This window comes from Carya illinoinensis, chromosome 6, assembly GCF_018687715.1.
Source record: "Carya illinoinensis cultivar Pawnee chromosome 6, C.illinoinensisPawnee_v1, whole genome shotgun sequence".
NCBI lineage: Eukaryota > Viridiplantae > Streptophyta > Magnoliopsida > Fagales > Juglandaceae > Carya > Carya illinoinensis.
This window is the reverse complement of record NC_056757.1, coordinates 255,791-327,879: the sequence shown is the minus strand read 5'-3', so window position 1 is coordinate 327,879 and position 72,089 is coordinate 255,791. Positions and strand designations below refer to the sequence as shown.

At 37.8% G+C, this 72,089-nt stretch overlaps 3 protein-coding genes, 1 long non-coding RNA gene and 1 pseudogene across 8 annotated transcripts; 2 read left to right on the top strand and 3 right to left on the bottom strand.

Annotated features, from left to right (window-relative positions):
- Window positions 1-2,759: 2,759 nt before the first annotated feature.
- LOC122313599 lies at window positions 2,760-4,943 on the bottom strand. The gene is made up of 3 exons (XM_043128746.1): window positions 4,704-4,943; window positions 3,857-3,916; window positions 2,760-2,909 (listed from the first exon to the last, which is right to left on the bottom strand). Exons 1-3 carry the CDS (start codon window positions 4,941-4,943, stop codon window positions 2,760-2,762), a joined length of 450 nt encoding a protein of 149 aa, XP_042984680.1.
- Window positions 4,944-29,726: 24,783 nt separating this feature from the next.
- Window positions 29,727-32,228, bottom strand: LOC122313598 (annotated as a pseudogene).
- An 11,657-nt stretch (window positions 32,229-43,885) lies between these two features.
- Window positions 43,886-45,032, top strand: LOC122313597. The gene is made up of 2 exons (XM_043128745.1): window positions 43,886-44,061; window positions 44,447-45,032. The coding sequence occupies exons 1-2, from the start codon at window positions 43,886-43,888 to the stop codon at window positions 45,030-45,032; spliced, it is 762 nt and encodes a 253-aa protein (XP_042984679.1).
- A 5,529-nt stretch (window positions 45,033-50,561) lies between these two features.
- On the bottom strand, window positions 50,562-56,868 carry LOC122314069 (silicon efflux transporter LSI2-like). Of its 5 annotated transcripts, none has more exons than XM_043129458.1 (4): window positions 56,601-56,868; window positions 54,273-55,541; window positions 53,930-54,119; window positions 50,562-51,015 (listed from the first exon to the last, which is right to left on the bottom strand). In XM_043129458.1, the coding sequence occupies exons 2-4, from the start codon at window positions 55,461-55,463 to the stop codon at window positions 50,753-50,755; spliced, it is 1,644 nt and encodes a 547-aa protein (XP_042985392.1). In that variant the 5' UTR covers window positions 55,464-55,541; window positions 56,601-56,868; the 3' UTR covers window positions 50,562-50,752. The 5 variants fall into 5 exon arrangements, with proteins under 5 accessions (XP_042985392.1, XP_042985393.1, XP_042985390.1 ...); XM_043129459.1 differs by having other exon boundaries at window positions 54,273-55,490; XM_043129456.1 differs by having other exon boundaries at window positions 54,273-55,556; window positions 56,601-56,867.
- Window positions 56,869-57,807: 939 nt separating this feature from the next.
- LOC122314070 lies at window positions 57,808-59,100 on the top strand. The gene is made up of 2 exons (XR_006243591.1): window positions 57,808-57,892; window positions 58,170-59,100. It is a non-coding gene; the product is annotated as an uncharacterized LOC122314070 (long non-coding RNA).
- Window positions 59,101-72,089: the final 12,989 nt, after the last annotated feature.

The window sequence follows — 72,089 nt, the reverse complement described above, 5'->3', positions numbered from 1 at the left end:
GACTACTTTGTTTTTCCTGGACTATACGAGGGTTCCCAAGCCCTCTACAGTTCCAGCTCAGACAATTCATTTGGGAAGGTGGGGCTGCATTGCAGCCTCCACCAAAATAGTTTGAGTAGAACACATGTCTAGTCGTAGCTGAGTTTTCTATTTCTTATGAGCCATGTTTGCGCGGGTGTTAACCCTTCCATTAAAAGTCCTCTTTGTTTTGGTGACCAGAGGGGAATCATTGGTTGTGTTTGTGACTTCAGAGAGGGGGGATGAGATGGATCGAGCTTTCCTCTTCCATGATTTTCTTGTCACGGGCTGGCAAGAAGAGTTTTCTTTGTTCTCAGGGGTATTCTTGGGAGTGTTAGCCCCTTTGTTTGACTTTTGTGGACCATTTAAAGGAGTAGTCTCAGAATTAAACATTACTACATCATCAACAGGAGGAGCTATAGGGTGTAAGGGTATGGACTGGTCACAAAGATCCTTTGAAAATATAACCTAAGCTAGAGTATGGGATTCATGTAAGGAGCATATCACATGATCTCTAAGACCAGGAGGGTTACCTTTTGCTGACATCTTCTGACCTTCCTTGGTATGGGTCGCACCTTCACGGTCCTGGTTGACTTCCTTAATTCCTACTGCCACTGTCAGGGTAGGTGCCTCAGCTACTGACTTTGACATGGCCTCACCATGACGGGGGTTGCAGTCTCCTTCCTCCTCTGTGCTTCTTCTCCAAGATGAACTACTGTGCTCTTGGTCCATTGATCCACCGTACTTTTTAAGGAATACTCCTTTAGTAGAAGACAGACTTGCTCGAAGCCATTGCCCATATTGCTCCTTTGCTTGATGCTCTGATGGCCTTTCTGTGCAACTCCCTTTTCCATGTAGTAGGCACCCACATCTAAAGCAGAATATGGGAAGCCTTTCGTATTTGAAAGAGAGCCAATACTGTTTACTGCCTATCTTCAAGAAACAACCTCTTGGGAGAGGTTTAGTGATGTTGATTTCAGACTTAATCCTTAAGAAACAGCCCCATCCATAACCCTCGGTATTGACTTCCACTTCAAGGACTTCGCCTAAACCAGTCCCCACTATTATGCCGACTTCTTTGTTCATACCTGCGAAATGGAGGTTATGAACTTGAACCCATAAAGGTTCAGAGTGGAATTGTAGTTCTGCAAGGGATAGAGTTCCCTCAAATTCTTTCATGCAGACGAGATGTCGGTCAAAAGACCATGGCCTTCCCAGCAGAACCTTTTGCTTGTCTGAGTATAGTTGGAACTCAATAAGGAACTCGTTTGCTCCCAATTCTTTGAAGGTGATCCATCCCTCAGTGTTCCAAAGCTTGGACATAGTTGTTTTGAAAGATTCTCTGTTTGCTATTATGTCGTTGCAGATCATACCAAGGAGACAAAGTTCTCCCTTAACGTTAGAGGGTAAAACTGCTTCCTCTGGAAGGATAATTTCTTCTTATTCTTCTTCTGTAAGCTTTAGAGATTCCCAACATCTTGTAAGATCTTCTGCCATTTTCCCAAACTCTCTACAGACTCACACCTTAGAGACTAAAACCAGAACTTCCCAAAATGGAAAGAGTTGAAACAAACCTCACCCTATCGAGAGGAGAGGACCCCTTAGTGTACTCTATCAATTTTAAGTTTTACAATATTCATTCAAAACTTTCAATCTCTCTAGTCTAAGCATTTAGCCCTAACCTTTATTCATTTTGAGAGAGATGTATTTTGTGCTATATTATTCTTATTTAACTCATTTATGAGTATTTTTTTATAACCTACCCACTATAACCTCTTGTATCAATAAAAGAGTGTGTATAAATCTTGTGCATGTAGAAGGTGTTTTGTATAAGGAATATTAAATCATCACGTGTAAGGTGATTGCAAGTGTATAGGATGTTCTACATGAATTCTTTGTAGTGGTATTGCTTAAATGATTAATAGATTTCTATCTCTATCTAAAGGAGGTCGAATAGTGAATTTGAAAATTTTCAAGAGGTAGCTTAAGATGAGGATATAGGCAGTGCGTCTACGTATTTTGTATTGTGTATTTAGTTTATAATTATTAATTTTTAAAACCATTCTAATTCATCCATCCTCTTGTGTTAGTCATCCGGGCAATACTTTAAATGAAAACTAAAAGCCATAAATAGATTTTTTTGAATGTAACTAGTTGTTGTTGTAAATAGGCTAATGTAAAGTCATGTAAAGTGGAGAATGGGTCAGGTTCTTTTGACATTCAGTATTATCTTTCCCTACTGACACCGTTGGAATCTTTTTAACTTTCCTTTATTTTTCTTCCCTAATGTTTTTTTTTTGTCCATACTATGGAGTATTATATCTAACACTTTCTTGGGTGTTATAGAGGGTCAACTTGATAGTACTGTGCAAGACATTAACAATATAGTTCGCTCCTACATTTAAATGGTGATATTTGTAACAATTGTTGGCTTTTTTTGCTCTGTGGAAATAATCAATCTTTGAAAGAATTAATCTCTTGCAGTTTTCTAAACTCTTATCAATTGGAAAATTTCTTAAAGTAATTTGATAGATTACATTTATGTTTTTTAATCTCTGAACAATATATTAGGTTTATGTTTCATTATCATCTTGGGACCCTAGCAAACTTTATGGAGTCTGAACAACTTGACTAAAAGATTTTTCCAGGCCCTCACAGGTCTCAAACTTTTTTTTTTTTCATAAGTAAATAAATTGTATCAATCAAAGAATAGGCCAGGTTCAGTATAATGAATGCCCTAACTACATAGGAGCGATAGATAGAAGGAAATCATGTAAATCTAAGCCATTAAAGTCAACAGCAATGGCCCAAGTACAAAGAGTTTCAGAAAAGAAAGCTTTTAGTTCCTCCATTGATCTCACTTTGTCCTTGAACATTTGTTCATTACGCTCCTGCCACAAATACCACATGATGCATATAAGAATCATCTTCTATACAACCTTTAACTGTTGGTTGCCTCTTAAATTTGTCCAACTGGCCAGGACCACCACCACTGTCTCAAGCATAAACCAACCCAAATCTAATCTACTGAATACCTCACTCCATAACCCTTGAGCTACCTCGCAGTGAAGTAGAAGATAATCCACATATTCTCCCCCTTTCCTACACATACAACACTAATATGCAATTATCCCCATGTTTCATCACATTATCAATAGTGAGAATCTTACCTAAGGAGGCCGTCCATATGAAAAACATTGCTTTGAGAGGCGCCTTATGTCTCCAAAGCCTTCTCCATGAAAACTAAATAGGCAGCTCTTGTGTGAGGGACTTGTAAAAAGAGCGAACCAAGAATAAACTTTTGCTTGTAGGTATCCACCACAATAAATCATCATGCAAGTTACTTGGTTTTATTGAATACAAAAGACTGAAAAAAGCTTCAAAATGGATCATTTCCCAATCTTGGGTAGCCCGACTAAAATTTGATGTTTCATTGGATTTGTTCCCCCGCTATCATCATGACTTCCGCCACTGAAGCATCTTTGGCACTTGCTACCCTAAAGAGTGAAGGAAATAAATCCTTTAGAGCATAGTTACCACACAGAGTATCATACCAGAATTTGATCTTGGCACCCTCTCCTAGACATAATCATGTATGATGAGAAAAGAACTTCCATCCTGATCTTATATGTTTCCACAACCCCACTTTATACGATCCTCTCACTTTGTTAGTACACCATCCCCCCATAAGCCACCATATTTGCTCTGAATCACCAACTTCCATAGGGTTTTAGGTTCTTTATGGCACCTACACAATCATTTCCAAGTAATGTTCGATTAAAAATTCCATTTTTTATTTATTTATGCCCAAACTACCATTAGAGATAGGGCTACATACCTTCTCCCGCTTGACTATGTAGAATTTGAATTCCTCAACTATTCCACCCCACAAAAAATCCTGTTGACATTTCTCAATACGAAACACCACACTTGTTGAAATAGGGAATAGGGACAAAAAATAGGTCAGTATATTAGATAATGTACTCTTAATTAGTGTGATCCTACCACCTTTTGACACGTACAATCTCTTTCATCCTATTAATCGACGCTCTATTTTCTCAATCATTATGTCCTATACTGAAGTTGCTCTCGAGGCAACCCCCAACAGAAGGCCAAGGTAGGTCATAAGAAGTGAGGCAATCTTACACCCCAGAGTACTAGCCAACTGTTTTATATGCTAAACACCTGCAACAGACACCATCTTTGATTTGTCCAAGTTCACTTTCAATCTAGATGTTGTTTCAAAACAAAGGAGGAGGGCCTTCAATACTTGGATCTGCCTATGTTCTGCCTCATAGAACATAAGTGTTTCATTTGCAAATAACAAATAAGAAATATTAATAAGTCTCATTTTCAGAGATACAATCGAGAAACTAGTCATGAAACCTTTAGCAACCAGAGTTGAGGTCATTTTACTCAATGCCTCTATCACAATAACAAAGAGTAATAGGGATAATGGATCTCCTTCTCTTAAACCTCGAGTGCTGTTGAAGAATCCAGTTGGGCTTCCATTTATCCGAACTGAAAATTTTATTGTTGATACACACCAACGAAACCATGATTGTCATTTCTCCCCAAAACCACACCTCCCAGGAAGGTTAAGAAGAAAATCCCAATAACGTGATCATACGCCTTCTCCATATCTAGCTCGCAAATAATCCCTCACTAAGGTAATTCCCAAGCACCTTGGAAATAATCTTGTATACCCCATTTACTAGGCTAATGGATCGGAATTCCTTAATCTCTGCAGCCCCTACCTTTTTCTGTTTCAATGCAAGGAACGTGGCATTTCGGCTTTTCTCAAATTTTTCAGCTGAATAAAATTCCTGGAATACCTTCATGAGATCATCCTTTAATATAGCCCAGCATGCTTGAAAAAAGCCCATTGAAAACTCATCAGGACCCAGGAACTTGTCTTTAACCATTTTCCTCACCACTTAAAGAACCTCGACCTGCTTAAACGGCATCTCCAAATGGCTGACATCCGTAGGCCCAATGGAGTAAAAAACAAGCCCAACAAGCTTAGGCCGCCAACCCACCTGTTTGGTAAGTAACTGTTCAAAGAAGTCAACTGTGATGACCTGTTTTTACGTGTATTTTCACTGAATGAGTGTTTTTAATTTAATTAATATATTGGTTCATTTATTTTAAATTATTGTATTTTAAATTGGTTTTTATTTTATTTGACGTGGTGTTTAATTTATTTTAGTTGTTTTATATTTTTAAAGTCGTTTTCGGCGGATCAGTTTTTTTGGTTTATGGAGTGAGGATTGGACCTCATTTCTTTTCTTTTCTCTTTTTTCTTTTTCCCTTTTTCCTTTTTCCTTTTCCCTTTTCTTTCCTTCTTCTTTCTTTCTTTTTTCTTCTTCTTTTTCTCTTCTTTCCCGCATGCCAGAGCTGCCCCTTTCTTCCCTTCTCGTCGCCGACCCTTTGACCGCCCAGACCTGTTGTCGCCGGCCGGCATGGTCAACACCACCCCAACCATTCGAACTCCCTCCGGTCGGTGATCGCCCCCACCAATTTTCAGGGCCATCCGTGCAGCCGTTAGCTGCCAAGCACAGCTAGAAGTCACGACACCAGCTCTCCCTTCTCTCTCTGTCGCAGGTAGCTTTCTCAGCCCAGAACTGCAGCTCACCGGTGACGTGGCTGACACCACCCACCTAGTTTTCTTCCCCTACCACCGGTGAACATCCCCACCAAGTTTCACCTCCATCCGAGCCACCGTTAGCCGCCACGAGCTCCTCCAAGCCACACGATTTTTTAACTTTTTTGGCACCGTCGTTCCACCTCCGGCCACCACCTCTTCACAGCTTGTTCCCCTACCTCTTGCCATCCTAACCTACCCAATTCGAGCCCTGATCCGTTGCCGGAGCAGCTTCCACGAGCTCATCTCCGTTCAACCCATTTTTGGCCTTCCACCTCTATTTCCACCGGCACCCAAGGCCAAAACTCACTTCCTTTAGCTTCATAAATATCTCAAGGCCTTCCCCTATCAATTTCATGTCTTGGTTTATCCTCGTTCAAAAGTGGGTAATTTATTACCCACGGCCACAGTGTAAAATACACTGTTACATTGCTTTTTATCCTCCGTTTGCAACGCCGCGAGCTTTCAAAAAATACCGTATAGTACTGTAAGTATTTTTCAAACTCTACTTTTAGATTTAAATATATTTTGCTCTTACAATATTTATTTATCTGTTGGTTGGTTGATTGATTCCGGACTGAGTCTGAGGAGTTCGGGGGTCGGATGGATTGAGGACGGAGTTGCTTGATTTGTTGATTTGTGGTTGGTTGGTTGTTTTGTGCCTTGAGATTGCATTTACATGGTGCATGCACGTGCATTTTATTTAATTGAGAAAATCCTGTTTTATTGGCGTAAATGGATTTTCAAGTGCGTGTGTATCACGACCCCAAGCCGAGATGGGGTATTATCTTGGTGGAGCTCTTCTGTTCACTCGGGAGCGTAATATACTGAGTGATATCTCCTGGGTTGTCGCTGGGCGACAACGGGAGCGGGCGGGATGGTAACGCTCTCATACCGACTCCGTGGCCCTTCGCTGGCGAGGGCTAGAGAATGCTTGGCTACTAACGCGCGGGGCGCGAAACTGGGCATCGCTCGTTTAGGTGTCACACGCGTGGTCGTTACCCGCGATGTGGCACAGGAGCCAGGGTGTGCGGATGACCCCTAGGGAGGTCATGGTGCATACGGGTTAATTGGATAATGGATTGAGTTGGTTTTGGGCCAAATGAGACTTTTGCCAAGTTTTGGAAAGTAATGCATTTTTTGGGCCAAATGGAATTTTTGCGTGCGTGGAAAAATATGGTTTTACGGGTCATGTGCATTAGCATTCTCTCATGCATATTGGTTGAGTTTTAATATGCTTTTATCTAGTGGCGTTTAGATTTTACTTACCTGCAGTACCATTTTTGGTACCGTAGATTTTGGTGCAGAGTTCGAGGAGGAGGAGGCTGAGCCCGAGGATGCGGCTCCGCCGGAGTTCTGAGTTGGAGTTATACTTTATAGTCGGCTTTGAAACAATATTTGTGATTTGTAATATTTTATTATGTATGTTTTAAACAGCTTTATATTAAACAATGAAAATTCTGGTACTTAGTTTATGACTTTGCTATCCGCTACGTGTTTCTTCATGCACATTTGTTGCTTATACACACACTTGGCACTCGTCAATAGGGTGGTGACCCGTGATGTCATCATCCGAACGTCTCGATTTTCCCGTGTCCGTTCGTGGGGATTTGGGAGCGTCACATCAACAACATGATTATTAATCACCTACTCTTCCTTACAATCATTACCATCTATCCTCAGCATCTCAATGTTGTTGGATCTCCTGTGAGAGTTAGCTACCATGTGAAAAATTTTAGTGCTTCAGTCTCCTTCCTTTAACCATAATGCTCTTGATTTTTGCCACCACGAAATCTCTTCTAATAATATAATCCTTTTAAGATCAGCATCCAGAACTAACTTTTGAGCAAGTTATTCCTGAGTTAAAGTCCTAGATTTTTGTAGCCTTTCTAACTCCTGGATCTCACTAATCTTGCTTTTCTTGTGTTTCCATATGTCACCAATAGATTGCACATTCCAAAGCTTTAGATATTTTTTTAGAGCTTTCAGTTTTTCAACAAAAGTGAAACTAGATCTGGTATGATGACCACCGCTATCTAACCCTATCCACAAAACTTTCTGATTTCAGCCACATGTTTTCAAACTTAAAATAACAACACCTTCTTTAGATCCCATCGCAATCCAGCATGATGAGCCAATGATTCTAACACAGACGAGGCAATATCTTTTGCTAGACATCCAGAAAATGACTTTCTCATATTGGAGAAATTAAGAATCTATCTAATCAAGACCACGTCTGATTATTAGACCACATGCATGAACCCCCCGCTAGTGGTAGATCCACTAGATTCAAATCAAAGATGCATTCTAAAAAATCTCACATTGCTAGTCGCATTCTTCTATTTCCAAAGCACTCACTTGGAAATCTTATAATATTAAAATCTCCACTGATGCACCAAGGGAGATCCCACCAACTATGAACTCCAGCTAGTTCATCCCACAATAATCTTCTATCATTGTTTAAATTAGGACCATAAACACCTACAAAGACCCACAAATAGTCATCTATCACACTTCGAAAAGAGCATGCTATTGTAAACACCCCCAATGAAATCCTACCTTTTCTCCACCACTAATAAAAGAGAAATTATGTTATTATAGATACTCTTAATACACTTGATTGAATAAGTTTTATCCTAAAAAGAGTACTATACAAATATTTATCAGTTGGGCTATTGGCATGTATAAGTATGGTATAACTACAAAATAAAGAGAGTTGGGACTTAAGATTGGTGGACTTGGTCAAATGTGGGCTTAAATCTTTATTATTTAGTGTAGGATTAAGGCCCATGACCATGTAAGCTGACCCAAGAATAGAATAAAGGAGACTCCTGGACCTTACTATCGAGAAGCAATATAAGAGGAATGGGAGTAGCGTCTGTCAGGATCCGAAAGCAAGTAGAGGAATATGTTATGCATGAGGAAGAGGCGGTTACGCATGATGGAAGAGGAATCCATGGCAAGGAGAGAGAAGATGGAGAAAGAATTCGAGTATAAAAAGGGTGGAAGATTAAAACCAGAATTTAATTTATTTTATTTTCTACACTTTCCTGCTATATTTCGGAAGACAGTTTCGCATTTTATAGGATTTTTCGTTTGGGTATATTTCTGATTAACAATGGTGATGTTAGGCTAATTATAAAGGCTTGGGTTGCGGTAAAACTTTCTATTGATTTTCATTATTTGTTAAATTTTTTGTAACTTTGATTTTCATACCTTGTTTTGTCTGAAACCGAATTCTTAAGAGGGAAAGTTGAAGGAATCTCTTGTTGTTATTCTTGTTTTGTTGTTGACACAAGGCATAGCAGAACCTTGAATTTAATCAAGGATTTTTATCAGCCGAGTGTTACATTAATTTTGGTTGATGCTTAGTGAGGGTCTCTTGTTTTACGAACTGGCTTGTTGACTTGAACATATTCCTCACATTTTGTTTTATTAACACCTTGATTGGGTTAGTAAAGAAGAGTAATGCCCATAAATCTTGGAGTTGTGGAAGCAAAGGAGGTCCTAAACCATAACTCAAGTGTTTGTCAAATTTATTCTATGAATTTTGTTAACTTTTAGTTGCTGAGTTGAAATTCTGTTTGTGCTTTGATAAAACCAAAATTAAATTTTAGCATCTTTTGCACAATTTAATCTCTAGAAAGCAAATAGTTCAAGATTTAGTTCATCTTTCTAAACAAAAATCATAGATCTGAGATACCTCAAGTACAACCATACATTCCATTCTTAATGAAACTTTCACCGTGAATACAAAATTTTTCATTTTGCTTACTGTTTTTATAAATATAAAAATCCAAAAAGAATTTTACATAGCATTTTACATCATCATATTTTACAATAAACTTTCACAAATACTTTGATAATCAATTGTCTGTGAAAAATGATCCTGGACTTATTCTTGATACAACTTGACACTTTCATACTTGGAAGCACATCTGAGAATATGTCAACCACCCGTTCATCCCACATCACCAACACTCCTTCCGAGGCCCCATTAGCTGCCAAATAAACCCAATCAAAGTGTATGCAGCTCCATATACTTCAAACAATCTTTCTAGTAACTACTTTCAGCTTTGCCTCGTGTAAACAAATGATATCCGCCTTCCAATGACGCAACAAGTTTCTTCCCCATGCCTATACCTGACTTCCCCACCAGGGTCACTTGTCACCTGGAGTAGCCTCTGAGAGTTCTCCTCGTCAGATAAAAAAAGTTCATCATTGGCCTAGTCTTCTAAACACTCATTTTCACTATCGTCCAACAAAAAAAAAAAGGTCACGGTGCTGTACTAGGGAGCTCGCAAGACCAGCACCTACTCCCCCACACCCCATCGGTAGTTTCTATCCACTCCCCAATGGGAAAACGACACTCGGTGGTGGTGAAGAGTCCAGAGCAACCTCTGCCAGCACTTTCTGTGTCTCCTGCGTGATCAGCCCACCCTTTGATAGCTCTACCACTGTCGATGGTGAAGACTACTTTCCTGTTGGCGAACCCACCACCCATTTTCAACTTAACCCCCACTCTTCAATAGTTGGAACCCATTCAAAACTGCTGTATCTATCACAATATCTAGGAAAAATTTCTTTCAACTAAACTACAACATCCAATATTAAATATATGTCGTTCCATCTTATAACAAATGTTTTGCAATCTTCACCACCAACGACAACATGTAAGTTGAAAAGGACTGGTGGGTCAGCCAACAGGAAAGTAGTCTTCACCATTGACGGCGGGTAGGCTGTTTTGCAATTTCACTAAACTATTTTAGCTTACTCTTTGATGCTACCAGATATTTTATATCATCTCTCAAACAATCAATGATCTCCCTAATCTCCATGAGTCCATATTGCACAAGTAAATTAGTTATATGCACACAACAACGTAAATGAAATAATTTCCCTCCAATAGACAATGTTTTCTTCAATCTAAAATCATCTTTCAGGATCCTAATGGTAACATCATTAGAACTTGCATTGTCAACAGTAATTAAACTAATTTTATTCTCAATTCTCCAATCTTGGAAACACTTTTCTAAAATATTAGAAATAAGAAGGCCAATAAGTGGAGCTGGCACATTACAAAAAAGTTCAACACATACCTCTGAAGATGCCAATCAGTATTTATAGAATGACATGTCACTACCATATATGAAAGTTTTTGACAAGAAGATCACATGTCAGTTGTGATATGAACTTTTATTAACAGATTTAAGTAAAGTTTTTAACTTTGTTTTTTTAGTCTCATAAGTTCTCATGCATTCTTTCTTTGTAGCAGCTCAAGATTTTTTTTTTCCAACATTGAGTGTTTGCACTCATGAACTTATTAAATTCCACATGCTCCATTAAAAAAAAATGGAGATTCATGGTAAAGTATCATAAGAGAGGCAAGCTCTCAAACCATACTATGATCATAGGTAAAGTTTGAGACAGTAAAGCTACCATTTGCCTCCTTAGACTCAACTGCTAAGAATTTCTATTTTTTCTTAGACCCCATGTATGGCAAACAAGTTAGCAAGTGCCTACCTAGTGTAGTTGTAGAACTTGATCGAGACGCTTTAAAAAAAGTTTTACACCACTTACATTGAGGCTGTTTAACCCCATCTCATTCAATTTTGACAAAATCATTACATACAACAGAAGTCCTCTTTTTCTTCTTTCTTTCATAGGCTACCGTTTGAACTTTTGTTGCGTCCTCAGTAGAGACAATATTAGGGGCCTCAATATTTGCAGTGTCTCCATCATCATTAGATATGGGCTTTGCTAAGCTAATCCCAATAGAATTTTCATTTTCATACTCGTCCACCAAATCAAATTCATTCATATGATCATCTATTTCCTAGGATCTAATATTTTTTAAACACAAAATTAGAAATATAAAATAAGCATATAAACATTGACCATATAGGTTATATTAATCAACTAAAATAAAAACAATCTTGTCTTGGTGGCTCAAGGTGCCTCCAAAAGTAAGGATACTAAAAGATGTTAAAGTCAGAAAAATTTGACTCCAACAGTTTTTTTATACAGCATTGCCTTGATGGCTCAATGTGCCTCCAGGAGGCAAGGTTGATATAGTTGATACTAATCAACTAAAAGATGTTTAAGTCAAACAATTTTAATTTGAACAATTTCAGTATACAGTTTTGCCTTGGTGGCTCGACGTGCCTCTAGAAGCAAGGCACCTCAACAACATAAACATAGAACATATTTGATCAAATTTATCAACCAAAACATATTAAACACTACACCATTTCATAATTGAAGCAAGAACATAAACATAAAACAGATTGGATAAGATTTATCAACCAGAACATGATAAGAAAAGAACAATTTCATACTAATATTTTATCAACAATAACATGTTAAACACATCATCATTTCATACTTGAAGCAAGAACATATATATAGAACAGATTGAATAAGATTTATTAACCAAAACATGTTAAACAAAGCACCATATTTATCAATCAAAACATGTTAAAGTAAGCACTATTTCAAACTTTTTTTGATAAGTAGGTCTTTATTTTTATTTTTATGAGTAAAGATTTAAAAGAAAGGATAATTTATAATCAACCAAGACATGCTAAATAGAGCATCTTTAAATACGTGAACCAAGAACATGTTAAACAGAATAGATTGGATAAGATTTATCAACCAATACATGATAAATGTAGCACCATTTCATACTTGAAGAAAGAACATAAATACAGAATAGATTGGATAAAATTTATTAGATTAACAACCAAAACGTGTTAAAGATGGTATAATTAAATAGTTGAAGTAAGAACCAGATAGGATAATTTATAATCAACCAAAACAAGTTCAAGAAAGCATATTTAAATCCTTGTTTAACATAAACATAGAATAGATTGGATAAGATTAATCAACCAAGACATGTTAAATAAAGCATCTTTCAATACTTAAGGCCAAAATCACCATAGGATAAGATTAATCAACCAAAACATGAACAATAAAGCATCATTAAATAGCAAATAACCTGAGAGAACTCAAAGAAGCAAATGAAAAATTGAAAATCTATAGCAAATAAATATAACATAACACCAGATAGGAGGGGGAATAAATTAAACTCACAATAGCCTAGAAATTTTGCTTCAAGCACAGATATGTAGGCAAGCTCTTTAGAAGGTTTTTTTCCCACAATTTTTGGATATGAAATATAAAGCTCGAAACTTGTATTTGTAAAATTGTAAATAATAGTAAAATCAATATAGGAAGAAGTTAACAACCTAAGGCCCTAACATGGCATATTCTGCCATTGCCAAATAAAAAGTAAATAAAGTATAAAATTATCAATCAAAGTGATGGACATTAGACAGTCATCGAAGCATGCATAGATGACTAGTGATGTATGGAAGAACAATGTCACACCACTGACCACTTAGAGTTCGGCTTTCAGTGTACTTAGATGATTAGATCTAGATCTACAATGCAACAATATTACTATGTATAAAGAGTTAGGAGAGAACCAAAAAGAATCCTCGAAAATACTAAGATAAAACTATAACTAGATAAGATCAATCAAATCTACCAACTTTCCAACTAAATGCTCAGAAACAGGAAAATAACCTGGGTAATCTACTCATAGACGGACAAATCAACGAACCAGAGAACCAGGAATCACAGAATTAGGGATTTAGTTGGTTGAGAGTCATAAAATGCATGCATTTAATGATCCATTTGTTGAGGAATGGTTGTGATCTCAGAGGCTAAGATTACAGCCACGGCTCCCCAAAAATACCACTGCTAGTTGCATCTACTAGGGTTTCTCAGGTTGTAACCGGTATCACTCTCGGCCCCTCAAGAATCATCAGTTGCAATCCTTCGAGAATCAAGGCTTGAACCTTTGATTCCATGCAAATCGAATAGGAGGTAACTGGCATAAGCATAAAAGGCTTAGAGGAGGCTAGGATTTCTCAATGGCTCTGAGAGAAAGTCTGAAGGAGTGACGAAGGTGAAAGTGAAATGGCTGAAGGAGAATTGGAGAAATGAGACTTGCATCGTGTAACCCTAGCTTTAGGGTATGGAATCAACAACTCACAATTTTTATATCAAGATCCAACGGTCTCAATAGCTCCACACGTAACACATACGGACATACACGGTTGAACTCACAAACATATGTAACTATTAAATTAAATACTAAGTCTATTTCAAAAAGAAAAATATCATAGTGTATAAATTATAATACAAGTTAATTGTTATATACTATAAACAAGGTCATATGTTTCATAAAATAATACTATTATTTATGCTTGTAGTTATAATGCATATGTAACAATTAATACTAGACTATTTCTAATAGTCACTACACAATAGACACTAGCCTAGTAGTCTACTAGTATGAGTTTATTGATTATTAAGAAGAGATATGAATACTAAATATGTATATTACTTTGTAGTTTATGTAATCTTATAAATACAATATTACTAGTGATTAATCTTATATAAAGTAATAAGATTAATAACTAGTAATACACTAAAGTCTTTTTTTTTTTAATAGTAATATTGTAAAGTCTTTAATAGTACTTTAGAGAATGATAGAATCATATGTAGCAAGTTATAAGTTAATAAGTTATGACTTTAGTCTATAGCCTATAGCTTGTAAGCATAAATTTTTATATGACAATTCAATATGTGATAAGAATAAGATAACTATATCTATATGATATATTAATATTATGCATATATATATAGTATATGTAGTGGACTATAAGTCACTATGAGTCTATATACATAATTAATAATACATATGTAACTTTTGGCTGTTATATATTGTATTATACACACACACACACACACACACACACACACACACACACACACACACACATATATATATATATATACGAGTTGAGTCAAGCTTACGAGTCAAGTTTGTTCATGAACATTATTCGAGTCAATCAAGTTTTATACAAGTTTGTATAGTTTAATTATAAAGCCTAATTTTGTATTTGAGAACGGCCCGTTTAATATTCGATTCGAGTCTAATCAAATCAAATTTGAGTCACTTGTCGAGTAGCTTGTTCATTTTACAACCCTATTTACAATGAGAAGAGGATTTCTATACAGGTCACTTTACTTAAGTGCTCCTTGATAAATTACTTTTGCACAACTAATTCCAATGTTGGAATATTTTCTCGGTGCAAAATCTTTGTCGGAAAAATGCTTTGATGTGAGCTTTCAAATTCCAGAATAAGAATAACATACCCTATATGTATTTAAGTGCTTAGTAAGATTTTGTTCGTTTACACAGTTCAGATGAAATGAGATGAGATGTTTTGTTGAAAGTTGAATAAAATATTGTTACAATATAATTTTCTTAATATTAGTTTTTTTTAGAATTTGAAAAAATTGAATTATTTAATATATTAGTGTAAAAATTTATAAAAGTTGTAATGATTATATGAGATGAGATAGTTTAGTTTTATTAACCAAACTAGCACTTTTGCAGAAGTCAGGTGGCTAATATTGATAGAGTTTCCTACCTCTAAGCTAGAACTACTTCTGGAACCACGATCTCTCATGTGTCTGACGTCATTGGACCTGTAAGTTACCCTCATGATATCATTGTTGCATGCTTTTTTATATATGAAAGAGTTGCTTATAAATTTATAATCCTATCAGACTGGAGTGGTTTATGCGGTGGAGTTTTCTCATTGAAGTGGGACGAACCTGTTTAACATTGCTAAGAAGCGTACTAATGTTATCCCCATCATTGAAGATGCAAGGCATCCATCCAAATATCGAATGCTAGTTGTGTTAAGGACGTGTTTCACCGCCACCTACCACACGGATCACCTGCAACAAATGAAGGGGGGCCCTGGTTGCCCTGTGGAATCTCCGATGCCAAAGTCAAAAATATAATATAAAAGTATGAGTGTATAGTAAATTAAGTTAAGGATGTATTACCTCCTGTAGGCTATTTATAGAGGTTATTTCCTTGGAGTGATAGGAATTTGATTAGCCTTGTGAAGCCTTTTCCTTGTAGGAGTCTAAGTCATGTGAAGTAATTCCCTTCTAGGAGCAGGAGTCTGTCTCCTGTTAGGAATCTGAGTCTATTTCTTCTTAGGAGAGTGAGTCGATCTGTCTTATCTCTTCTTGATTTTATCTTTTAGATAAATTTGTGGGGACTCAAATATCCCTTCCAATTACCCCGCTAATTTTCTTCGTGATCATCACGTGGGAAATTAAATACTTTGCATTCTTTGTACTTGCCTTTTACCCCATCGGCTTGTGGGCATTCGTTTGCTTTTGTTTTTCCCTACCCCGCCGAGGATCCATGCTAGTTAGTGCACATGGGTGTCTTCACTTACTTTTGGTTAGCTATTAGTTGGTTGCACCGTGCATGAGACTCAACCTTTGGTAGCTTGGCCTTTTGGTTGTCTTGGGAGTCTTCAAGTCAACTATAATTGAGGTAACCTACAAAAAAAGTAGTTCTGGTAGCTGTGAAGCCTTAAAAGGCCTTGAGAATCTTCAAGTTAATAATCTGCAAAATAAATTTAGAAACTTGGTCACTAGTATCCTGGTCGATCCCTAGTTTGTTTTCCAATCCCTGGTTTTTTGTTTGTTTAGTGCTAAGCGGTGAGAGGCTCAGCTTGGAGAGATAGGCGGGAGATGTACTCGACCGCATTGAGTGTGAGCGTGGAGCTCAGTTTTGAATCTGTAGATGTTTGCCTAGAGTTGTTGGTCATATTGCTCGCCTAGAAGTGTTTGTCCTTTGGCTCGCCTAGAGGCATTTGTATGGTTGCTTGCATGGAGGCGTTTGTACAGTTGCTCACCTAGAGGCATTTGTATAGTTGACTGCCTAGAGGCATCTATATTCTTGCTTGCCTATAGGTGTTTGTGTTGTTGCTCACCCAAAGGCATTGGTTTACTAAAAACAAAATTGGTTATTATAATAAAAATGTACAGAGTTGAGATTTAAATACCTGAGCCTTGCTCTGGTGGTGATGGGCTTCTTGGTGAGAAGATTAACTTGGGTGTTGAGGAGTTTCCTTTGTACATGGCACTGCAAGGCTGATAGCTCGCCATTGGTATTTAATGGTTAGGCAATCCCTAACCTTTCCTGCCTTTTTTCATGACACCGCAAGCTGTAAAGGCTTGCCTTTGGTGTTTAGGGTCAGCGTGGTCTGGGGACCTACGCACCCTTTTTACATGACACCGCAAGCTGCTAAGGCTTACCTTTGGTGTTTAGGGTCGTCGTGGTCTAAGGACCTACACACCCTTTTTTCATAGCACCGCGAGTATGATAACTCGTCATTGGTGTTTAATGGTCAAGCGGTCCTTGACCTTTCCCGCCTCTTTGAATGGCACCGCGAGTATGATAACTCATCATTGGTGTTTAAGGGTGGCGTGGTCTACTAACCTCTGCGCCCTTTTTACATAGCACTGTGAGTGTGATAACTCGTCATTGGTGTTTAAAGGTTGGGTGGTCCCTGACCTTTCCAGCCTTTTTGCATGACACCGCGAGGTTGATAACTCGTCATTGGTGTTTAGGGGCGGCATGGTCTATTGACCTCCGTGCCCTTTTCACATAGCACCGTGAGTGTGATAACTCGTCATTGGTGTTTAAAGATAGAGCAGTCCCTGACCTTTCCCGCCTTTTTGCATGGTACCACAAGTATGATAACTCATCATTGGTGTTTAAGGGTGGCATGGTCTACTGACCTCCGCGCCCTTTTCACATGGTACTGCGAGTGTGATAACTCGTCATTGGTGTTTAAAGGTCGGGTGGTCCCTGACCTTTCCCATCTTTTTTACATGGCACAGCGAGTATGATAACTCATCATTGGTGTTTAAGGGTGGCGTGGTCTACTGACCTCTACGCCCTTTTTACATGACATCGTGAGTGTGATAACTCGTCATTGGTGTTTAACAGTTGGGCGGTTCCTGACTTTTCCCACCTTTTTTCATGGCACTGTGAGGTTGATAGCTCATCATTGGTGTTTAGGGGTGGCATGGTCTACTGACCTCCGCGTCCTTTTTACATGGCACCACGAGTGTGATAACTCGTCATTGGTGTTTAAAGGTCGGGTGGTCCCTGACCATTCCCGCCCTTTTTACATGGCACCGTGAGGCTGATTGCTCATCTTTGGTATTTAATGATTGGGCGGTCCCTGACCTTTCCCTTTTGCAGTGTTGTGAAGACTTGACCGCCATCTGCTTCTATGGGTAAAGCAAGACTGATCTATAAGGGGCACTTTATTCAGCACACAAATAGAATTGTTAATTTTAATGTTTGCCAGATGTTCCAGAAATATGCAAAAAGAATCTCATCAATAAAACAATAAATCAAATAGAAAATAAAAACTTTGTTATCATGGGTAAGGTTTCTCCAAGTGCTCTGCATTCCTAGGGCAGGAAAGTTGCTAGCCATATGTTTCTCCTGTCCTGCCGTCGGTCAAGAAACTTCATCTGATTTCACCTCAGGACGCCATGTCCCTATCATCATTTGAGAGCACTCTGTCTCTACTGCTGCCACGAGTATCTTGCCGCCTACCTGGGCTATCCTATCTTTGTTGCCTGTGTTCTCGTTCATACCGTCTCTTAGGCTTTGAGCGTTCTGCGACCATTCGCTCTAACTCTCCCGTACCCGCTAGTTCAGTGACCCTTTTCTTCATGGTCGTGTAGTCCTCTGTCCAATGCAAACACGTCTGGTGCTATTTGCAATAACGATTGCCTGCTCTAGACTGGCGATACTCTCTATCCAACTCCTCCCTTTCTTGCACATATAGATTGTTGTACATCAATCTATTGTTGTGCTCTGGTCGCCTTTCTTTTCTTCTATCCTGATAACCTGACCTAAGTTTCTTGTCGCCTAGGTTGGTCTTACGTTTTGCCCTCTGCTCATCTCTTCTCGGGTCTACAAGGGCTTGCAGTGTATCTTCAGTATTTACGAAGTCATCTGCCCTGTCCATGAACTCCCTCAGAGTAGATGGGGTCCTCCTGGCTAAATCGGCCATAAAAGTCCTGCGCGGCCAGATTCCACCTAGGAGGGTGGCCAGAGTGATCTTCTCATCTTGATTTTCAGTTGTCAACCTCTCTATATTAAAACGCGTGAGGTATATCTTCATATTCTCTTCTTCTCTCTACTTAACTGTTAAAAGGTATGCCGATGGGCGCCTTCGCCTTCTACTTGGCATAAATTGTGTTAAGAATTGCTTAGACAATTCCTCAAAGCTGTTGATTGATCCTGGTCGGAGGGTTCTAAACCACCCTCTTGCCGTTTCCTTTAGGGTCAAGGGAAAAGCTCGGCACGCGATTTCTCTAAGGAAGCCGTGGAGTGTGATATGCACCTTAAAGTTCTCCAAGTGTTCCACCGGGTCTTTGGACCCATCGTACATGTCAATCTGGGGAACCTTGAATTTAGGCGGGAGGAGCATTGCCATAACTTCGTCACTGTAGGGGAGGTCTGTACGGTTCAACAGCTGTTCTACTGAGGAAGATCCTCCAATCTTCATCGCCGTCTCTTCATATTTGTCAACAAGACTTTTTAGCTCGTCGTGCAGTTTCTTCTTTTCCAGCTCTTCAATATCGACCCTGCCTGCACTATGGGCATCCTCTTCCGTTTGTCCATAGACTGGCGGCTTAGCAACATGCTGTCGCCTTAACTCCTCATTTTCTTTCTTCAGTTGCTCTACTAGATCTGTCGCCTTCTTCAGTTTTTCTTCCATATCTGCCCACCTCGCCTCCATCTCTGTTGCGTTCGCTTCTCGGTCTCTGGTTGCTTGTGATCGCGTAGTAGTAGGCATGTGAAAAGCACACTGGTTGCAAGAAATATAGATCCCACAGACGGCGCCACTGTTAAGGACCTGTTTCACCGCTACCTACCACACTGATCACCTGTAACAAATGAAGGGGCGACACTGGTTGCCCTATGGAATCTCCGATGCCAAAGTCAGAAATATAATATGAAAGTATAAGTGTATAGTAAATCAAGTTAAGGATGGGTTACCTCCTGTAAGCTATTTATAAAGGTTATTTCCTTGGAGTGATAGGAATCTAATTAGCGTTGTGAAACATTTTCCTTATAGGAGTCTAAGTCATGTGAAGCAGTTCCCTTCTAGGAGTAGGAGTGTATCACCTGTTAGGAATCTGAGTCTCTTTCTTCTTAGGAGAGTGAGTCGATCTGTCTTATCTCTTCTTAATTTTATCTTTTAGCTAAATTTGTGGGGACTCAAATATCCCAATGGTGGATGTGATATTTTCTGATGTCGCTCAGCTTGAGCAAGTTTGCACTTTATGTTTCTTTTTCAAATGATCCTCTCAACATTTAAAAGTATCGATTAGGCGGCACCATTGCATGTTGAAGTTGTTGCAAGTTCTTTCTTTTTTATCACTCTTCATGGTGGCAGAGTCGCTTTGGCTGATATATTATTAATATATACTTTATATTGCATCTCCCTTTGTGGTTATTTTTTCTGAATCAGATATTTTGAATGCTTTGTTTATATATTAAAAAGAGAATTTTGAATGCTTTTCATAAATAGTTCTCTAATTTAATATTTGTTAAATGTTACTAATTATGTCTATTTAACAGCTATGTTATGTTTACTCTTATATGTTTTAAGCTAAATGTTAAAAATAACAGTAGGAATTATACTTTTGGATTGCCCCAAAGTTGATCATATTCAGTTTGTACATGAACTGTAGCTTTGGCTCCACAAATTTTGTCAGATAACAGATATTTTTAGCGTTGTACGGTTCTCTTTTGGGAGTTGTTTTTCTTGGGTATTTCTCTGGCCTTCTAACTCTCTTGGGGCTGTTACCGGCCCCATCTTTGCTCTAGTTAAATTTTGTTTTCAATTTTGTGATCATTGCAGGCAAGGATTCTACCATTGAATGCATCTTAATTTCTAAAAGCCGGAGGCCATTTTGTAATTTCCATCAAGGTTTGTATATTTAGTTATCTTCTCTAGTTTTTCCCTTTGTGTAAAGGTGATCCAGAACACCTCAAACCGTTTATATGACTAATATCTTATTGACGGTAATGATGGGGTATGCGACGTGTATCTTTGTAATATATGTTGTATAGTTATCGTTTACCTATCAAAAAATAAAAATGTTGTTTAGTGACACAAGGAACCTATAAACTGCATGTTGGCTTATATTCTAAATGAACTAAATCAAATGTTATGGGTGGATTATAGTTCATAATAACTTTGCTTACACAGGCAAAGTGGGATCCCCATTAACCATAATTCTACATTCAATCTGGGATATTACAATCTCCACCTTAAGATCTAAGAAAAATTGAAGTCACAGGAGTTCACATTGAAAAAGGATTAGCTAACGTTCTAATTAGAGGTCACCTATAAAAACTTAAAAATTTAAAAAAAAAAAAAAAAAACAGAAAAAAAAAAGAAAAAGAAAAAGGTCCACTGGAATCATTATAAAACTGCAAGAAAATGTCATTTCCAAGCAGTATGTGATGTTATTTACCACTCATGCTTATCAGGAGAGTTACAATATGAGGTACATTTTTTTCTCGTTTTCGACTCTTAAATGGGACTTTTCTATATTCAAATAAACAATACCACGTACCAGTAGAAATTTTCTTTTTGCTGCTGTTTTCATGTTAATATAATCTGCTTGAATATCTCAGGCCAACTGCATAGATTCAACGCAACCTGCGGAGGCCATATTCCAGAGCGAAGTGAACAAGCTAAAGCAGGATCAGTTCGAGCCATTTGAACAAGTGACGCTTGAGTCTTGTGAGCGGGACCGCACCTGTGTGGTTGGTGGATAGCGTTTCCCAAAGAATACTAAATTGTTGCCTAGAGATGTGGGGATATATAGAGCGTGAAATTGTTGGGAGAATAGTAATTTACAATTTAAAAATGAGAGCTGAAGACTAATGGATGTTTTCTATCTGTTTTCTTATTTTTTGGTTTACAATTATATGTTATAAAGGCATCATCACGTGCGTAACACCTTCCTAAATAACTCGGTCACCACCTTTCCTTGTCCCTGTGTCTGCTCGATGCATAAATCGGAGGAATACCTTTTAGTTCCAAGAGTGGCATTGGATTATGCATCTCCATATGCAAAGTCATATTTGCATAAGAGCCCAAATTCGCCAAGGTCCCGCTCTAATATTTTCTCCCGGAAAAGTGATAGAAGGAATTTTAGAAGTTAGATACTTGCAGTGATGCAGTGGAGCCACTGGCAGTGCCAAAAACTGAAGTGTTAGATGGAAAACTATAACTACTGAGGTGTCAAGTCCCTTTTTTTTTTTTTCACTTAAGTGTAAGATGTGCGTACAAGATAATCCCCATTGACATGTGACCTTTGGTTAAGTCTGGCCTGGGTATAAGGTCTTTCAACTTCAATCTGCAACAGATCTGTCATGCTAAGGCCTCTGTTTTTGGACAGTCTTTTGAAAGATCTGATATTTGAATATCATCAAGTGTAGTAGTAGTGTTTATTATAGTCATATACAGATGAAACAAAATTACCAAGTGTAGAGCAGTAATTTCCTGATCTTAAATCTTTGTTATACTATTAAACTTGATCAATTAAAATTAAAAAACTAAATGATGAAGCAGATAAAAGATGAATATGGAAGACGTATGTATAATGCATGAACACAACCTGAGTTACACCCAATCCATGATTATAAAAGGATTGATCATTCTAATAAAGGTTAATTACATATAGAATGAACATGAGATGAGGTTAATATATAGTAATTTTATGTTCATTTAGTATTATATAATATGGTGGGTCAAATTGGGTCAACTCGATATTCGGCCACCTATACTCCAGGCCAAACAGACGGGTGAGAATAAAAATTTTAATTGGGCAAACAAGGATTATATTGGGATGGCATCATCCATATATATATATATATATATAGGTAGCTTTAACCAAAGCCAACACATTATACAGTGTAGCTTATATTTGCAGCAAAACATTAATCCAAGCCCAGTCCCACAACAGACAACCCTTATGAACTATAAAAAGCAACATATTTGTTTCTTGATGTTAGTAATATAAACCTGCAAGGAGAGAGGCCAAGGTGGCTGCAACCAAGATTGAAAGTGATAGCAAACCAATGGCAGTAATAAAAGATTCTTCATCAGGCTTTTCTTTTTATATATTCGCAGTTCTTATTTTTATCAATATTTCTATCATATGTATTGGGATTTTTGTTAACAAATTTGTGGTGTTATCTCAAATTGCAATTGAACCATATGGAACCTACTGCTACTATGCCTTCATCTGAGTCTGAATCAATGCCCAATGTGATTCATTTGGATAGCACTCTACCTCTAACTTTGGATAGCTCTCTCCCTACAACTAGTCCTCAAGTTCGCCCTCCTATCTCAAGAAAATGGGTAAATCTGAAGTATGGCAATACTTTACAAGGGTTGAGGATGTCGAGGATCCCAATGAACCCAAAGCTAGATCCGGTTATTGTGGTAAGGTTTTGTTATGCCATCCTAAAAAACAAGGTAGTTCATCTTTGAAGTACCATAATGAGATATGCAAAGCCTTTAATACTAGTGGGGTTGGAAGGGATAACCTCCAATAAAAAATGATTGGAATTAGGAAGATGGGGGTGGATGGTACAACTAGCAGTCCTAGTGTTAAACTTGTCAAGTACAACAAACAGAAAATGCGATCAGCAGTAGCTAAAATGATAATTGTGGATAAGTTACCGTTTAGATTTGTAGAAAAACAAGGTTTTAAAGATTTTATGGCCGTAGTTGAAACTAGATTTCCAATTCCCTCTCACATTACTGTTATGTGAGATTGTATGAAGATGTACATGTTAGAAAAAGAAAAGTTGAAGAACATGTTCATGGCATCCGATTATAAGATTTGCATCATTACTGACATGTGAATATTGATTCAAAATCTAAATTATATGTGCATAACAACCCATTTTATTGAAGATGATTAGATCTTGCATAAGAAAATTATAGATTTTAACAAAGTTCTTGATCACAAAGGAATGACAATAAGAAAAGAGATTAAGTCATCTATACTTGGATGGGGCATAAAGAAGATATTTACAATCACAGTCGATAATGCATCTTCTAATACCACGGCTATCGATTATTTGAGGAAAATTGCTAAACTTAGGGACTGTATGGTATTAGACAATGACCTTATGCATATAAGATGTTGTGCACATATTTGAATCTCATTGTCCAAGATGGATTAAAAGAAATTGATAAATCAATAGTGCAGATTTGAAATGCAGTTAAATATGTGAAGTCTTCCCCTGCAAGACTTATTAAGTTCAAGTCCTGCATAGAGAAACAAAATATTTTGGGTGGTGGGCTTCTTTGTCTTAATGTTCCAACTAGGTGGAACTCAACATATCTAATGTTGAGTGTGACTCTCAAATATTATGTGGCATTTGAGGTGCTGCAAGATGAAGACAATGAGTTTGGCCTATATTTATGTGAGGTTAGACAAGAAATACCAACTTTACATGATTGGGAAACCATCAAGGTTTTTGTACAATTTTTGAAGCTTTTTTATGATATGACTTTGTGGGTTTTAGGCTCAATTTATGCAACTTCAAATTTGTTCATTAAAGAAATATTTACAATCTATAAACATTTAAACAAATTTTCTATGAGTTAGAGTAATATGCTGGAAACCATGTCGGAGAGGATGTTGTTGAAAATGACAAGTATTGGGGGGATTTTGGGAAATTGAACAAAATGTTGTTTATTACATCTATGCTTGATCAGTGCTTCAAGTTGGAAGTTTTGGAGTTTTGTTTTATAAATATTCTTGGCCATGAGCAAGCGTCTGAACTTGTTGATTGATTGAGGATGATTGAGCGGATGTATAAGCAATATTCAAAATTCAATATAAGTTCAAGTAGGGGCCAATAGCCAATCAAGTGTTGGTGAGACCCAAAGCAACACTTCTTATAATGATGAGAATGATATATTCAATATGTTTTAGCAATATCAAGTATCAAAATGTGTGTTAGAGTCTAAATCAAAATTGGATAAATATTTCATAGAAAGTGTTGAAGAATCAACACTCGACTTTGATATTCTAATATGGTGGAAGGTGAACTCAATTAGATATCCAATTCTTGCCAATATAGCTCGAGATGTGTTAGCTATTCCGATATATATTGTTGCTTCTGAGTCAGCATTTAGCGTTGGAGGTCGGATCTTGGGTTTATTTTGTAGCTCATTGGCCCCAACAACAGTTCAAGCTCTTATCTGCACACAAAATTGGTTGATGGCTCCCTCCATTAATTATGACTCCCAAGATGTAATGGAAGATGATGAAAGCTACAAGTTAGAAACCAGAAAGATTCATATTTGAAGAATATTTTCTTATAGTCCTTTCAATTAATTATATGTTTAACATATATATATATATATATATTCATGTAGAGATAACTTTGAAGAATATTTTGAATGAGGTCGATTGAATATTCTTTAAAGAATACACAATTCTTTGGGAGTTGGCTTGTGTATTTAAAAATTAAATAGGACCTATGGATTTTTGGTTTTGTGTGATTACTAAAAGTAAATTTATACAACATTATTGGTTCTAGGAACGATTGGAAAAAATCAAGTTGCTACTAATTTGCAATCACTATATCCAATGGATTTCTTCTTCTTTTAGAAAATGTAGCCAAAGTCATTGAAGTCAATCAACAGATTTACCAAATTAATTTACATTTTTGGCCTCATCTTATTAAGTACAAGACAAGAGAAGTTGCGCAAAACCTTTTATCCATTCATTAGTATTAAGAAATGGGAAATCTCTTGAAGGAGTCTTGTTTGGTAGGAATGCTTTATAATTTGCATTGGTCATCTTATTCTCAGGGAGAGATGAATTCTACTGAAATGAAAATAATCTGCCTTTAAAACAAGTAGACATGTGACATATTCTTAGAAAGTTCTCTATTTGATTGTTTTCCTAACACATTTGCAAGTATTTAAATAAATAATAATAATTAATTATTTTATAAAAAAAATGGAATTCTCTATTGAAATTAGGGTCAGGTCGAGTATCGACCAGACGGAATACACTTAGTTTGGGTCGGGTCGAAATACTGCATTTTCAGGTTAGGTTGGGGGAATAGTCCTATATATATATATATATTGTAGATATATATTGTAGGTGTTTTATTTAGTGATAACACAAATGGGTTGGTGGTTTTATAGCATTAATTGGTGAATTGACCAATTTTATCTTGGAAGGGGAGTCGAAGCACGAGCAATATTTGGGGGGCGCTACCAACCTCTTTGAGGGTAGCATTCCCATTACTGACCTACCTGGGATATTATTTTTGAGCCTCTCAATTATTTATATATGGGAGATTCAATTGTGTAAACAAAAAAATTGAATATTACGCTCAAATTCCTAGTCCATTACAATAAACTTATCCCCTTGATATGTGATTTTTAAACAGGATGGATAGATTGATTAATTGTAATGAAACTCTGTAATCTCAGCCTCAATTTCATTCACAGATGTACTCACCATTGAATTTATGCAACCAATAAATTCCCTCTTTTTTCTTTATATTTTTAATACAATATATGTATTTATATGTTAAGGTTACGTAAATATGTTTCCTGATATTAACAATGCAAGAGAAGTCGGTATAGAAAATATGATTTTAGATGTGACTTTTTTTTAAAAGATATATATTATGAAAAATTCTATTCATCGTCCCCACGCATCACACACCACACTTTTTTTTTCCTCTTACCAAATGTGTAATATATAGATAATGAGTAGAATAATTTAATTAATTTAATAAGAATAAAACAATAAATAAATAATGTGTGATGTGTGAGAATGATAAATAGTAAAACTTTATTTGTTTTGGTGTTGTAGTAAACTCTTTAGGGACACATTTGGCACCCCTTTGCAAGCACATTAGCTACTTGGTTAACCTCTCTATAAACATGATGCAAAGATGAGAGACACAGGTCTCTTAGCAATAGCTGAATCCTATCCCAATTGTCCTTCACTTCCTAGTGAACTTCTCTAAATCCATTCCACCATTCTGCCATTATTTTGGAATCAGTTTTGACTTCCACATTTTTGAGTTGCAACTTATCACAGACTCTTGAGCCATCCAATAAAGATTTTACCTTTGCTATTGTGTTTGTACCGAAATCATAATAATTAGTAAAGCCAGCCACCAAGTCACCCACTCCATTCCTAATCACCCCTCCACCACTACACTCCCCTGGATTGCCCAAGTTACATCCATCGATATTTAATTTGACACAGTCCAAAGGTGGCCTTAACTAGTATAAAACCATAACAACAGGTGATTTAATGGTTATAGGAGCCATACCAAGCTATTGTAATGTGTATGCATCCACACTGCTTATTCTCTTGAAGGAGGACAACCTCTGCATTTGATCCACAAGTAAGCTTTTAATTCGGAAGCACACTCTCCACTGTCTCTAACTTATCTTCCATTCGAGCTTTACATCTCCTAAGCCATATACACCAGCTTATGATAGATGGTAGTATACCCACTACAACTCCTAACTGAGACACAACATGGGCTTTGTTGAATGATTTCTCCACCATTGATTTCCAACTATGTATATTATCAAGTTTGAATCCAAGCAAAAAAGCAAACTCCTGCCACACAACAAAGGAAAATTCATTGGAGCACAAACTATGGTCCATTGTTTCTAAAACAGGGTTGAGACAACAATTGAACTTGGATGCTAATGCAATGTTTAGCTTTTGGATGTTTGAATCAACAGACAGACCCTTCTTAAAGTATCTCCACATGAAAATAATAATTTTGCAAGGGATAGCTTTGTGCCAAATCTATTTAGCCCGGTCTACTTTGGCATGATGATTTCAGATTGCAGACCAGACAGCTTTGGTAGTGAATTTTCCTGACTTAGAAGCATTCCAAATGGGTTGATCTTTCCCTTCCCTTAGCCAGCAATGAGTGGACACAATCTCAGTACATAAATTTTCTCCAACCAAGTTCCTAAGTTTCTGTGCATCCCACCCAACAGCTAAGCACACTTCATTTAGATGCAAATCTGGTTGAATCATATGGTCAACTTTATCCAAAATAAAACCAATGTGGGACCATTGGTCAAACCAAAAAGAGACTTTTCCCTCCTAAACCAACCATCATGTGCCTCGGATCACCTCCAATATTAGTGGATAAATTCCTTTCCATACACCAGAAGCTTGTCGAGTAGCTGAAATTATAAAAGGGTGAGGTTGTGTAAGGTATTTGCCTCTGAAGAACAATGACCATAGAGAATCCTTATATAGGGATTTCCAAGAAAATTTCATGAGAAGAGCTTTCTTCATTTCCCCCAAATCATGTATATCGAGACCCCTTCTTCATTAGGTTTGCATATCTTATCCCACACCACCCATTTCCTCTTCTTTTTTCCTTCATTGACTCTCCAGAAAAAATTAGCGAAAGAACTAGACAATTCTTTTAAAACTATTTTCGAGGCATTCAAGACAAGAAGTATATGTAGGAATACTATAGAGAACATGTTTAATAAGAGTAAGTCTTTCACCAGAAGATAATAATGCAACATTCCAACTTGCAAGTTTTTCCTTAACCTTTTTTAGTAAAGGTTCAAGAGTTCTAGCGGTGAGTTTATCTGTGAGGAGTGGGGCTCCCAAGTACATGGGAATTTTCCTTACGTAAAACCCATTGCACATAAGATAACAGCTTTCTTGGCTATTGAAACCTTGGTAGGAAAGAAAATGGCAAATTTATAAGAGTTGTCAAGTAGTATTACGGAAGTCCCTGAGTCATTTTCTTAAGGAATGATTAATTTAGATTGCAAATTCATCCACTATCGAAGATAAAAGAAAGCTATAACCTATGACTATCTACAATGATATTCACAATGAAAATTAATTTTTGGACATAATTAAAAATGCCCTTGTTTCCTTTTGCATGAGATGGTGAATAAATGCTAAAGAATATGCAAGAAAAGTGAATAAAATAATGTGTCAAACATAAGTGTGGAATAGGAAATATTTTGCTAACATCTAAGAATTTTTGCTCTAATGTACCTGAACTCTACTTCAATCACTTCCATACATTAATTAGATTCGTGAATGTGCATTGAATAAATTATGATTATTCTTGCTTAAGTAGTTAAATCACATTAATCAACATCATTTAATCCAATATTTCAAAGCCATAAACGGAAGATCACAAAGCTTACGTTCTAAGGAACATTTCATCAAACACCATGTGTGTAAATCAAAAAGCTACTATTTTCCATTCCATAGAGTTCACTCTAACCTAGAAACAATTACACTACTTAGAATCATTTGACACAAGTGAGATAAAACCAAAATACAAATCCAAACAGCTTAACATAAATATGGAAACAAGCATAAATATAACCCAAAATGACCGTCACATAAATGAAAAGCTACAGGAAGATAGAAAGCCAAATAATAACTACTCAAATGTCCTAAATAAATAGAAGCTGCCGAAACAAGTTACTGGAATATAAGCTACTAAAGAGAGGCCGTAAACCATTGAAATTGAGTCCAACACACAAATAACTACCGCAAATAAAATACTAAAATAAAAACAAGCTGAAATGAAAAACAACTTAAATGTAAATGCAATGAAAACAAGAACTTGAATCCAGCCACAAGTCTTGGATTCAAGAATAAGAATGTTAATACCGAAAATGATGAAAAATAGGTCTTGGGAGTCGACTGAGTACAGTCTTCAACTCTCTAGCAAAAACCAAATATTTTTCTCCCTCTCCTTTCCATTTTCTCTCATGTTTGAAGTAAAAAAACTCAGCTGCCTTTCTATGCACACAAACCAAAAGCACCCCAAAAATGGGATAGACTTCCACGTGCCTCTCTAGCCAAAGAAAGAAAAATACAAAGCGTGTCTTCCCTCTGCTGTGTAACTGACTAAAGCCTCAACTTGTTCTGCTAGCAGCTAGAGCATCATCGAAGAGGACATCAAAAGATTTGTTAGGAGACCAGTATTAAACAACAATATGAAAAATAAAAATAAAAAGAATTAGGAATTGGCCTACATAGCATTTATTTTTTGTTATCAGATCATGTAAACATAGGTGAACAACTTTCTAAGAACCATATTAAGGGATGAGTACCCAGGTATCTTAGAGGACCTATTGATTATTACGCATTTATCACTGAACAAGGAAAAAAGTAAAACAGAGTAGATCAAAGCATTTTTTTCTTTGAGTATATACCTATTAAATCCAGCATAAACGTGTCCAAAAGTGCCTCTACCCAGCAGCTTTCCCTTTTCCCAGCGTGAGCCAGGGCTCACTGGATTATCTGTTCTTCCAGGGCTTCGTGGCATAGAGGGAGATGTTACTACTGAATTTGAGTGAGAAAAAATAGAAGAAATGGGAATTGTTATAGGAGAAAGAGGTAAACAGTAACTTTTTTTGTTTCCCATCATCAAGCCAGCTCATGTGTGACTCGATGGTTGTCTCTCCTATTCTAGGATGAATAGGAGTAATAGCACCACTATGAATTCTGGAGCTTGGGCCAGGACTAGTATTTTGAGAACTTGGTATTGGAGAATACTAGGGGTGTAAATTTTAACCGGTAAACCGGACCGGACCGGCCCGGACCGGACCAGTTGTGTCGGTTTTGAACCGGTCCGGTCCGGAACCGGTTTCATAAAATGAAAAACCGGCCGGAACCGGTCTGGTTTCGGTTCCGGCCATTTTTAGACCGGATCGGCCCGGACCGGACCGATACTATTTAATATGTGTATATTTTTTTATTTATTTAATGTTATATGTTATATATTTTATATTATATATAATTTTTTATATATAATATATAATAATATAAATTATAATTATATATAAGATAGTGTTATTTTAATTTATAAAATAAAAGTTTAATCTCAAACATGAAAATTTAATTGATCATATGCTTTAAATATATAATATTATAAATATATATTATTTATTAATAATATTTTATCATAGATTCATAAGAAGTAAGAACCTAAAAAGAAAGAAAATCACTCAAATATTATTACTAAATTTTAATGGCCTAATACACTTAAAACTCTTTATATTTTTTTTGATAAGTACATAAGACATTAGTAGATAAATATAAATTATATATATTAGCATATAATTTATATAAAGCCATACCAAAGCTATACTAATAGCATAAATTTTTTACATAGCACTTTTTTTTTTTTTTTGCATAGCAATCTTTTTATATAGTAGTTTTTTTTTTAAGTAGAATTTTTTGACATAGCAGTTTTTTTTTTTTTTTATAAACAGATTTTTTTTATAATAAATATATATTTTATTAAAACCGGAAAACCTGACCGAAAACCGATAAAACCGGAATACCGGTTTAGGAGGGTAATCGGTGCGTAATCGGTTTTGAAAAATGTAAAACCGGTGCCTACCGGTTCGGTCCTAGATTTTGTCTAAAACCGGACCGAACCGGACTGGTTACACCCCTAGAGAATACTCAAGACTACCCTTGCTTTGTTGCCAAAAAAACTGACCTGACGGTGAATTTTGCCCAGAGTTTTGACCTGAACTCGGACTGGAGCAATGACTAGATCTAACAAAAGTGACATCTGGCTGAGTCTTCCCAACCCAAAAACCAGAATTAATACCTTGCTCACAGCCAAACGATCTAACTAGACTCCTGGAAGGACTTGACATAGAGCTGTCTGGAGCACTACACAAAGCAACATTATAACAAATCTGTAGGTTTGGCACACAACCGCTTAAAGGTTTTCGTTTAAGTGATGTAAGGGAAGCATGATTACTAAATAAAAGGTCAGGTGGTTTTTTTCCTTCTCTTGAGTTTATTTGGGCAACGGTTGATCGATCCTTAAGCTTCAAGCTTTAGAAAATGTGCAAAAAATTGCCAGAGATTAGTAAGATAAAAGGAAGATATCAGGTAAGCACAAAAAGCATTCATATAAACTTTTTTTAATACAAATATGAGTGCAGGCGTTACTGTGGGAATATTAGATGTAACCGCACCTATAAGGGCTGCCTACATCAGCTGCAGTCCCAGTGTCATAATCAATGGCTTGAAGACTCCGATGACGTGAGCATGCTAGATCATTGCTACTAACAGAACTATCACTGGAAACTGAAGAATTGGCCAAATCTCCATCTAAATCTGCAAGATTTGACCTGCCACTAATGCATCCAGGCCTTGGAAGAGGCAAAAACAATAATGGCTTCGAGGCTTTTTCCAACCTAGGTTTTGTTGATACACCAATTCCAGAAACTATTTGACCCATACTAACAGGGTGTACACCAAGAACTGGAAGTGGTTGAGCATGAGGCCTTTCAGCAATACTTTGACACCTTGCCACATGTTTGGAAGGAGAAGGTGATCTTGATTCTAGTGGGGAGTGAGTTCCCTTCTCTAAAACTGTGTCACTGTAATGCCTTTGAGACACTCCTGATCTACTGCATACTTTACCTTCAGATGGACTCTTGAACTTTCTGTGTAATGTGTCAGCGAAACTTTCCTTGCTTGTTTTCTTCTTTGCTCCTTTGTTTGATGACTTCCCCCACCATGAACGCATTTTTTTTTTTGTTTACTTTATACTAAAATTTTAAAGAATCGGTGAGGAAACTTTCTAGAGAAAATCCATTTCCCAGTGATAAGATTGATGATATAACACCTTTAATTGAGCCAACTAATGCAGTTCTCACACCATTGGAATGATCAATTCTCAGCCCAAAAATGACAATCATCATAGGAGCTTATGGAGGAGCCACAACTACCAATTCAGAATTTCAGGCCGTATTTGAACTAGGTTCACAATTAGTATCACATAATTGAGACTTGCAGGAAGAGAAGCTGGACCTGAATTTTGGAAAAATCTCATGCTACATTTAGCGACCAACAAAGCTATGTAGCTTTGTAAATCATGTGCAAACTGAAACGCATGAAGCACTCATAGAGAAGAAACAAGTGCACATCACAAACATAATTATTTTAAAAGACAAAGAATGTGCCCATGCGGGTGAGTGCATGCTACATACCCCGGTTGTGTATCAACATTAGTTTAAAGAACTTTACAAAAGTCAAAAACTTTTCGCCAATCCATGATTGACCTGGCTTTTGTGTCACCCAAATAGCACCTAAGTGCACTAAGCTGATGGGGTTTTCACAACCTCACATCTATGTTACAACATTTTATGATTTGAATTTTCAACACTTTATGTACAAAAACATCATAGTTTTCTGCATATACATTCTCCAAGTGCAATTTCTTATAACAAAACTTTCCAATTCAACTTTGGAACCTAAATTATGCAACTCAACATATATGTTTCACATGCTTAAACCAACTGAAACCCATTTAGGTCAGTTAAGACATCTATTCCATAACACAGAAAAGAAAACAACGTATGAATACTACTCCTAGCTATATTTATGATATTTGTCTGACTCAAACAATGAGAGGACCCCAATTTGCTCTAAAACATTACCCGGTCCCACGAATCAACTATTAAACTTAAAAACAAAGAAAGAAAACAAAAAACTGACTAATTAAGCTAGGTTTGGATACAAAAATCCTTTCATATCATCTCATCTAATCATTACAACTTTCACAAATTCTTACACAAAATATAATAAGCAATTCAACTTTTTCAAATTTCAAAATAATAATAAAATTAAAAAAATTTTCTAAAAATATTTTATTAAAATTTCATCTCATCTTAACACATTGTCCAAACCTTGTAACTAAAATTAGAAAAACAAGAATTATGATAACTAGAATTGGACAACGAAAAAAAGTACACTTAGTGTAAATACTCAGAGCGGTGAATCTCTCCCAAACACAACAGATAATTTAGCAAAAATCTGAGTGATATAACTTGATTAAATCTTTCAGCAAACGGAAAGTTGGATGGCAAAAAGAAACTAGAAACGTGAAACAGGAAAATTTGCATGCAGACATGAATTTGGACGAAAGTTTTTTAATTGAAGGCTTGTGAAAGAGATCGCGTACACACACACACAGAGAGAGAGAGAGAGAGAGAGAGAGAGAGAGAGAGAGTATGCTTATGTTTGAACTGAGTTAAAACTTAAGACATGGTATCTTCATCTTGTCCAAGTGTCCAATTTTAATAATAGTAAATTAAAGTATAAAATAAAAAGAATAATGAAATACTTATATTAGATAATGTAATGATTTCTATACAATAACAATTGATTTAAAACCATTTAAAAAAAATTGATTTAAATCCATACTATATTTCTATAACAATAACAATCGAGCATAATTTTCTTACCTACCAAAACCAAAAAAAAAAAAAAAAAAAAAATACATACATACTATATGTTGTCATGGATTATTTTTAATCACACTAATTTTATACATATAATTTAAATTATTTCCTATGTTAATCTGGGTCGACCCGCTTTTACGTATTTTTTTCACTGAATGGTTGTTTTTAATTTAATTAATATATTAGTTTATTTATTTTAAATTAGTTTTTAATTTATTTGATGCAGTGTTTAATTTATTTAGTTGTTTTACGGTTTTTAATCTCGATTTCGGCAGATCTGTTTTATTTTCCAGATTGAAGATTGGACCTCATTTCTTCCCTCCATCTTTTCTTTTCCCTTTTTCCTTTTTCTCTTTTTTCTCTTTTCTTTCATTTTTCCTTTTTCTTTTTCTTTTTTTTCTTCCTTTTCCCTCCCCTCTCGCGCGACCCCCCTTCCCCGTCCGTCTCTCTCTCTCCTCTCCTTCACGCCAAAAGCTTCATCTGCCCAGACCCACCGCCGCCAGCCACCGTGTGGTACACCACCCCCACCAAGATCTTCCCCTCCCTCCGATGAACCATCCCACAAAATTCCACCACCAACGGAGCCGCCGTTTAGCCAGAAAAAGCCCATCAAGCTACACGATTTTTGCTCCGATCTGCCGTCGTCGCTCCACCTCCGGCCACCACCTCTTCACCACTTCATCACTGACTCCTTGCCGTCCTAACCCACCCATTTCCGGCCTCTAACAGTCATCGGAACAGCTCCCAAGAGCTAGTTTCCGTTTTGGGCATTTCGGCCCTTCCTCCGCCGTTTTCGCCGCCACCCACGGCCAAACTCCACTTCCACTAGTTTCATAAACATCCTTAGGCTATTCCCTATCAATCCTGAGTCTTGGTTTGTCTCCATTCAAAAGTGGGTATTTTACAACCTAAGACCACAGTAAAATTTCACTGTTACGTTGCTTTTCTTCCACCGTTTGCAACGCCGCGAGCTTTCTAAAAATACCATTTAGTGCTGTAAGTATTTTGCAAACTCTACTTTTAGATTTAAATATATTTTGCTCATTCAATAAATATTAGTTGTTGGTTGGCTGATTTTGGACTGAGTCCCAGGAGTTCGGGGGTCGGATGGATTGAGGACGGAGTGCTTGGTTTTGGTTGCTTATGATTGCTTGATTATTTGAACTATAAGGCGTGAGTTGCATATTGTGTTTATGTACATTTTGTTTTAATTGAGAAAATCCCGTTTTATTGGCGTAAATGAGTTTCGGGTGCGTGTGTCTCACGAGCCCAAGTCGGGATGGGTTATTATCTCGGTGGAGCTCCTCTGGTCACTCGAGAGTGGATAAAACTGAGTGACATCCCTTGAGTTGTTGCAGGGCGACAACCGGATGGCCTGGCTAGGTACGCGCTGGGCGCGAGTCTGGGCATCACTCGTTTAGGTGTCACACGCGTAATCGTTACCTGCGGTGTGGCACAGAGCCAGGGTGTGCGGATGATCCCTAGGGGAGATCATGGTGCATGCATAATCGGATTGTTTTTATGGTATTCGGATTTGGGCCATTATCTGGGATAATGGCAAGAATATACTAAGGCTTCTGATCCATTTTCTGGGAAAATGGTGGTTTGGGCCATTATCTGGGATAATGGCGAGACTTGGTTTTAAGGATATGTTTTTGTGGGCCAAATGGGTTTTTTGGGCGTGCGTGGAAAAAGTATGATTTTATGGCGGATGTGCATGAGTTTTTCTTTAATGCATATTGTTTGAGTTTTATATGTTTTTATCTAGTGGTGTTTGGAGTTTGTTTACCTGTGACACCATTTTTGGTTCCGTAGATTTTGGTGCAGAGTTCAACGAGGAAGAGGAGGCTGAGCCCGAGGATGCGGCTCTGCCAGAGTTCTGAGTGGAGTTTATGTTTTCTATTTGGCTTTGATATTATGTTTGTGTTTTGTAATATTTATTTATGTATGTTTGAACAGCTTTGTATCAAACAAGAAAAATTCTAGTACTCAGTTATAGACTTTGCTATCCGCTGCATGTTTCTCGTGCATATTCGTGGCTTATACACACACTTGGCACACGTCGATAGGGTGGTGACCCGTGATGTCATTATCCAGACGTCTCAATTTTTCCGTGTCCGTGCATGGGGATTTGGGGGTGTCACAGGTGGTATCAGAGCGGTTTGGCTCTGGGTAAAACCACATGTCCCGTAGGTAGTACCAGGATGTTTTTAATGTTGTGTTTTAAAAAAATTATGTTAAGTAAAGTTGTTATTTGATTTGTTTTGACTTGTTTTATTTGTTTGAGTTTGGTTGCTTGTTTTTATTTATTTAGTTATGTTTTTGCAAGCTGGTTTCTTTTTGTTTCTTGTTATGTGGTGTTGGTCTTTGGCTTTTGTTTTTGTTTGTTGTTGGTTTTATTTATTTTTGTTTTCTTAAAGGAGGTCAAAGGTTGTGGTGGCAGGAAAAATGGTGAGACCAAGGAAATCTACTCAGGAGCCACGGGACAATATATCAAGAGATGACTCCATAGCCCAAGCAATACGGCAGATGATGGAGTTTATGCAGCAGAATTTTAGGCCACAGCAGACAGGGTCTTGGCCACAACAAGGAGGACCTTGGCCACAACAAGGGGGTCCCTGGCCACAACAAGGAGGGCCTTGTCCCCAACAATGAGGGCTTTGGCCATAACCAGGAAGTCCTTGGCCACATCAGGGAGGGCCTTGGCTATACCCAGGAGGATCTAGTAGCATGGTGCAAGCCGGATGCACCTATAAGCGCTTTCTGGCGCATAGGACTCCACACTTCACTGGAGAAGAGGATCCACTTCAAGCTGGAAAGTGGATCAAGGACTTGGAAAGAACTTTTGAGGTGTGTGGTTGCACCGAGGCGCAACAAGTACTCTACGCCAGCTATCTGTTGCAAGGCACCGCTTCTGATTGGTGGGATACCAAAAGGGTGATGCTGGAATCAGAATTGGGATCTTTCACCGCTGTGACCTGGCAGCGCTTCAAGAAAGAGTTTAATGATCACTTCTTTCCCGCATCTGTAAGGAAGCAAAAGGTAAGAGAGTTCTCAAATTTGGTCCAAGGAGGCACGACATTGGAACAGTACGCCCGAAGATTTATAGAACTTGGGCGGTTTGCTCCCCACCTCATCGCCACAGAGGAGATGCGAGCTGAGCGTTTTCAGGAGGGACTACGCCCTGATATATGCCGTATGGTGGTCAGTCACCGGATATCCACTTTTCAGGACTTAGTGGATGTGGCCACCCTTATAGAGCGAGAGAATAATCTGAGTATAGGCTCCCCTCCAGGGCATAAGAGGCGGAGTTTTTCTGGTGAAGGAAGTAGCTCGGGTTCGCCTTAGAAATTTGTTCAGCGGACCGGAACTCGACCGCAAGCATCCTCTGGTGTTCGCATGGGAGGACGTGTGCCAGTTTGCGGAGTTTGTAATAGAGCCCATGTGGGTGAGTGCCCTTCTGGTGGGGCTCGATGTTATAATTGTGGCCAGCAGGGTCACTTTGCTCATGAGTGTCCAAGACAAGTTCAAGGAAGCCGTGAAGGTAGACGCGGTAGAAGAACAAATCCAAGGCAAGCAGTGCAAGCCCGGGTTTATGCTGTCATACCCGGAGATGTGGATGATAAGGCACCAGCGACCCATGATGCTGGAGTAATTACAGGTATGGATTAATTTAATTTAATTTTATGTTGGATTTAATTCTTGGTGTATTTGGTTTCTCCTTTGTTTTTGGATTTCATGGGTTAATGTGTTTGGTTCAGGGAGAGTCCGTTTATATGAGTTTTATGCTTGTACTTTGTTTGATTCGGGTGCTTCACAGTCATCTGTATCTTCCACGTTTGCGCGGATGTGTAATTTGGTCACGGAACCTTTGCCAAAGTCATTGGTAGTGGCTTTACCCGATGGTGAAATGGTCTGGTGTTCCAAGGTTGCGTTAGGATGCCCGTTAACTTTTGATGGAAGGTTCTTGGATGTTGATTTGGTGGTGTTTAAGCTGTTGGGTTTTGATATCATCCTCGGGATGAATTGGCTATACCGATATTCTGCGAGTATTAATTGCAGAAGTCGGATAATTACCTTTCAGCTTTCAGATGGTGATTGTCTGGAATTTGCGGAAAGTAAGTTAAAAGAAAAGTCGGTAATTATATCGGCAATTCAAGCGAGAAGAGAGATTGCATGGGGAGCGGATGCATTCTTAGTTCAGATGGTGTCTACGCCATCTGAGAAGAAGTCTTTGGTAGACATTCCAGTTGTGGAAGAATTCCCCGATGTGTTTGTGGATGACTTGCCTGGACTACCCCCCGTCCAATAAATGGAGTTTGTTATAGACTTGGAACCTGGAGCGGCTCCTGTACATAAAGCTCCTTACCGCATGGCACCGACTGAATTAAAAGAGTTGAAGACTCAGTTGCAAGAGCTGGTAGATAAGGGGTTTATTCAGCCTAGTACTTCGCTGTGGGGTGCACCAGTTCTGTTTGTTAAAAGGAAAGATGGAACCCTCCGTATGTGCATCGATTATCGGGAATTAAATAAGGTGACTATCAAAAATAAATATCCTTTCCTGCGGATAGATGATTTATTTGATCAGCTTCAAGGAGCAGTCGTGTTCTAGAAGATTGATTTGAGGTCGGGATACTACCAGCTGAGGATTAGAGACAAGGATGTGCCCAAAACTGCTTTCAGGTCGAGATATGGGCATTATGAATTTAAGGTGATGCCGTTTGGGTTAGCTAATGCCTCTGCTACTTTTATGGATTTAATGAATCGAGTATTTCAACCTTATCTGGATTCCTTTGTGGTAGTATTCATTGATGATATTCTAATTTATTCTCGAGATATTGAAGAGCATGTGTATCATCTTCGTCTGGTACTTGGAAAATTGAGAGAACACCAGTTGTACGCCAAGCTCAGCAAGTGTGAATTTTGGTTGGAGGAAGTTAGATTTCTTGGGCATGTGATTTCCCGAGACGGAGTGGCTGTTGATCCTAGTAAGGTGGAAGCCATTTTGTCATGGCAGCATCCGACTACAGTGCGCGAGATCCGGAGTTTCTTAGGACTTGCCGGATATTACCGAAGATTTGTGGACGGTTTTGCTCGCCTATCCGGACCTCTCACAGCTTTGACTCGGAAGAATACAGAATTTGTTTGGTCAGATAAGTGTGAGAGAAGCTTCTAAGAATTGAAGAGCAGGTTGACGACGGCACCAGTGTTAGCGCTTCCGGAACCGCATAAGCCATTCGTAATCTTCAGCGATGCGTCTAAATTTGGATTGGGTTGTGTCCTTATGCAGGAAGGACGGGTTGTTGCCTATGCATCTCGTCAGCTAAAGGACCATGAAAAGAATTATCCGACACACGATTTGGAATTGGCTGCGATTGTTTTTGCTCTCAAGATCTGGCGGCACTTTTTGTATGGGGAAGCATGTGAGGTATACACCGATCACAAGAGCTTGAAGCACTTGTTTTCCCAGAAAAATATGAACATGAGGCAGAAGCAATGGTTGGAGTTAATCAGTGACTACCAGTGTGAGATCAAGTATCATCCAGGGAAGGCAAATATAGTTGTTGATGCTTTGAGCCGAAAATCGCACTTGGAAGATGAAGCCGAGCCGTCAGAATTGGATTCTTTGCTTTGTGGGATGAGAAGGCTCCTTATGGAAAGTTCACAGCAAGAAGAGATTTTATCTTCAGTTCTTGATATTCGGGTAACTGATTTTGAAGAATTGAAAACTCTTCAAAGGAAGGATCCGAAGCTGCTGAATATCAGGAAAAGAGTCAGAAAATCTCGAGGGCCGTTGCACTATAGTATGGATAAAGATGGAATACTTCGGTTTTGAGATCGCAAAGTGGTCCCCAAAGATTCAGAATTCAAGGAGCGGATCATGGCAGAAGCTCATGCGGCCCCTTATTCAGTTCATCCCGGCAGTACGAAGATGTACCGAGACTTGAAGAAAAATTATTGGTGGGATGGAATGAAGAGGGATATTGTCTTGTATGTTGAGAAATGCCACACATGCCGTCAAGTCAAGGCCGAGCATCAAAGACCCGCAGGTATGCTCCAACCCCTCCTTATTCCTGAGTGGAAATGGGATGACATCACGATGGACTTTGTAGTGGGTTTGCCGAGAACGCCTAGTGGGAAAAATTCTATTTGGGTGATTGTTGACCGGTTAAAGAAGAGTGCTCATTTCTTGCCTGTTAATAACACTAATTCCTTAGGTAAGTTGACACGCTTGTATGTGAAAGAAATAGTGCGGCTGCATGGCATACCAAAGAGTATAGTGTCGGATCGAGACCCAAGGTTCACGTCGCAGTTCTAAAAGAGTTTGCAGGCAGCTTTGGGTACTAAGTTGAAGTTCAGTACTGCGTATCACCCACAAACAGACGGCCAATCAGAGCGCACCATTCAAACCCTTGAAGACATGTTGCGAGCATGTGTCATGGAATTTCAAGGGTGTTGGGAAAACCATTTGCCGCTCATAGAGTTTGCATATAATAATAGCTTCCATGCAACCATTCAGATGGCTCCCTATGAAGCTCTTTACGGGAGGAAGTGCAGATCGCCCTTGTGTTGGGATGAAGTCGGGGAGAGTAAGATTATTGGACCCAAAATAATTCAAGAGATGCAAAGCCAAGTTCAGATCATCAGGGATAAAATGGCGGCAGCTCAGAGTCGTCAGAAAAGCTACGCTGATACCAGGAGGAGAGAGTTATCTTTTGAAGAAGGTGATTGGGTTTATCTCAAAGTCTCTCCCATTAGAGGTGTTAAGCATTTTGGTAAGAAGAGGAAACTGGATCCGAGGTATGTCGGCCCTTTTCAGATTCTGGAGAAGGTAGGGTCTATCACCTATAGAGTTGCTGTGCCAGAGTATTTTGGGGATATTCATGATGTCTTCCACGTATCGTCCTTGAAGAAGAGCTTTGGACAACAAGAGCCACGCTTTGTCGACCCAGAGAGTATTCAGTTGCAACCGGATCTCACTTATAAGGTTGTTCCGTCGCAGATCATGGATTGGAAGGAGCAACAGTTGAGGTCCAAGACGATACCTTTGGTTAAGGTGGCATGGGGAGATCTGTTAGTTCAAGACTTCTCTTGGGAGCGAGTAGTGGACATGAGGGAACAATACCCATACTTGTTTGAGTAAAGACGGTACATTTCTTAATCTTGGTCACAGATGGTTTGTGTGATATTATGTGGCTTGTTTTAAGTTGGTGATTGATCTTGCAAATTTCGAGGACGAAATTTGTTTTAAGGGGGGAGGATGTAACGACCCGCTTTTACGTGCTTTTTTCACTGAAGGGTTGTTTTTAATTTAATTAATATATTAGTTTATTTATTTTAAATTATTGTGTTTTAAATTAGTTTTTAATTTATTTGATGCGGTGTTTAATTTATTTAGTTGTTTTACGGTTTTTAATCTCGTTTTCGGCAGATCTGTTTTATTTTCCAGATTGAAGATTGGACCTCATTTCTTCCCTCCATCTTTTCTTTTCCCTTTTTCCTTTTTCTCTTTTTTCTCTTTTCTTTCTTTTTTCCTTTTTCTTTTTCTTTTTTTTCTTCCTTTTCCCTCCCCTCCCGCGCGACCCCCCCTCCCCCGTCCGTCTCTCTCTCTCTCTCTCTCTCTCTCTCTCTCTCTCTCTCTCTCTCTCTCTCTCTCTCTCTCTCTCTCTCTCTCTCTCTCTCTCTCTCTCTCTCTCTCTCTCTCTCTCTCTCTCTCTCTCTCTCTCTCTCTCTCCTTCACGTCGAAAGCTTCACCTGCCCAGATCCACCGCCGCCGGCTACCGTGTGGCACACCACCCCCACCAAAATCTTCCCCTCCCTCCGGTGAACCACCCCACAAAATTTCACCACCAATGGAGCCGCCGTTTAGCCGGAAAAAGCCCATCAAGCCACACGATTTTTGCTCCGATCTGCTGCCGTCGCTCTACCTCCGGCCACCACCTCTTCACCACTTCATCACCGACTCCTTGCCGTCCTAACCCACCCATTTTCGGCCTCTAACAGTCACTGGAACAGCTCCCATGAGCTAGTTTCCGTTTTGGGCATTTCGACCCTTCCTCTGCAGTTTTCACCGCCACCCACGGCCAAACTCCACTTCCACTAGCTTCATAAACATCCTTAGGCTATTCTCTATCAATCCCAAGCCTTGGTTTGTCCCCGTTCAAAAGTGGATATTTTACAACCCACGGCCATAGTGAAATTTCACTGTTACGTTGCTTTCCTTCTGCCGTTTGCAACGCCGCGAGCTTTCTAAAAATACCATATAGCGCTGTAAGTATTTTCTAAACTCTACTTTTAGATTTAAATATATTTTTCTCATTCAATAAATATTTATTGTTGGTTGGCTGATTCCGGACTGAGTCCGAGGAGTTCGGGGGTCAGATGGATTGAGGACGGAGTGCTTGGTTTTGGTTGTTTGTGATTGCTTGATTATTTGAGCTATGAGGCGTGAGTTGCATATTGTGTTTATGTGCATTTTTTTTTAATTGAGAAAATCTCATTTTATTGGCGTAAATGAGTTTCGGGTGCGTGTGTCTCACGAGCCCAAGTCAGGATAGGTTATTATCTCAGTGGAGCTCCTCTGGTCACTCGGGAGTGGATAAAACTGAGTGACATCCCCTGGGTTGCCGCATGGAGATGACCGGATCGCACGATACGGTAACGCTGTCGTGTCGACTTCGTGGTCCCTAGAGTGGCGGGGACTAGAGGATGGCCTGGCCAGGTACGCACTGGGCACGAGTCTGGGCATCGCTCGTTTAGGTGTCACACGCGTAGTCATTATTGCAGTGTGGCACAGAGCCAGGGTGTGCGGATGATCCCTAGGGGAGATCATGGTGCATGCATAATCGGATTGTTTTTATGGTATTTGGATTTGGGCCATTATCTGGGATAATGGCGAGGATGTACTGAGGCTTCTGATCCATTTTCTGGGAAAATGGTGGTTTGGGCCATTATCTGGGATAATGGCGAGACTTGGTTTTAAGGATATGTTTTTGTGGGCCAAATGGGTTTTTTGGGCGTACGTGGAAAAAGTATGATTTTTATGGTGCATGTGCATGAGTTTTGCTTTAATGTATATTATTTGAGTGTTATATGTTTTTATCTAGTGGTGTTTGGAGTTTGCTTACCTGTGGCACCATTTTTAGTTCCGTAGATTTTGGTGCAGAGTCGAGGAGAAGGAGGAGGCTGAGCCCGAGGATGCGGCTCTGCCAGAGTTCTGAGTGGAGTTTATGTTTTCTATTTGGCTTTGATCTTATGTTTGTGTTTTGTAATATTTATTTATGTATGTTTGAACAGTTTTGTATTAAATAAGAAAAATTCTGGTACTCAGTTATTGACTTTGCTATCTGCTGCGTATTTCTCGTGCACATTCGTGGCTTATACACACACTTGGAACACATCGATAGGGTGGTGACCCGTGATGTCATCATCCGGACATCTCGATTTCCCCGTGTTCGTGCATGGAGATTTGGGGGCGTCACATAAACACTTAAAATCAAATATCAAAATTCAAGCACTTATAAAGGAAACAATTAATTCTTAAACCAAACTTATTATTTAATACCTTGCCTTGTCCAGTGTCCACCCCTTCTCATAATATTGTCACTTTTTCTCCATGTAATTTTGCATGACATGATGTGTTTTACTTGCATGATCAGAGCTCATAAATTACATCTATTGTAAGCTAAGATTTGGAACAAATATATTGAACAATTGTGAACAATTTACATTATTGGTCTGTCAGTGGGCATCTCTATAAAATCGTCACTCTGATAGTTATTGGGAAACATTTTACTTAAACAGAGATGAGGATTAAAAAAAAAAAAAGGCTCTATACATTATTCACTTGCTTCGAATAGCTCAAGTCTGAAGCAATCTACATTTACAATTTTTTAACCACACAAAATATCCTAATTCTTGTGAGCGTCAAAGTCATCTTATGAGTGTCAAACCAATAGCGCTGACTATAAGAGTCGAGGGTACTCCAAATTTGAGATGGCTCCAAAAGGATAAAGTGTACCTGAGGTGTGGAGCTTTGTTGAAGATCAATGAAGCTGCTGAGGTGGAGAACCAGGAAGCACAGTCACCTTCACCTGCATCACCATTGAATGGCAGGTCAGCAAAGAAAGGGAAGCAGTCATGTGAAGAAATGGGAGAACAATTCTGAGGAATAAAGCTCTGTCCTATGTGCAGCTCTGTCCTATGTGCAGGCCACCTCCAGGCCATGCTTTTTTTTTGTTTGTATTACATTTCCATTTCTGTAAAAGCAGTGTGTGCAAGGTAGTGGTAGGATGTACGAGTTACAGACTCTTGTATGCTAGTGACACATATGTAAGTATATATAAAGGGCAGGCCCTTCTGTACAGAAACACACAACAAAAATCAAATACACAGAAACAATTTTATTTCTGTTCCTACCTTCGTCATTCTACTAAGCTTCTTCTTTTTGGTATCCTTTTCATACATTCAGTAGCATTTTTCATTTGTTATATGGTATCAGAGCTGAGGCTATGGAGGAACACAGTTTAGAAAGTCACAACCAAAACCAAAACTCAAACCCAACCAAAGACCCTGCCCATCCAAGCAGTCCATACTACATTGGCACAAATGATGGGACTGGCTCCATGCTTGTTACTCATAGCTTGGATGCCAGTAACTATTACTCATGGGCTCGATCAATGAAAAGAGCTTTGAGAATCAAAAATAAGCTTGGCTTCATTGATGGAAGTCTATGTGAGCCAACTGACCCAAATGACCCTCTCATGGAACATTGGCTGCGTTGCAATGATGTTGTAATCACTTGGATGCAAAACACCATGGCTCTTGATATCAAGTGCAGCACAGTATATGCAGAAACAGCACATAAACTTTGGCTTGAGTTAGAGCAACGTTTTGCACAACAAAATGCACCTCGAATTTTTGAGATCAAACAAGCTGTAACTATGCTGATGCAAAACCAAGATGTTGTAAGTGTTTACTTCTCCAAACTCAAAACCTTACTTGATGAGCTTTTGAACTATGAGACAATTCCAAGTTGCAGCTGTGGAGGCTTGAAAACTGTTGTACAAAACCAACAAAGGGATTAGGTTATGAAATTCCTAATGGGTTTGAATGATTCCTATAAGGGAATCAAAGCTCAAATTCTCTTAATCAAACCCTTCCCTAGTCTTAATGAGGTTTATTCCATAATACAACAAGAAGAAAAAAGGAGGGAAATATCCACTGAGGGATCTGTCCATGAATCTATGGCACTATTTACTCGAGGCAATCACAAGGAGGGTGGTAAATCAAACACTACTACACAAAGGAGGGATCGATACTATTGCTCCTTTTGCAAAATTGCAGGACATTCTCTAGATAGATGCTTTAAGGCTAACCCAAACAAACCAGTTTGCTCTCATTGTCAAATACCAGGTCATACTGCAGATAAATGCTTTAAACTACATGGATATCCACCAACTCACAAGTTTGATGGAAGGAACAGACCCTCAGCAAATCAAGTCACTGCATCTTCAGCTTCTGTTCATGATTTGGAAAATGACAAGTCTCAAGTGTCCTTAAGCCAAGAACAATATTCACAGCTTCTGGCTTTGCTCAAACCAGCAGCAGGTCCCTCAGCCAACAATGCCCAAAGCCTTTTTGCCTCTGATGAAAATGTCCATCAAGCTTCTGGTACACCCTCACTATGCTTATCTATTTTTAACTCCAAGCCTTCAAATAAATTGGATGTCCCTTGGATCATTGATACAGGAGCAACAGATCACATGATCTGTTCTCCTTCACTGTTCTCATCAATCCAATCACAAACCTCTTTTTCTGTTGCTCTACCTAATGGAGATGTTGCTGCTGCTACTCATATGGGATCAGTAAAAGTCACAAACTCTCTAACCCTTCATAATGTTATTTGTGTTCCTAGTTTTACTTACAACTTAATCTCTGCCAGAAAATTAACTCAAAACCTTCATTGTTGTTTGATTTTCTTCCCCCATTTCTGCTACATACAGGACCTTTCAGTTTGGAAGACGATTGGCATGGGTGAAGTGAGGCAGGGGCTGTACCACATGCTGCAAGGGGAGGTCTCTCCCTCAGCCTTGTTAGATGCCTTGAGCAAAATGAGTCCATTATCTTCTTTTCCTATTTCTGCTTCAGTCACCAGCAATGAACAAAACTTTGATGTTTGGCACTATAGACTAGGACATTCTTCTTACTCAGTTTCTAATATAGATGGTGAAGTTCATTTTTCCAAGATTCCAAATGAAAAACCTTGCTCCATATGCCCTCTAGCCAAACTACACAAACTACCTTTTCCTCTAAGCATACACAAAACATAAAAGTGTTTTGAACTGTTACATTGTGACATTTGGGGCCCTTGCAATGAGATTGGCAGTGATGGATCAAAATATTTCTTGACTATTGTAGATGACTTCAGTAGATGTACCTGGGCTTACATGTTAAAACTAAAATCTGATGCAACCACAACGCTTCAAAGTTTCTGTGCTATGATAGAAACTCAGTTTGAGACCAAAGTAAAAATCATTCGGAGTGACAATGGGGGGGAGTTTAACATGAAGGATTTTTATCTCAAAAAGGGCATCATACATCAAAGGAGCTGTGTTGAAACACCTCAACAAAATGCTATGGTGGAAAGAAAACACCAACATATTTTAAACACAGCAAGGGCATTGAGGTTTCAAAGTGGAATCCCCTTAAGATATTGGAATCATTGTATTTTGACTGCTGTGTATTTGATAAACAGGATACCTTCACCTGTACTAAGCAACAAAAGTCCATATCAAATTCTCTTTGACAAAATCCCAAATTACACACACCTTAAAGTTTTTGGTTGCTTAGCCTTTGCCACTACCATTGTCAATGGAAGGCATAAATTCGACCCTAGAGCAAAAAGGTGTGTGTTCATAGGGTATCCTTTTGGAATTAAAGGATACACTTTACTGGAACTTGAAACCAAGAAGATATTCATCTCTAGAAATGTGATTTTCTATGAAAATGTTTTCCCTTACAAAGATGAGACCTTCACAAAAACTCATGAGCAACTAGACCAAAGCAATATCAGCTTCACTCAAATCCCTACCATTTTTACAGAATCTATCACAGCTCCTCCAAACATTTCTCAAGAAGTAGAAGCAAATTCTCAAAATACCATATCTGAACAAGAAGTTTCTGACACCCCTCAAATCGAGTCAGAAACTAGCTCTCAAGACCTTCCCACTCATCACCATCCATCAAATATAACTCACTTGCCTAGGAGATCAACAAGGAATCGAAGAACACCTTGCCATTTGCAGGATATCATATGTCAGCAGGTCTCTTCTCTTCACCCATCTCAAATGTTGAACAAACAGAAAGGCAAGAGTCCATCAGGTAATCCTTACCCTCTTAGTGATAGTATTTCATATGAAAAACTTTCCAATTTACATAGAGCCTTTGTTGTTTCCATTACCTCTCAAATGGAACCTAAAACTTATCAAGAAGCAAAAGGTTCACCTGAATGGTGCACAGCTATGAAAGCTGAAATAGAAGCTCTTGAACTAAATGACACTTGGGACTTGGTCAAATTACCACCTGATAAGGAAGCAATTGGGTGTAAATGGGTATATAAAGTTAAGTATAAAGCTGATGGGAGTGTAGAGACATATAAGGCAAGGTTGGTAGCAAAGGGATATACCCAACAAGAAGGACTAGACTACCATGAAACTTTCTCACCAGTGGCTAAACTTGTCACTGTCAGAACACTTCTAGCTGTAGCAGCAATAAAGGGATGGGGACTTTTCCAATTTGATGTAAACAATTCATTTTTGCATGGTGACTTCGATGAGGAAGTCTACATGGAACTTCCTCCTGGGTATTGTAATGCAGATAGCAAGAAGGTGTGCAAATTGAACAAAAGTCTATATGGACTAAAACAAGCATCACGGCAGTGGTACTCTAAGCTCTCAAATTTCATTACTGAGCAAGGATTCACTCAATCCAAAGCTGATTACAGCTTGTTCACCAAAAGGACTAAGGATTCATTCACAGCCATATTGGTATATGTGGATGATATCATAGTAGCTGGTGATTGCATTAAAAGTATCAACTACCTCAAGACTTCCCTTCATGAAAAGTTCAGAATCAAGGACCTAGGCAAGTTGAAATACTTCCTAGGAATTGAGGTGGCCAGGACCGAGGATGGGATTCATGTATGCCAGAGAAAGTATGCTCTGGATATTCTAAATGATTTAGGAACTATTGGATCCACACTTGCTAGGATCCCTATGGAACAAAACATCAAGTTAAGCAAGGAGGAAGGGGAGTTACTTCCAGAACCTACAATGTATAGAAGGTTAGTTGGTCGATTACTATACTTGACAATAACTAGGCCTGATCTTTCATATGCAGTCCAGTTATTAAGCCAATTCATGGATAGCCCTCGGGTCCCACATCTACATGCAGCACACAAGATCTTAAGGTACATCAAGAGGGCACCAGGCCAAGGGTTATTCTATCCAAGAAACTCAAAACTACAGCTACATGGATATAGTGATTCAGACTGGGGAACTTGCCCTGATAGCAGGAGGTCTGTGACAGGCTACTGTGTGCTAATTGGTGAATCATTAGTGTCTTAGAAGTCCAAGAAACAGCATGTTGTTTCTAGGTCCTCATCAGAGGCAGAGTATAGGGCCATGGCCAATGTGTGCTGTGAATTGACATGGATGAAATACTTATTTGAGGAGTTGCATATTGAACATCCTCAAGCAGCTTTCCTATACTATGATAACAGATCAGCTTTGTATATAGCCACCAATCCAGTCTTTCATGAGAGGACCAAGCATATAGAACTTGACTGCCATTTAATTCGAGACAAGATACAAGAAGGGAGCATCATCACTGAACATGTACCCAGCAAATCACAAGTGGCAGACATACTAACCAAGGCTTTGGACTCTCAAACCTTTTACTCTTGTATGTCCAAGATGGGAGTAGCAGATATCTACTCTCCACCTTGCGGGGGGCTGTTGAAGATCAATGAAGCTGCTGAGGTGGAGAACCAGGAAGCACAGTCACCTTCACGTGCATCACCATTGAATGGCAAGTCAGCAAAGAAAGGGAAGCAGTCGTGTGAAGAAATGGGAGAACAATTCTGAGGAATAAAGCTCTGTCCTATGTGCAGCTCTGTCCTATGTGCAGGCCACCTCCAGGCCATGCTTTTTTTTTTGTTTGTATTACATTTCCATTTCTGTAAAAGCAGTGTGTGCAGGGTAGTGGTAGGATGTACGAGTTGCAGACTCTTGTATGCTAGTGACACATATGTAAGTATATATAAAGGGCAGGCCCTTCTGTACAGAAACACACAACAAAAATCAAATACACAGAAACAATTTTATTTCTGTTCCTACCTTCGTCATTCTACTAAGCTTCTTCTTTTTGGTATCCTTTTCATACATTCAGTAGCATTTTTCATTTGTTATAAGCTTGGCGAGCCTGTTCACACACTATTAAGTTGGTAGCTGATCCTAATACTGAGAGGTTCCCAGCTATCGTGTTGACCCAAGCTAAAATAAGCCATGCCTTTTTCTCATCAGCTGTGGAAATTACAACTGCAGATGCTGCCACTTTTCTTCCAAGTAAGAGAACTGTATGGTAGAAGAATGAGTTATAAGCAATCCCGATAAAAATAGTTGAAAATGGCCTTTATAACACTGATCAATAATGGTTTAGATTAGGGATATATAGCCATGTAATCATAAATCAATGGTATAGAGATTTTTTTCCAAACGGAAAGAACTCATCATTAGTATGAATCTTTAGAACACGCACAACAAATAACATACAACATACAGTACCAAGTTTAAAACATATCACCCAACTCGTCAATCAATTCAATTGGATAAAATGTTTTTTAAATAATTATTTCAATTTTGTTTTTATTCCAAAGTGGCTTCAATAAAGTAGGACAACTAAAATTTATTTTCTTACCGAAATTCATGGATGAATTTAAGTTTTATTAATATGTGGATTTGAAATAATCAAGTATAAGTTGCTATATATGTGCATTCAAAAGACAATGTTTTTGTAGGAGTAAAATACTTAAGAGCTGAAATGAATCGTGTTTTGTTAAAATTCATATCAAGCAATATATAGCAGCAATCTTCCAGACTTAAAATCCCTTGATACTTTTTAAAAGCAACCTAGATACTTTTACGTGAAAGCGCTCTGAGCAAGTTCCCACTAGAGATGCAATTTAAACCACAAAAAACGTATTTAATCAAGACCAAATTATTTATGAAAAATAACCTCATAGTCAATGCTGTAAAAATAACCCTTGCTTCTTTTGTGATTATTTATTTTCAATATTAAGTGCCTTTGGGTTTTGGATATGTGATGCAACTTACATCACCATCAATATTCTATCATGAATTGCTTACGTTGATTTGGTTATACAAAATTAAACTATCTTATTTCATCTCATCTTATATAATTATTACAATTTTTTTAAATTTCTATACAAAATATAATAAATAATTTAACTTTTTTGTCAATTAATCATTGGAAAAAGAAAACGAATCTCTTCTCATAGTGTTTTAGGTTACTGTTTATTATATGGCTGCAGCGAATTAAAAAGCACCACATTAACACCTCATTACCGGCGGTTTCTATTACAACGTTTTAGTTTTCGCCTCAAAAAGGCCTATGCCTTGCAGTGTTTGTACATTATTCACTTGCTTAGAATAGCTCAAGTCTGAGGCAATTTATATTTACACTTTATTAACCACACAAAATATCCTAATTCTTGTAAGCATCAAAGTCATCTTATGAGTGTCAAACCAATAGCGGTGACTATAAGAGTCGAGGGTACTCCAAATTTGAGATGGCTCCAAAAGGATAAAGTGTACCCGAGGTGTGGAGCTTGGCGAGCCTGCTCACACACTATCAAGTTGGCAGCTGATCCTAATAATGAGAGGTTCCCAGCTATCGTGCTGACCCAAGCTAAAATAAGCCATGCCTTTTTCTCATCAGCTGCGGAAATTAAAGCTGCAGATGCTGCCACTTTTCCTCCAAGTAAGAGAACTGTATGATAGAAGCATGAGTTATAAGCAATCCCGATAAAAATAGTTTAATGACCTTTATAATGTTGATCAATAATGGATTAGATCAGGGATATATAGCCATGTAATCCTAAATCAATGGTATAGAGATTTTTCCCCAAACTGAAAGAACTCATCATCAGTACGAATCTTTAGAACACGCACAACAAATAACGTACAGTACCAAGTTTAAAACATATCACCCAACTCGTCAGTCAATTCAGTTGGATAAAATGTTTTTTAACTAATTATTTCAATTTTTTTTTTATTCCAAAGTGGTTTCAATAAGGTACGACAACTAAAATTTATTTTCTTATAGAAATTCGTGGATGAATTTAAGTTTTATTAATATGTGGATTTGAAATAATCAAGTATAAGTTGCTATATATGTGCATTCAAAAGACAATGTTTTTGTAGGAGTAAATACTTAAGAGCTGAAATGAATTGTGTTTTGTTAAAATTCATATCAAGCAATATATAGCAGCAATCTTCCAGGCTTAAAATCCCTTGATACTTTTTAAAAGCAACCTAGATAGTTTTATGTGAAAGAGCTCTGAGCAAGTTCCCACTAGAGATGTAGGTTAAACCACGAAAAACATATACAATCAAGACCAAATTGTTTATGAAAAATAACCTCACAGTCAATGTTGTAAAAATAACCCTTGCTCCTTTTGTGATTATTTATTTTCAATATTACTTGCCTTTGGGTTTTGGATAAGTGATGTAACTTACATCACCATCAAATCCACAAAGGAGCTTAGTAGTGGCAATGAGATCACACATTGCAAGAGAAGTTCCAGAGTTTCAAGCGTGTCTTTGACTTCGAGGAATTCTTGGATTGTGGTCAATGCATCAACAATTTCAAAATCTCTAACAAGGTAATAGATATATAGATGCATAGACTTCTGAATTTTATAGACTAATTGGTATCTTAATATTTTGGTGGTAAGAGACAATAATTTCAATACACTAAATCTTTTGACCATGTTAGTGTGTCTGAAACATATCAGTGAGCCTTTCATTTAGAAAAGGCCATGTTTAGGAGACAATGGGATGTAATAGGTGGGATACTAGTGGCACGAGTAACACTAGTCCACCACTTACATCCCTCACACCAAATAGGAGGGTGAAAAACATACAACCTAATCAGTCAGCACCTTGCTCACAGATACAATATTAAGTATGGTAAATCAGATCATAGGGTGGCAAACTGCACAAAGGGTGGGAAGTATGGAAGAGATTGTTGTTGAGGCCGATAGTCTTGTTGATGAGGATTTAGGTGTTGTGGATTTCGAGCCTATTTATAACGATGGGTCAAAGGGTGACCTAAAGAGGAGTTCGTCCAAGGAGACAATGGTCCTATGTTAATAGTTCATATAGCACACTATATGCCTCATAAGATAGAGGTTAATGATGGGTTGCACAACATGTTTCTTTCAACCTAATTAGTGGAGGTAAGGTTTGTAAACTAGTGATTGATTCAAGTAACTACAAGATTCAAGAATGAGGTTTCCAAGGAAGTAGTCAAAAAGTTGAACTTACAGACAGAGGTACATTTTAGTTGTTACAGATTGGCTTGGCTTCACAAAAGGATGAGGTAACAGTTTCTAAATGTCGCTTTGTTTTCTTTTATTTTATTTTTTTTCTATTGGTTCAAAATATAAAAATAACCTTTGGTGTGATGTCATTAAGATGGATGCGTGTGATCTTTTGTAGGGTAGACCTTGGCAATATGATACTGGTGCCATTCAAAGTGACAAGTGAAGCACTTACTGTTTTACCTTTGAGAATGTTAAGGTTGTCTTTTTACCTAGTAAAAATGCAAACCTACTATGGGAAACGAAATGTATTTCTTGACAAGCAAAATGTCTATAAGGGAAGAAGAACTGACAGGAGAGAATGAAGTTGTGGAAGTGAATAATGTTTTGGGCAATTCTATTACATTATTCAAGCAAATGATATGCTAGAGTATGAGGTGATAGGCTGAAGATGAGATGCTAGTGAATTTTAGGAAAACTAAATGTGTAGGTTTTGCTGGGATTGAAATTTTTTTGTCAAGTTTTCTTGAGAAAATTGTTGATTTTGGATTCAAATGTTGTTAGAAGAGCTCGATTTTCGGAGGTTAGTGACTGTTGGCTTCTATCAATTTGATGCAAAAATTTCAATCTTAGTGAGTTTACAAGCACAAGAGTGATGTTGAATAAAAAGAAGAGACTGATCCAGCATTCAAAGGATTGAAGCAAAGACTTTCAAAATTTGAGGGTGAATTCTCCCTAACCTGAGGAGCTTAGGAGTAAGGAGGATTTTGGATTAAGGAGGATTTTGGGAAAGGAGAAATTAGCACAGCAAGAGAAAAAGGCCCTAAGCCCAAGTAGTGGTTCGAAACTCCACATTCACGCTCTTAGGGCTATCGGATTAGGGGAATTTCCCCTTCATTACTAGAGGTGCAATTGTGTGAAATTCTTTACTAAGAGTTTGTACATCCTCGAGATTAGTTGGCACTTTGTCCCAGACACCTTGTGCCGTGATTGAGAGACAAACCTCCGTGAGGGATCTAACCATTATTGCAATTATTCAAGTCTTCATAAATAATTAAGAAGGTGCCAAATTGTGTAAGAGTGGAAGTTAAAAAAACATTTTCAGATTGAAAGGTTTGCTTAGAAGAATGATGGCACACTCTCAACTTGAGTGAGATTTGAACATGCATGTGAAAATATCAAGTATTTAAAAGGGAGTATGGGAACAATCGAAAACACAAAGCATGTAAAGAAAATGGTAAATTCTTGTATTGGTCCATAAGGTTTAGTTTAATTTCAAGTGGTTTCTAGGGTTCATTTTTCAAGAACAATGATGAAATGGATAACACAAAAATACATGGAAGAAATCCAACAGCATACCAGTCGGTACGTTTGAAGCCAAATTTGACAAGATGAGTATGATTATAGCCAGGAGTGCTATCCCACTAACCCGATCAATTTGTGCATAGGGCTCCATTAAGTCCCATAGAGTACTTGGGATGCCAGTTTTGTTGAAGCCATCAACTGTGATAAACATTCCGCAGAAGAAAATTAACAGCAAATAGGAGACCTGGCAATGAACAGAAATAGACTTCAGATATAACTCTCGAACAAGCAATCCACATTCCTTATCTACTACAAGAATGCTATAATATTTTCAAGTTCCACCAATAGTTGAAGGGAAAAATAATAAGAAGAAAGAGCATCAGTTAACAGATTATACCTTTTCAAGGCATGACCTAGCATCCTTGAAATCAAGAACCACAAGAGCAAGTGCAGCAGTAATTGCAGTCCATGACATATTCAGACCCATAAGCAAAGCAATCAACATCCCTATCGTGACAAGGTAAATACATGACTTCCACAACATCCTTTTCCATCTCATGATCAAATCTTCCTTTCCTTCTGAAGACTGTACAGAAAGTGTGTCTCTTAGAGTCTCCACCGATGCACCATTGTGTGAAGTAGTGGTTTCTTCCCTTTTTTGAGAAGATGCATCATTTGCCACTTCTTTTGATGCATTAGAATTTCTGGCAGACTCCAACATATCACTATGAACACTGTGGATATCATTCTCACTGGAAGTTAATCTGTTTCTAACGGTCTCAACATTGCCCATGTTCCCATATAAGTTGGGAGGGCTTTGCACATTTATAACTTCCGTTGTAGACTTCCATTCCTGAGAACTCAAGGATGTAAAATGTGACATGGTGGCTGGTGAAAAGCGATGAGAATTCAAGTCATCCTCTGCAACAACTTCTATAGCTGCATCTTCTTCATCTTTTGGAATAGATAGCAAACTCCAGTACATGCATATAAGAATTACACCATTGGCAACAACTCCCAAGAGCATTGCAGGGAGAATGCCAATTAGAAAATTTCCAAATGATATCTTACTCTGGATAGCTATAACCAAGTTTTGGGGGTTGCCAATTGGAGTTACTGAAGACCCAATATTCGCACTAGATGCCAAAGCAAGAAGGAAAGGATGAGGTGGGAGTTTACGTTGCCTCGCAATTTTCAAAACAAACTCGGTCAAAACTACACAGGAGGTGTCATTAGTGAAAAATGCACTTGAAATGGCAGAAATCAGGCAGATTCGGAAGATTAAGTCCTTGGCTCCTTTACTCTTCCACGAGAGCAACTTTCCCAAGTATTTGAACATATCAGCCCTTTCAAGATAGACACTGACAAGCATTGTCCCAAAAAGGAGACCAAGTATTGGGAGATCAATTGCATCATATGCTTGATTTGGAGTTATGATTCGAAATATAACCATCAGCATGGCCCCTAGGAGGGACCCTGCAGTCCTCCCAATTGGTAGAAAAGGAACTGAGGGGAAAACTGCCAAAACCCAGAATATTGCGAAAGCAAGGGAGCCTAGAACCACATTCACAGAAGTAGCTAAGACCATCTTTTCGGCTTCGTAAGCCAAAATACTCTACAGCTCCAAGGGCTCAATATATTAATGAAATTCCACAGCTGACAGCATCTTACCATATAACAACTGAAAATTAAATTTCTAATACATTAAGCGCACTAACATGATAGCAAAATTCATTGAAGAACTACGACCACATAGCTGGAAGGTAAAGACTAAGCTCAAAAAAAATCTAGGAAGATACAAATGCATAGATGTTGCAGCTTCGAATACTCTATAATTAATAAACTAATAGAACATAAGCCCATGGTCAAGTAATACAAGAGATCAACATGTTCTTCTATTATGAACTGCTTACGCTGATTTGGTTATACAAAATCAAATTATCTCATCTCATATCTTATATAATTATTATAAATTTTTTCGAATTTATATACAAAATACAATAAATAATTTAATTTTTTTAAATCTCAATACAAAATTAATATTAAAAAATTATATTATAATAATATTTTATATAATTTTTCATCTCACTCATCTCAACTCTATAATCAAACAAGGAAGAAAAGAACTCAAGATTCATATTGAAAGCAAAATCCAGACGAAATGAATTGTTTCAATTTTTCTGTTTTCAACTTTCCAAGACACGTCAAATCTACTCCATTTGATATGAATATATATTATCTATTAATAGTAATAAAATAGTAGATTAATAATAATGAAATAATAGTGAATAATTTATAATGAAAAATTCTATTCATCATTTTCATATAACACACAATATATTTTTTTATTTAATTTTTTTCTTTTAACAAATATTTAAAACATAAATAATGAATAGAAGAATCTAATTTATTTAAGAAGAATAAACCAAACGAACTGACCGACGAGACTTGGTTCGTCAACAGAAAGTATTATTCAGCTATTTTCAGAAAATCTTAGTGAGATTCCGATCTCAGTCTCAGAATATCCAGAATCAGAAGTTTTCTACATACATTAAAGAAATGTGAGGGAATGCATAAGAAGTCAATATATATGAAGCCGCTCTTAAATTTCACAAGAGATTTGAGACGGTATGACTCGCACAAGTCAAAATCTATAGGTAGTGAAGTGCGATTTCGATAGCCGTTTCGGTGGATTTCTAAGCTAAATCCCGAGACAATTTCTAACCTGAGATTGAGGAACTGAGATCTCACATGTAACCTCTGAACTGAACAAAGAGGGAGTTGAAATAATCTGCAACTTTCAAAATTACAAGTACCGTCCGCTTGTAAAAGTTGAAACCAGAGTCGAGAGAAAGAAGGTAGTTGAAACGAAGCCGCCTAATTGTAGCCTCAAATGTCAATCCCTTGAGTCACGACTTCTTCGGAAACGAAAAAGAAAGGAAACGTTAAAAAAGTTTTCGTTTCTCGTCACACGTTATGCGACAGTCGGCGGGCCTAGTCTGTTTTTTTGTGCCTCTGTTTTAAATGGGGCGGTGTTCGGTTGACTTTTTCGTATGAAGTGCGCTTGCTTTCTTGGAAGCAACCACACATGATAGACACCTTATTTTTTACTTCAACCGCAGTGCTTTTTTAAGTTTTTTTAATTTTGTAGTGGCAAGTGATACTGTACTCACTTTGTTCTTATTTTTCTTTTTCTTTTTTTATCTTCTCGGACATTTTAGAATGTGATTACCGTAGTTAATTACTTTTGTTCTATTCTGTTTTTTATTGGAAGCAACCACACATGATAGACACTTTATTTTTGTCGTCAACCGCAGTGCTTTTTTTAGTTTTTTTAATTTTGTAATGGCAAGTGATACTGTACTCACGTTCCTCTTATTTTTCTTTTTTTGTTTTCTTCCCGGACATTTTAAAATGTGATTACCGTAGTTAATTACTTTTGTTCTATTCTGTTTTTTATTGGAAGCAACCACACATGATAGACACTTTATTTTTGTCTCAACCGCAGTGCTTTTTTTACGTTCTTTTAATTTTGTAGTGGCAAGTGATACTGCGCTCATGTTCCTCTTATTTTTCTGTTTCTATTTTCTTCCCCGACATTTTAGAATGTGATTACCGTAGTTAATTACTTTTGTTCTATTCTGTGTTTTAATGTTTTTATTCTAAATTAAGTACAAATAAATTTAAAGCTCAGTGTCATGGTTAAAAAAAAAACAGTATTTTTCTCAAGATATTACTTTTTTTCTTTTATTTTCTATTTAATTTCTTTGTCGAAAGAGACATATGTCCCCAATTATACATGTGATGTGACACATTTTGAGTGGCTATCATTGCTCCAATGACATTAATAGGTGTGATTTTTTTTTTTTATTAAAGAAGGCAGACGGTACCTCTAGTTTTGTTAATAAATCTCATTTCCTACCGACAAGTACCATGTATAAAAAGAAGAAAAATGCTAATTGCAAGCGAGAGAGGAAGTCGTCGAGCAGTTGGGTCCTACGAGTCCTTAATGAAATGGTACGTATCGTGCAAAATCTTCTTCCTCCTTTCGTCTCCCCTCTTATCTTCTCCATCTTCTTCCTTCATCTTCTTCCTTTCTTCGTCTTCTTCGTCTCACCTCATCTTCTCCTCCCTTTGCTCAAACACCATTTCTCTTCTATTGAACCCACTGACCTTGCTTCAGTGATGTATGCAACGAAAGAAGAAAAGCATCTGTGATTTTGAAGACCCAGTCGCCCCTTTTGCACAAATCACACTTTTCAATCCTACCCATAACCAACTCTTCGATTTTCAGGCCGAGACGAGCCCGGAAGCACAAGCGCAAGCTCAAGAGTGTGCCCTCCAAAGCTCAGTCCATTCCTTTTTCACCAAGAATCGAGAATTTCTTCGCTGGAAATTATATTGCCTCTTGTAAGTTTTGATTCTTTATGACCAGGATTTCGTTGAAGTCATTTGGTGATAGAGAAATGTTGGCTATGGAAACTTTTTAAGTCTCACCCAAATGTTTGCTTGGTCATAGTCTCAAATTCAATGAAATCAAGAAGTAAGTCGAGTTCTGAAACCTTTTTTAGATGAGGGGTTCAGGGTAATGGCTATTAATCCGAATTATGATTGTATATTCAAGAATACTCATGCGGAAGTGTGGTTTGATAGGCTAAGGAAAGGGATTGTGGATCCTGGGTGTTTTTTTTTGGGTGAATGTTGCTCGTCTATAGGCTCTCGAAACAGACTTCGAATCTGACTCCAATCAACCGAATAAAATACCGATTGCAGCAACACAATGAAATTAAATCCAGACCTTCCACTCAGCCTGGAAACAACTCTTGAGACTAGGTAAGGGTCATTGTGCCCCCACTTGTTCCCATCAAAAGTCAGTGCAAATTCTTCAATGAACTTGTAAAGCAGTGGATGATCTGCCTTTTTCATCTACACACGAAGACGACTCAACCCAAAGATTTACCTTTTTCATCTACCCACTTGAAAACGAAGACGAGAGACCCATGCGAAGAAGAGAGACTGACGAAGAAGACGACCACCTGATGTCTTTCTTTCTTTTTTTTTTTGTCTTTTTTATTATTAATTTTTAATTTAATTGACGTGGCCTGCGCGCTTACCCCGCATTTGCATCTCCCGATTGACTGTAGCAGGATTGTAAAAAGAAATCTTTGAGGTCACAAAATCATAAAACCTAAGGTTTGAAAATAAAACTATCAAGTTATCTATAATACATTTTTATGTATGCTAATAACACTAATCTAGGCATCTTTTTACAAGGTATGTAGAAACAAGAAAACTATCTACACCAAAAGAAGGCAAACCACATTTATCAAGTGTAAAAACACCTACCAATAGTTTTGAAAGCATGGATATAGAAAAGAAAAAGGCATTCTAACTACTGCCTTTATATCAACAAGACCATCTGTAAGGAAATTTCCTTATCTGAAAATGTGTTCAATTTTAAAATGGAAGTGGGATGGTAAGGTGATAATTGATGCTCAACTTGTAGGAGATAAGAAGTCCAAGCTTTAAAGTTGAAAGCTCATCATAGGTGTTAGTGCCAATGCCTAAGCTTGCCAGAAAGCCACATGAAAAAAAAAAAAAAAAAGAACCTTGAGAATCACGAATCACACCACCACATACAGCTAGTTTGGGATTCCAGCCATTTAGAGGCTCAATCCAAATTTAGTTTCAATCTACCTTTCATAGAAGGCATCCAAGAAACCATAATTGGCTTTTTAACTTTCACCTCAAGTATAAGCACCTTGAGCAAGAGCAAAGTAATAACATTTTGTTTTGCTAGACTATCGATATTCAACTCTTGCAGCCATCTAGTTACTTTCCATATGATAACTGAGGTAGGTTTGATTTTTTGGTTAGTAAAGAACTTCATTCTCTATTGGGCCTTATGCAAATTCTCGTTTAGTACACATAGAATCTCCTCCCTTGTCTTAAGTTTTTGGTCAATAGCAGCATTAGCAGTAGTTCCTGGAACATAGGACAATAACTTTGGAGGAAAGTAGCTATAAAAAGCTTCAAAGGGAGGCATCTTAGTAGAAGAATGGCTTGTGGTGTTATAACACCACTCAGCCATAGGAAGCCACAAATCTCATCCTTTGGCTTGGACCTAATATAGCACCTCAGATACCCTTCTAAACATTTATTAAGGTACCGTTTGAATAGTAAGTTAAGATAAAAGTTGAAAGTTGAATAAAATCTTATTCAAATATTATTTTCTTGTGATGCCCCCAAATCCCCACGCACGAACACGGGGAAATCGAGTCATCCGGATGATGACCTCACGGGTTATCACCCTATCGATATGTGCCAAGTGTGTGTATAAGCAACGAATGTGCACGAGAAATTCGCAGCGAAAAGCAAAGTCAAAAACTAAGTAAAAGAATTTCTTCTTAGTTTAATACAAAGCTGTTCAAAACATATATGATGAAATATTACAAAACACAAATATTATTTCAAAGCCAAATACAAAACATATACTCCACTCAGAACTCCGGCGGAGCCGCATCAGCGGGTTCAGCCTCCTCCTTCTCCTCGAACTCTGCACCAAAATCTACGGAACCAAAAATTGTACCGCAGGTAAGTAAAATCCAAACACCACTAGATAAAAACATATAAAACTCAAGCAATATGCATGAAAGAAAAACCAATACACATGCCCCGTAAAACCATATTTTTTCCACGCACGCCAAAAAAAACCCATTTGGTCCACAAAAACATATCCTTAAAACCAAGCCTCACCGTTATCTCAGATAATGGTTCAAACCACAATTTTCCCAGAAAATTGATCAAAAGCCTCAATACATCCTCGCCATTATCCCAAATAATGGCCTAAACCACCATTTTCCCAGAAAATGAATCAGAAGTCTTGAAACCAAACCTCGCCATTTTTCCAGAAAATGGCCCGCATCCGAAAACCATAAAAACCATCCAATTATGCATGCACCATGATCTCCCCTAGGGATCATCCGCACACCCTGGCTCTGTGCCACACCGCAGGTAACGACTAAGCATGTGACACCTAAATGAGCGATGCCCAGACTCGCGCCCCCACCACTCTAGGGACCACGGAGTCGACACGACAGCGTTACCGTATCGTGCAATCCGGTCGTCGCCCTGCGACAACCCAGGGGATGTTACTCAGTATTATCCACTCCCAAGTGACCAGAGGAGCTCCACCGAAATAATAACCTATCCCGACTTGAGCTCGTGAGACACACGCACCCAAAACCATTTACGCCAATAAAACGGGATTTTCTCGATTAAAATAAAATGCACAAATATGCAATATGCAACGCACACCTCATGGTACGAATAACCAACCAAATCACAAACAAACATAACCAAGCAATCCGTCCTCAAACCATCCGACTCCCGAACTCCTCGGACTCAGTCCAGAATCAACCAACCAACAGATAAATATTTATTGAATGAGCAAAATATATTTAAATCTAAAAGTAGAGTTCAAAAGCTCCTGGCGTTGCAAACGGAGGAAGAAAAACGACGAAATAGTTTAATTTACACTGTGGCCGTGGGTAATAAATTATCCATTTTTGAACGGGGACAAACCAAGACTCGGGATTGATAGGGAATGGTCTAGGGATGTTTATAAAGTTAAAGAAAATGAGTTTTGGCCGTGGGTAGTGGTGGAAATGGCGGTCGAAGGCCAAAAAGGGGCTGAACAGAGTTGAGCTCGTGGGAGCTGCTCTGCCAACGGATCGAGGCCAGAAATGGATGGTTTAGGTCGGCAAGAGGTAGGGGAAGAAACTGTGAAGAGATGGTGGTCGGAGGTGGTGCGATGGCACCGGAATCGGTGAAAAATCGTATGGCTTGGAGGAGCTCGTGGTGGCTAACGATGGCTCGGATGGAGGTGAAACTTGGTGGGGATGTTCACCAGTGAGAGGGGAAGAAAACTGGGTGTGTGGTGTAGGCCACGCCGCCGGCGAGCGGCGGTTCTGGACTGCGAAAGCAACCGGAGACAGGGGAGAAAAACAGGCAAGTGCCGTGACTTCCAGGGGCTCGTGGCGGCTAACGGCTGGTCTGATGGCTCTGAAAATTGGTGGGGATGAACTCTGGTGAGAGGGGAAGAGAATGGTGGGGGTGGTGTACAACACAGCCGCCGGACGGCGGCGCAATGGGCAGCTGAAGTGGCAGTGACGGTAAGGGGAAAAAAGAAGGGGCAGCGCACAGGAGAGAGGAAACGGGGAAGAAAGAAGAAGAAAAAAAAAAGAAAAGAAAGAAAAGAAGAAAAAGAAAAGGAAAAAGAGAAAAAGAAAAAGAGAAAAGAAATGAAATGAGGTCCAATCCTCACTCCGGAAACCAAAAATAAATCTGTCAAAAAAGATTTTAAAACCTTAAAACGATTAAAATAAATTAAATACAACATCAAATAAATTAAAAACCAATTAAAATAAATTAATTTAAAATAAATAAACTAATATATTAATTAAATTAAAAAAACTCCTTCAGTGAAAACACACGTAAAAACGGGTTATCACATTTCTAATATTATTATTATTTTGAGATTTGAAAAAATTGAATTGTTTATTATATTTTGTGTGAAAATTTAGAATAATTGTAATAATGAGATGAGATAAAACATTTCTTATATCCAAACTGGGCTAAGAGCTTCAGTTCACCCATCTATTTGTGGATGATAGGCAAAACTCAAAGCTAGAGTAGTACCCTACAGATAAAAGAACTCCTTCTAGAAGACACTAGTAAATACAACATCCCTATCTAAAATGACTGATTTGGGCAATCCATATAACTTGAACACCCTGAGAAGAATACTTGAACTACCTTAATAGATGTATAAGAATGAGAGAGAGGGAAAAAATGTGCATGTTTGGTAAGCCTATCAATTATTGAAAAGACCACACTAGCTCCATGTGAGAGTGGTAATGGTTATAATAAACCAGAATGATGGATAGCCTCATATTTGGCTGTCTGACATATATCTCAATCCCTCACAAGCTTATTAACATCCCCACACATCCCTTCCTTATAAAAATCTATCTTGGCCCTCTTTAAAGTCTTGTAATAGCCCACAAGGCCAGCTTGGGGTAGTAGTGGATGTGCTACAAGACTATCTCTTTGAAAACAGAATCTGGAACCACTACCATCGCACCCTTCCTCAATAACAATCCTTGTAGGGAGTAATGTGTATCTACCTTCTCCCTATTCTGGTGTCTTAAGTAAATAGCATGGACTTTGTGAGACAGGGGATAATTCTGCTTCAATTCTTTAATCCACAATGGGGTAAGGAAAGATATTACAGCTAATTTTCCTCCTTCCTCATCAATCTTCCTTGATAGGCCATTTGCCACTTTATTTTCCTTTCCCTTCTTATACTATATGGAAAAGTCATACCCAATTAACTTAGTAATCCAATTATGTTGAGCCTCAGTTCCTACCTTTTGTTACAAAAAGAATTTAAGGGCATGTTGATCACTTTTAATTTTGAAGGATTGACCAAGCAGGTATGATCTCTACTTTTGCACAGTAGTAATACTAAAATCATCTTAACTCATCTTATCTCATCTAATCATTACAAATTTTTCAATTTTTTTTAAATATAATAAGTAATTCAACTTTTTCAAATCTCAAAACAAAAATAACATTAAAAAAAATAAGATTTTATTCTATTTTTAACTTTAATCTCAATTTACTATCCAAACCTCCTCTACCAATAATTCATTCTCATAAGTGGACAGAAGCAAGGTTTTGCCTTTAAAAGCCTTGCTATAATAGGCAATGGACTAATCCTCTTGCATTAATACAGCCCCCAACCCAATGCCACTTACATCACACTCAATTGTGAAGCTTTTAAAGAAATCAGGAAGTCTAAGTACATGAGGTTGTATCACCACTTTTTCTAACTCCTAGAAAGCTGTAGTAGCCAACTCAATCCATTCAAAAGAATTCTTCTCTGTTGTTGAATCCAAGGTTTCAAGTTTCGTGTAATTATAAATAAATACATAGATTTTGATAATAACAAATGAATTCAAAGAATAAAGGAGTCTCAACCTCAAGTTGTCCATACAATGGAGTCAAGAACATCAAGGAACCAAATATGAGCAAGAAGAGGACAAGTTCACATTAAAGTCATAGAGTAATGTTATAAATCTCTTAAAAATTTGAAATTAGGATTAAGGCTCAAAAGTAATATTTTATCATAAAACATTAAAATACATTTTCCACATGTGCATGAATATTTTGGAAATTAAATTTGAAAATTTTGAAAGATAATTTATTATCATCTTTTACATGTGCATGACATGATTAAAGGTTTGAACTTTAAAAATATTAAAAATGATTAATTATCATATTTCAGATGTGCATGCTATATTTGAAAATTTTTAAAAGTGATTGGTGATCTTTTTGACTTATGCAAAAGGTAAATGATTTTGTTTAAAAAATCTGAAAAGTAAAGTGTGCTCCTTTTGTCATATGCAAAAAGTAAAAAGATTAGGTTTTAATTTTTTGAAAAGATCATTTGAGAGCTTCACATTTACAACACCAAGAGCATACAATATTTATTCAAAACTTTCATTCTCTCTTCTCTAAGCATTCAGTCTTAAACCTTGTTCGTTTTGAGAGAGATATAGTTTGCATTGTATTGTTTTTATTTCACTCATTGAGGAGTGTTTTCTGATAACCTACCCACTATAAGCTCTTGTATCAGTAAAAGGGTGTGTATAACCCTTGTGCGTGTAGAAAGTGTTCTACACAGGGAATAGTTGAATCACTACGTGTAAGGTGATTGCAAGTGTAGATGATTTTTTACACGGATCCGATATTGTTCAAAGGTGTAATAGGTTTCTATCTCCACCTGAAGGAGGTTGAATAGTAAATTTGGGGATCTTCAAGGGGTAGCTTGAGGTGAGGATGTAGGCAGTAGGGCCTGTAACAGCCCGCTAGAAATTCAATTGTGAAATTTCTATTAACTTTAGGAATCTCGTGAAAAATCCATAAGTTTTCACGAATCCATTAATCGTATAGGTTTTTGTCTAACTACATAGTTAGTGTTATTATTTACTATGGTATCAGAAGTGTATTTTTAATTATTGGAGATAGTTAGAAGTGTCAAAATGTATTATGGTTTGTGTCATTAGACTCGGAGGGTTATTTAAAGTCTTATGGCGCAATAACATTTTTTCATATTTTCGGACAAAACGTATGTTCAAAACTGTAGATATTATTGGATAAAAAGAAATATCTTGAGGTAATTTTTGTGAATATTATTGGGTAAAAATATTTTGAGTTGATTTTTATAGATATTATTAGATAAAAATATCTTAAGTTGATTTTTTGTAGATATTATTGGATAGAATATTATGAGATAATCTTTTATAGATATTTTGGGTAGGAGAAAATCACACTTAACTCTCAACTCCAACCTTATCACCTCCCTTATCTCGTCCATAAATGTGTCCAGCCAGCACCCATGAACTTATCTTCAATTACTCCTTCTAATAAAAGATTATCAAACACTCTTTCTCGGACAGATTTTAGGAGATCTTTTGCATGCCCATTACGAAGCTGTTGTAAGTGTTTTATCATAAAGTCTCATTCATATAAGTTGTTCCTTTTTGAGTCTAGTTTACATGGATATCTTATTTGCCCCATTTGAAGATCATTTGGTCAGTCAAATATTGTGTAAACTATAGAAAGGTCATTCTGGGAGATAAACTGGAGAATATGTTATAGTTTGGAGTTTTTGACCAAGCTAATGGATAGATATTGGTCCGAAATTTTTATGGAGTATTGTTAACATGTATATGTGACTATTGGTTGAGGATTTTTTCATGATTAAAGGTTTTGATGAAAGATGTTCTTAGATTTAGAAACTTAGAAACTGGAAGAGGAAAAACAGTTTCTGTTTTGAGAAAGTTTAACTCTTTGGTGATCTAAACCTATTCTAATGACTTTGATAATTTTATTGGAGGATCCTAAACATCTTATATACATGTTATATTATTATTTTGAAGATATTTGATATTAGTTTCAAAGATATGAAATTTTATGCAAAGAGATATTCAAATAAGTCAAAGTGTGGATATTCTTGGCTAAATTTATGTTTTGGTTAATTTCTAACCATATGATCTTGAATTAGAAGCTTATATATGTTTTAGGACATCTTTTTAAACCATGTGATGGTTTGGTTTGAAGATCATATATTTATAAGTCATAGATCAAGAGATTTATCAAAACTAGTTGAGGGAAAAGTTTATGTTTTTGGACTAAGTGTAAAACCAAAAACTCCAAATGTTATTTTGTGATTTTGGTGACTTTAGTTTGATGATTTAAAGAATGGTTGATGTTAGGATGATATTATGAATATGTTAGAAGTAAGATTTGATTTTTTGAAATTCTTGGAGATGTTTTGATTTAAGGTCAAAACTTGTGATTCAAGTGCTTGGATCTTTTTACAAAAGAGTTTGGTGTTGATTATTAGCTTTTTCTAAATGGATGTTTTAAGTATGGTTTTGAACTTAGGATTGGAAGATGTTTGTTGTAAAATTTTGGTTTAAGCATGAGTTTTGAAGTTGGAAGGAATTGCAACAAAAATACAGGGAAATGGCCTATGGATGTTTCGACCATAGTGTGTTCTTCATAGTTGTGTTTTGTTTTAAATTTTTCTGAGTTGATATTTAAGTTTAGGACAAGATTTACATGAGGAATGTAAATTTTGGAAACTTTTGGAGTTAGTATGCAAAATCCTTAAGTTATGGGTAAAACGGTCATTTTCCCACATGTAGAGAGTAAAATAAAAATTTTACTCTTTAAGTTAGTATTTTCCATATTTCAAATTATTAGTGATTTAGTTCTAACTTTTAGAATCACTAATTACAGTTACTCGTGATCGCACTTAAAGTTTTATAAGAAATGCGGAGATCGAGGTAAGTTAGCTTTTAACTTACTAGCAGTCTACTGTGTATGTGTGCTAAGTAAAAGAATTACAGTGTATGTATGTATGTTATCATATATGTCATGCCATGCCAAGTTATCATGTAATTGTCTATTATACAGAATTTATTCTGTCATCAATTTTTATCTGTTACACAATATATTCTGTCATGTATTACTATACATTACAAATATGTCATGCTAAATATGTTGTTTGTTATATGTTATGTCATGTTACGAAATGTTACTATCTCAAGTTGGTTATGTATTTCAAATTATGTTCAAGTCACGTTATGTTACGTCAGGGTTTCAGTCCTTTCATATTCCAGTCACATTTCATCTTGAGTATATTCAGTTTATGTAGAATACATGGGGCCACAACAACTGTGGAGTATGTATTTAACTGCATAGTGATGTATAGAATACATGGGGCCACAACAACTGTAGAGTATGTATTTACACATAAAATACATGGGGCCACAACAACTGTGGAGTATGTATTTTTAATGTTAAGTCAAGTTTGTGTAGAATACATGGGGCCACAACAACTGTGGAGTATGTATTTACACGTAGAATACATGGGGCCACAACAACTGTGGAGTATGTATTTTTCATGTTAATTCAAGTTTCAGAGCAAGTTCATGCTAAGTCAAGTTTCAGATCAAGTTCATGTCAAGTCAAGTTCAGTTCATGATTCAATTTAAGCTATGTCAATTATGCTATCTTGTACGCTAAGTTGTGCTTTAATTACTTATAAATTTGATTATGCATTTATGCTTTTACTGTCATACATGCATCATTAGTCTGTATGGAAGTTTTTTGTTAACTTGCAGATATTTTTTATCAAATCTCACTGTGGTAGTCCCAACTACCATTCCCCCCGAATGGTAGATCTTGTTACAGGACCTGAAGGAGGATCAGGAGCTGACCAACTAGACACAGTCGACTGAACGACGGTGCGTCGTTAATGTTAATATAGTAGTTAAATTACTACTTGTACGATGGAGTTGCATCTCCAGTACTTTTGGATCATAACTATTTTGGAATAGTGCTGTGATCTTAGTTATTCAATGGATCTTTATGTATGAAGTATGTTTTAAGTATTGGGATATTTTCAGTTTGGTGCATAGTATTGCTAAAAAAAAAAAAAAAATTATCCGCTGCGAATATTGCATAATGTTAGATGCATGTTAGGATTATTGCATCTTATATGTCATGAACGGGGGCAGGTAACCTTGTGTTGCATGTCTCGACGCTTCAAATGTTTGTCCGATCCCAAACGGAATTTGGGGGCGTCACAGGGTGGTATCAGAGCAATACGTCTCTGGGCAGTAAATCCACATGTCCTTAGGAAATGCACCAAATATTAGGTTTGAAATTTAGTTGTCATTAGGCTTGAATTTCTTAAAGGTATGAGAGGTATTATATGATTGTAATATGTATACTCGTGTGTTACAGGAAGAGACAAATGACTCATGGTAGAATACCTCAAAACCCTGAAGGTGGTATCAATCAGGAGAATCATGATTCCCCAATGGATGGAGGATTAGCTGAAGCTGTGCGTATGCTGACTGACGTGCTTAGACATCAGCAACAAGTGATCGCACCTAGACCCGAAGTTAGGGGTTGTCCATATGAGAAGTTTATGCTTTACCGTTACCCAAATTTTTTTGGTAATGAAGGACCACTGAGAGCCGAGAAATGGATTATAGATCTCGAGAGAACGTACGAGATTTGTGGATGTCTTGAGGACCAAAAGGTTCTATATGCTGGATACCTATTCCAAGGAGAAGTTGGAATATGGTGGGATACACGTAGGCAACTTCTAGTTAGGGAACTAGGTAGTATGGCTGCATTGTCTTGGGAGAGGTTCAAGGAAGAGTTTGACAACAGATTCTTCCCAGACTCTGTCAAACAATTGAAAGCCCTGGAATTTGCGTCCTTAAAACAAGGTAGTTTGACTGTAGAGCAGTATGCTGCTAAATTCATGGCATTGGGAAGGTTTGCACCACACTTGATTTCAACTCAAAAGATGCAGGCACAAAAGTTTCAAGCAGGACTTCTGCCTAGAATCCGAAGTCAAGTAGCTTGCCTTAGAATAGAGAATTACCAAGAGTTGGTAAATGTAGCGACAATAGCAGAGGCTGAGCAGAAGGAATTGGCAATCCAGAACATGACCGATCGAAAGAGGGCCATGCCATTTACTACAGGCAGTAGTGCTGAGAAAAAGAGGCATTTTTCTAGTCCGGAGAAAGGCAAGGGAATAATGATTGGAGGACAGAAGCCGTCCTTTTATTCACCATGCCCTAAGTGTGGTAAGCTTCATTCTGGAGAATGTTACAAGGGATATGGAGTCTGTTACCGATGTGGAAAACCAGGACATATGATTAGAGATTGTCCTAACGCCAAACAAGGTAGTGGAGCTGGTGATCGCAAGCCAAGGCCCCACATCCCGGCACGAGTGTATGTAGTAACACCCGGTGATTTTGATGTTGACGCACCTGAAACTGATGAAGCTGGCGTCATGACTGGTATTTTTTTTTTTTCTTTCCTTTTAGTATTTATGATGTTGCAGGTATTATGAATGTGTTAGAATTAGTATTAATATCGGTGTATATATTTTTTTTTAGGAAGGGTTAATTTGTTTAGGTTCTCGGCTTGTGCACTATTCGATTCAGGTGCGTCGCAGTCCTTTGTGTCTGCAGCATTTGCACGAATTTGTAGTTTGCAGACTGAACTATTACCACGACGGGTTGTAGTATTAATTCCTGATGGGAATACAGTATCTTGTACCCGTTTAGTTAATGATTGTCCGTTAGAGCTAGAAGGAAGGACACTGAAGGCTAACTTGTTAGTATTCGGTCAGATGGAATTCGACCTGATTTTGGGGATGGACTGGCTTTTCAAGCACTACGCTAAGATAGACTGTCGGAAACGAGAGGTTGTGTTTGAACCTCCAACTAAAGACAGGATGAGTTACGCAGGAACATCAGTTAAGGCCACCCCACCTTTGATCTCGGCGTTGCAAGCTAGGAAGTGTATCGATGATGGAGCCTCAGCGTTTCTATTGATAACTATAGAGGAGACAACCAAAACTATAGGAATCCAAGGGATACCTGTGGTTGAAGACTTTCCTGAAGTTTTCGTTGATGACTTACCTGGTTTACCACCAAATAGAGAAGTAGAATTCCAAATAGAGTTGGAGCCGGCAACAACTCCGACTCACAAGGCGCCATATCGTATGGCCCCTACCGAGTTGAAGGAGCTCAAGCTACAATTGGAAGAACTTTTGGAGAAGGGTTTTATCCGCCCTAGTTCTTCGTCGTGGGGAGCACCTGTGTTATTTGTGAAGAAAAAAGATGGATCTATAAGGATGTGTATAGACTATAGAGAGTTGAATAAGGTGACGATTAAGAATAGATACCCATTACCCAGAATCGATGATTTGTTGGATCAGTTGCAAGGAGCAGCAGTGTTTTCAAAGATTGACCTGAGATCCGGGTATCATCAGCTAAAAGTCAAGGATCAAGATGTGCTGAAAACTGCCTTTAGGACAAGGTATGGCCACTTCGAGTTTTTAGTGATGCCTTTTGGGTTAACCAATGCTCCAGCCGCATTCATAGACATGATGAACAAAATATTCAGACCTTATTTGGATAATTTTGTTGTCGTATTCATTGATGACATCTTAATCTACTCTAAGAACAAGGAGGAACACAGACATCATCTAAGCATGGCTTTAACTATACTTAAGGATCAGAAACTTTATGCCAAACTTAGTAAGTGTGAATTCTGGCTGGAAGAAGTAAAATTTCTAGGTCATGTGATCTCTAGTAGAGGAGTAGCAGTAGACCCGAGCAAGATTGAAGCTGTAACGAACTGGTAGAGACCGACCAGTGTGCATGAGATCCGAAGTTTCTTAGGACTGGCTGGTTACTATAGGAAATTTGTGGAAGGATTCTCCCGTTTGTCTGGACCACTCACCGCCCTGACTAAGAAAAATGTGAAATTTACTTGGAATGATAAGTGCAAAACAAGTTTTCTTGAGTTGAAGAAAAGACTTACCACCGCACCGGTACTTACACTGCCGGAACCTCTTAAATCTTTTGTAGTATATAGCGATGCATCTAAGGCAGGACTCGGATGTGTGCTAATGCAAGAAGGGAAAGTGGTTGCTTATGCTTCACGACAACTGAAGAATCACGAACAAAATTATCCTACTCATGATTTGGAATTAGCTGCAGTAGTTTTTGCTTTTAAAATTTGGAGACATTATTTGTATGGCGAGAAGTGTGAAGTCTTCACAGATCACAAAAACCTAAAGTACCTGTTTGAGCAGAAGAATCTTAATATGAGGCAAAGAAGATGGCTGGAATTAATCAGCGACTATCAGTGCGACATCAAGTATCATCCTGGAAAGGCCAACGTGGTAGCTGATGCTTTAAGCCGCAAGAGCAGACAAGAAGCTTTATCAGTTCCTTCATCAGAAGTAAATTCCCTCTTATGTAGTATGAGAAAACTGTTGATTAGAAACCGTAGTCAGGAAACCATGTTGACTACAATCCAAGAATTCATTCCATTGGACTGGGAAGAACTGAAAGACCGTCAAAAGAAGGACAGTAAACTTGCGGAAGTTGTAAAAAAGATCGAAAAGTCAAAAGGACCAGTGGACTTTAGCCTCAGAGAGGATGGGACTCTGTATTACAAGGACCGAAGAGTCATTCCAGCAGATGAAGAGTTAAAGGAAAAAGTACTAAAGGAAGCTCATAACACACCTTACACTGCTCATCCTGGTAGTACAAAAATGTATCAGGATTTGAAACAGTCTTTTTGGTGGGAAGGAATGAAGAAGGACGTAGCAGAATTTGTGAACAAATGTTCTGTCTGTAGATTAGTAAAAGCAAAGCACCAAAAGCCAGCCGGTAAATTGCAGTCATTGCCAATCCCAGAATGGAAATGGGAGGATATTTCCATGGATTTTATAGTAGGCTTTCCAAGGACCTCAGCCGGAAATAATACTATCTGGGTAATAGTTGATCGTCTGACAAAAAGTGCTCACTTCATACCCATTAAGAATACAGATTCTCTAGAAAGATTGACGAGAATTTATATAGTAGAGATTGTCAGATTGCATGGAGTACCTAAGACGATCGTATCAGATAGAGACCCTCGTTTTACGTCACGCTTCTGGAAAAGTTTACAAGAATCGATAGGCTCTAGTCTGAGGTTTAGTAGTGCATACCACCCACAAACAGATGGACAGACAGAAAGGACGATTCAAACTTTG

Excerpts from the sequence above, each read along its gene's own strand:
- LOC122313599 (XM_043128746.1), bottom strand. The coding sequence starts at position 4,943 with ATGGTTAAAGACAAGTTCCTGGGTCCTGATGAGTTTTCAATGGGCTTT. Across the intron at positions 3,917-4,703 it reads TATACAAGATTATTTCCAAG|GATTTTTTGTGGGGTGGAAT; the intron begins GTGCTTGGGAAT and ends AAATGTCAACAG. Across the intron at positions 2,910-3,856 it reads ACATAGTCAAGCGGGAGAAG|GAGCGTAATGAACAAATGTT; the intron begins GTATGTAGCCCT and ends TATTTGTGGCAG.
- LOC122313597 (XM_043128745.1), top strand. The coding sequence starts at position 43,886 with ATGAGTGTCAAACCAATAGCGCTGACTATAAGAGTCGAGGGTACTCCA. Across the intron at positions 44,062-44,446 it reads GCATCACCATTGAATGGCAG|AGCTGAGGCTATGGAGGAAC; the intron begins GTCAGCAAAGAA and ends ATATGGTATCAG.
- LOC122314069 (XM_043129458.1), bottom strand. The coding sequence starts at position 55,463 with ATGGTCTTAGCTACTTCTGTGAATGTGGTTCTAGGCTCCCTTGCTTTC. Across the intron at positions 54,120-54,272 it reads CTAGGTCATGCCTTGAAAAG|GTCTCCTATTTGCTGTTAAT; the intron begins GTATAATCTGTT and ends GTTCATTGCCAG. Across the intron at positions 51,016-53,929 it reads GGCTTCAAACGTACCGACTG|TTCTCTTACTTGGAGGAAAA; the intron begins GTATGCTGTTGG and ends TCTATCATACAG.